Source organism: Brachionichthys hirsutus, chromosome 8 (genome assembly GCF_040956055.1).
Source record: "Brachionichthys hirsutus isolate HB-005 chromosome 8, CSIRO-AGI_Bhir_v1, whole genome shotgun sequence".
In the NCBI taxonomy this organism is placed as follows: Eukaryota; Metazoa; Chordata; class Actinopteri; order Lophiiformes; family Brachionichthyidae; genus Brachionichthys; species Brachionichthys hirsutus.
Genome location: NC_090904.1, coordinates 13,174,996 through 13,247,084, shown reverse-complemented (window position 1 = coordinate 13,247,084; position 72,089 = coordinate 13,174,996). Strand labels below are relative to the sequence as shown.

Sequence of the window (72,089 nt, the reverse complement as noted above, 5' to 3'; positions counted from 1 at the left end):
ACTGTGTTTAATGTTTATAAGGGACAACAGATCGGTGTCCCTATAAATAGCTACGTAACTGTGGTGTCACAGAAGATAACGTCTACATTGCCTTCTGTCTGATGCACAAATAAACCGCGGTGCTGTCTCAATGTTTGGACTCTCCTCACACAGCTGAATGTGGGATGGCGATATCATACATGTCCCTCACCAGAATGCGTTGCATGTTTACGTTGTGATTAGTTTCCCTTTCTTCTCTCACTCACAATCTCTCCATCCCCCTTGAACATGGGCACCAAAGACTTTTCCGTCAATCCTCTATCCTTTTTTCATCAATCCCCGGTCTCTTCTGACTGATATGATTTAGGGACGAATGGTGGGACTGGATGTACTCCAGCTTGATTACTCACTGAAGCATTAGGTCAGACTCCAATAGCGTCTTCCAGTTTATTCAAACAATGTCTCCTAACTATCCCGTCTTTGAGGAGCAGCTTATGCTCAACAGAGGACAGTTACGTAAAAAAGTGAGCGGTGTTGATATACTGCTTCTTGGCCCTCTGTTACCCCAAAGGTCAGAACTGTCAAAACAGTTTGCTGTTTGTTAGTGAAACAAATTATTATGTCAAAGTTTACCACTAATGTATTTATTTAAACAGTCAAGCCTGTAGCAGCAAACTGTGTGTATTTATGCTTAAAGAAATCAATCTTCTTCTTTCTCTTTCAGCTTTTCCCGTGAAGGGTCTCCACAGCAACCCAACCTTCTCCACTTAACCCTGTCCTTTGCATCGTCCTCCCCAACACCAGCCACTCTCATGTCCTCCCTTACTACGTCCATGTATCTTCTCCTGGGTCAACCTCTAGCCTTGTTCCCTGGCAGTTCCATCCTCAGCATCCTTCTACCAATATAGTCCCTGTCTCTCCTCTGGACATGTCCAAACCATCTGTCTGTCCTCTCTGACCTTGTCTCCAAAACGTCTAACCTTCACTGTCCCTCTTATTGTCTCATTTCTAATCCTATCCAACCTGGTCACTCCCAAGGAGAACCTCAGCATCTTCATCTCCTCCACTTCTAGCTCCGCCTCCTGTCTTCTCCTCAGAGCCACTGTCTCTAAGCCGTCCATCATGGCTGTCCTCACCACTGTCTTGTAGACCTTTCCCTTCTCTCCCATCACAGAGTACACCTGATACTTTCCTCCACCCGTTCCAGCCTGCCTGCACACGATTCTTCACTTCCTTTCCACATTCTCTCCATCACCCTGCACTGTTGACCCGAGGTACCTGAAGTCCTCTACCTTCTTTACGTCTATTCATTGTAACCTCACTGCCCCCCCTGTCCGTTTGATTCATGAAATCTGATTGACTGCCTTAATTAGGCTTGATGCTTGAACACGCCTGACGATCTTACAGTCAGGGTGTCCTTGTGGTTTTTATGGTCTATTTTTTGAAAGCTCCGCTGAGCGTGGAAAGCAAATTCTGTCCGTTGTCTCAGGTGAGTTACATACTTGACTTATCACCATGGCAGGGCTGCCACATTACATGATCCCTCTCACATGCTTCACGCCAGAAAAAATAGACATTTGGTTGTTCTCTATATTACATTGACAGAAAAATAACACATCAGTGTCACATATGACGTGACACAAACCAGGAGCATCACCATCAGAGGGGTTTTCAGCCACAGTGCGAATGTACCCTTGTTTTCCCATCTGTCTTGCTTGGCTTTCTCTATCTCTTCCCCCCTGTTGTCTGTCTGCCTGATCTTGCCTGAACCTGTCACCTCTCTATCATCTTCTCAGTGGTCTCCTTCACTGTTATTTCTGAGCCTTTCCTTCTCTGCTCTCTCTATTCCATCCCCTCTCTCACTCGTCTTCCCACCTAATAACTTCCTTCCTCCCAATCCTAACTGGATTAACATATATTACACATTTTGCAGTGACTCCGAAATAAAAGACTGTACTTAGCTTGTTTTTCTGACAGCATAAACCAATGTACACATCTCTCCAAGGTCAGGACAGACCTTAATAGCCAACCTTAATTCATTTTTGGAGGGGTGCCAGTACTTTGGCATCCCATATTTGCACCACCGAGCGGCACAGGTGTTGCTTTTAGATTACACTCTATACTCGCACAGGCAATGGGAAGGTCTGTAATCAGGTTAGCTGAATAACGAGGCACGGTTTCTCGGCCTCTACTTAAAATGACAGCCATTTTCAACGCTCCTTTGTGACGAGCAACATGGATCCCCGTCTGACTGTGGCTGTGTAGAAGTGAAGGCCTTTCAGATGTGAGTGCACTGACGTGTCGGGACAGCGGGGCGCTGTGAAGGTGAGAGGCTTGCTGGATAGCTCTCATAAATGCATAAGACATGTCATCTGACACAATGTCGCAACACTCACCGAGTCCCTTCACCCACCTGCTGGAGAGTCCTCTCCTGAGACATTTGACAGACGACAGAGCATCTGTCATTATCTCCAAATTTAGTTAAGATTCCTTTGTCCCTTTTCACTTATCTGTTATTGCAAGTTATGCAATTGCCACACCAATATACACATAGAGTATTTATAATCTACAGTACTATATATATATATGTGAATATATTCAAACTGCTGCTGTCTGTTGAATCAAACTGAGGGCGTATCGCTTCACACAAAAAGCCTCACCACCCACAATCTAAAAATATTGAATAGGTTCGTAGTGTGATCAGAAATGCAGCATTAGCTTTCATCAATCCAACATTGTAGGTGAAAAGTGCTGCGTGACAAATGTCAGTTACATGTACGGTAAATGCACCTGAGCTTTTAATTTGGGTTTACTCTGGGTTTTGCTCAGCTTGAAGAAGAAAGATGTATGTTTTTGCGAATTTATTCTTTCTTCATCACAATTGCCAGGTTGCATCACTCAACTGGAGACACGCATCTGCAAAGTTTAAGCCTCATTAAACTTCATGATGTTCAGCTTATGCCACAAATGTCTTACAGCGCTTCCGTTTTCCCAAAGCAGCTTGTGATCACCTGAGCGGAGGCGGAAAAGCTCACATGGATTTGCTTTGGTTCTAGCAATAAGGACAAAACTGTCTACATCTACGTTTAGTATTAAAGGTCATTCATTCAGCTGCAATAGTCCTATTAAGGGTGAGATAGTGCCATGTGCATTTTTCTATTGCTATAAATATGTGCTGCAGATTGGGATCTCGACAATGCATCGTTCATTTTGTACGTTAGATTAAGATCTGTATGCAAGCACCAAATACCCACAGTCGCTCCGTCACTGATTTTATGTAATAAAACTTTTTCCCTCGCAGCAATTCTTCTCGCTGACCCAAAGTTATCAGCTGACAAGCAGACAGGATCAGGGATTCAAGACGAATAGCTCAAATCAGCTTACTCTCCCGTCGACACGTCGGGAGAGGCGAGTGCGGGAAACAAGCGCCGCTGACAATGTAAATCATAGATCGGTTCATTAACAAAAGGCCACTGATGGATTCACATTCGGGTCAGAAGATGACCAAACGGATGGACGATTCTAAATCTTCTGCAACATGTGACATGTTTCATTCTTTTTTTTTTTCTCTGGGGAACCTTAGGCCTAAGTGTGTGAAAGAATGTTCGCCTTGTTCAGAGTAAAGCATAGCACCAAGAAAATTAACCACTTAAGACTGACAGCCACATGATTTACGCCCTGTCACAGTGGTATTACCTCTAATTCTGTCACTTCATCTGCATTCATGTACCAACAGGTGTGACTTTCAGTGTGAATACCTGCATTATGATCGGATGGCAACCTTTCAATTTTTCTTTTGGCCAGAACAGGCCAAAAGACCCAACTCCAGTAAAGCTGAAGAGGTGAATCTGCAAGGGGTGAGATTTTTAAAATGACGTCTGATCGTTTGTCGCCTGTTTTGTACCGGTCGGTTAATCATAATTTACATTTTACAGCTTAAGTCAATCATGCAGTTGTGGTTTCTGTTCTTCAGTGATTTGTGACCTGGCAAAATAAGTCTTACTTATTGATCAAGGTGGAAAAAAGGCTAGAAATATATATATTTTTTCTGCTTCTGCAAAGGCTTCTTTCTCTTCTTCTTTGGCATGAGTTACCTTCACTTGATCAGCATTCCTGCAGAAATCATCATCAGGCTGCATCTCTCGGTGATAAATAGGGAAATGTGTGATTTCATCCTTATGGAGACTCTCTGGTCTTGGAAACAAATTAGTCATCCCTCTCTGAAGCAAAAGAAAAAAAAAGCTGATTGCTTGTATGAGATTAACTATCTTCTCTTGATAGCCAAAAATGGCATTCTGTCCTATGCCAAAAAACCTTCCATGGGATTTCATGTCTTACAAAATGAAATATGACTGCCTTTTTTTTCCAGCAAATCCTTGACTTTTTCTTTTGCAGCACTTTCACTTGGGTTATTTCTGATTGACACAATGCAATGATGATCAATGAGTCCTTTAATATCTGAACCTCAAAGTAATTGTATTGCATACATGCAACAACTGTACGATAATAATTTTCATTTTGGGTATCTGAACCCAAAATGTAATATAAGTCAATCGCCCTGAGGACATGCATGTCATCGTCTGCATAAGAGCTTTCCGGTGATGATGCTCGCTGTGATGTGGCTTTCACAGAATATTTCCTCTCAGAGCAACGGCAACCGGCCACTGCCGGCTTAGTCCATACAAAGTCAAGTAAAGGTGAAGCGCTTGTCTCTCTGGCCATGGTGTCTGTTTTACTGCTGTGTGAGAACTGGCTCTGCTCCCTGCACCAGACTAAAATAAGTGTGTGTCCCCCCCCTGGGAGGAGCTGTCATGGGCAGGAAATGTGCTCTGAGAGGATAAAGGCACATATTTCACAACCGCTGGCCAATAGCTGATATACAGAACTGTGGAAAAATAAAAATGAGGCAGAAGGGGGGCAGCAGAGTGGCAATGCCTCTCGATTAGAAAGAGTTGGCTCTGAGTTCTTTTTTATATATATAAAATCTTGTGGCGACGATGTGGGATTCTGTTCACATTGCCTCATTCAGGATTTTGGATGAGTCACACAGAAACAAATGCAAACCGAGAGAGTTCTGCATCAGCAATCATAATAATAAAAACCATTAAACAATAGGTGGTTCCCCATGAAACTGTTTAAGCCTTTCCATAGTGGACATCATTGTGTTCATGATTAAGTTGCCTTGAGTTTGAGCTTTAATGTCAACATATCATTGCTTGCAATAAATTTGCCAGTCAGGCGCATGAACCAGACTGACTAGGGTCTTGAGTTGTCACAGTGGATATGTTTTATTTTTATGAACACATTCCCTCTGCAAATTATTATTTTTTGCATGACATATTTACACTCATATTTACGGTAGTTCTTTCAATGGATAGTTGGGCTGGGAAGCGGAGAAGTCCAGCGGTTTGAGTCTCAGTTTGAGTCTCAGCCTCAGTGTGGACTGCTGCCCCAAAGCTCAAAATAAGTCTGAATACCCTTCAAGTAGTCCGTAAAAGAAAGTCTTTAACTTTCATCAAATTCATGATGAACATGTATACACAATCAATAATGCACGATGCTACTGGGTTCAGAACCACCCAGATGCCTTTATTTACTGCTTTGATCTTTAAGTGTGCATGAATGCGCAATGCCATGCATATCGGGTCATAATCGTACATGTACAAATGCACATTCATTTACATGTGGTGCCGTGGCCGTGTATATGCGAATGCTCTGTTAGGGAACAAGAGAGCGCGGCGGAGATGAGGGCAATATCACAGCATGCTTGGCTTGTTCGGGTTGTGACCCCACTCATCACCCACCTCCAGGCTCTTCCTACTTGAAGAACAATAGAATATTTCACTCTGCCTTACCGAGCAGTGGGAGCTGGATTGGCAGTTGCCCAAAATAATCCAATATTAATAAAGTCCTCCTTTCCTTCCTTACAGAAAGGTCGCAATGAATTTGAATCTATGACCTTTCTTGCTGTAAGGCAACACCGCTTACCGCTGCACCATGTTGCCACCCCTGCATGTCAGTAGTGAATTGAAAACAGGCTAGGGTCTTTTCAATTTTCCTGATAAGACAATGACTTTTGCCCACAAATGGGGCTGGCATCCTGCTAATCAGTGTTGACACACAGTGAAGCTGTTGGCGTTAAAGTTCAGGCTTTTTGTTTGTCTATAAGCAGAATTATCCAAAGTTTGGAGAACTGTTTTTCTTTCTCGATCAATAGGAGATGGAGCATTTTCAAATATTTTACTTGATTTATTTGTTTAAAAAAACTATTTGAATCATTGCTACAAAATATGATGCATGGTTGCAGATCCAGTGGGGAGACATTTTTCAACATTTTCCATGATTCCTCAAAAGAAAAACACCTCAATAAATCGAAAAATAAAATGAGAATATTTGCAGTCTTGATATCTACAGGCATGTATAGGGTGATGGAATTCAAGATCTGCTGCAGCACAAATGAAAGAACTACACTAGAATATAATTTAGAGGCATAACAGCGCACTGCAGAGCACAGCAGAGGCGAAGCTTGTGATGTGAGAGAAACCAGCATCCATCTCCATCATGGATAAAAAGAAAAGCCACTTTCCACATAGCTTTGATTTTACACGCTATCAGAGAATTGCACCACCTCTAAAGCAGCCTTTCCTCCGTGTCAATGTTGAAACCAAATGGTCAAGACTAGCCAGCAACATCATCTGTCTGTTAATGTGCATAAATGTCAAATGTACTCGTCCCATATATGCCTTTTTCTTCAGTGTTTCCTTCTTACATTAAGAGCTACTATGTGTTTTTGCAGCTGGATTTGATATTTATCGTGAAACTCCCATAAACATGATCAAATCATTCATTCCTGGGCTCAGTCCTCGTGATAAGTCTATCAATCTTATAGTCACTTATAGTCTTTGCACACAAGGAGCAATTAATCTTAGGATTTTAGTTGGAAAGAAGAGATTCTGCTTCTGTAGTGCATGAAATCAATCACTGGATCACAGACATAAAAGAATGCTCGATTCATCACTGCACTTTCGTGTGATCAATTTGAACTTGGCATGGTGGGCTGAACCAGTGCCGGTGCTGTGACCGCGCTTTAAGTGTGAACACCTCTTGTTAATGTTCTTGTGAGTGTCTTCCCAGTCTCTGGAAGCCAGATCATATTTCATGTTTTTATTGAAAAGAGCGCACATTTGAGTTCATAATCGCCTCTGCATTACGCTGGGGACCCATTCCTCTCTCCTCGCCCTGATTTATGCTTCACTAATCTCTGCTTGAGGATGGAGCTTGTGGTTGGCCTGGATATCTAACGGCATTATAAAACACTACAGGGAATCTCAAGTTTAAAGAAACTGGGGGAGAAGGGGCAGTGCAGTAAGTGTACGACACATCCACAGTGTCCCGAGGACACCCACCGGGACAGGTTAGAGGCTGCACTTACAATTTATTGTACCGGTAAGTGAAAAACATAGCCAGAGGACTTTAAAAACCAGATTGTGCCTTAAATCCTCTACTTCATTGAATACATTTAAGAGGTGGAGTTCATGTAATGTGAGCAGTTGAGTTTGTGGACTTTAAAGTGTGTGTGGAGGGTTTATTGTGTTTTGTTGTCCATGCAAACTCACTGGGACGGTGCAAATTTGTGGCGCAACTCTCTCTGAGCTTAGCAGGTTTCCTAAGTGTAATTTGCACATCAGGGAGCTCATTCCAGCTGTGATGAAAGGAAACTCATTCATAATTCATGGGGTTGTAAATATGGGTGCAACGGGCTAATGGGCTCTGTGCTGTTACGTAATGAAACACAACAGAATGGAATCATATTGCAAGACCACTGTAATGAGAGCCGTGGCTCTGAAATGAATTTGGAAGTTGTGCATGACATGACATGACAAGTCGATTTCATTTGATTATGAAACAAGACGCTGCTGTTCAAAACAAGGTGCCCATCAAAAACATGCATTCAGCCGACCGCTCGAAAAGAAACGGCCAGTATTATATGCAAAACAGCTGAACTTAATTGCGATATTTCCAGAATTGTCTTTGCACTGTCCCTGTCTAAAATTGAAATAATTGAAATAAATCTCTCTTTTGAAGCAATACTTAAAACTGCGGGAGAGCACAGGTCAGTCATTCTTGCAAAATAAATCATTAAAACTGAGAGACTAAAGAATGTTAGATTTCGAGAAAGGGAGCAGAATAAACAGAGCCAGAGAGAGAGAGAGAGAGAAGACAGCAAAAGCATGCAAAGGAAGCTCATTTCTTTTTCTTCCTGTGCCACACACACAGGAAAAGGCCACATCAGTGATGTCGCCTGTTTAATGCGAATCATATGAAAGAGAAAAGGAGAGCGCGATAAAGAGGCAAGAGGGGGTGAAAAAAGTTAGTGGAATCCATTTAAAATTCTGGAAGTTACTCAGTCCTCCCTGTCGCTCGTCCATCTTTCCCAGGAAACACAAAGAGCATTATGCATGAAGCCCAGAAGGTCTCCGAGCACACACCGTGCTGTCACCCAGCACTGCAGTACAAAGTTATTCCGACACTTTTTCTTTGGAGATTCACAATGCTGCCTAACACAGACAAAAAAAAAATAGAAAATAAAAAAACTACATTCAAATCAATCAGGGGTGAAGAGGTGATAATTCCGTCTGCTTTCAGTCCTGACCAACTCCTCAGTGCTCCTATTGAAGTGTGACTAATAGTCAGTCACCTCTCTGATCGGACATCTTCTTCTAGGTGTGTGGAGGTGGAATAAAAAAAGTGTCATGTGGGAGTTATAAAAGATGTTTAAATGCTCTGTGTCCCTTAGCTCAAAATGATGTCTTGGATTTTTCTTTTGGGGAATGGTGCAAAACAAAGTGCAAAACCAAAAGATCTTTATAAAGAGATGCACGATAGGGATGTGACTGACACCTCAATGTTTAGCAGATAAAGTCAAAATCTAAAGGGAGGGGAAATAAGAAAGGATGAAGGCTGAATCAGATCATCAGTTCAGACAAAGAATAAGATATATAATGACATATTCTGATAAAAAAAAAAAAAAAAAACCATGATTTATTGCTTTTAAATATATTTTCTCCTTAAAGCAAACAATTCTCTTTCAATCTACTTTAGAATTTAAGAAATATCAAATTCTGGAATCGCTTCCATTACCATCCCTCGATGGCTCCAGTATATTTCAAGACAAAATCCAATAAAGAACAATAAATCCAATAAAGACTCCAAATACAGTACAGACCATGGAGAATGCTGGTTTAATGGGAAGATGTTCACCAAGAGAAAACATCATTCCTTCATCCTGTGTTAAATGTTTCGGTATAGAATGTATTCTCATCACAGCATGATTCTTGATTTATTTCTCGGGATGTGATTTTATTCTCTGCCTGCATTGCTTTGTATTACTGAAGATGATTACTGGTCCTGGCACCTTCGGACCGTTCCGACAGAGTAGTCTGACCACCTCGAGAGGAAACAGGTTTCATGCTTGCCCAGTTTGGAAATAACGTTGCTGCTAGTTAATGTCCATTAGCAGGAAAATGAAATGGACAAAGAGTTTGGAGAGCTGACATGCCAGAGCCCTGGACTCTGGAAGGTGGACGTTGTCTAGAGTTTAACAATCTAAGACATTCGCAGTAGATGGACAATGAAATAATATAATCAGGATTTTGGATGAAATTAATGAAATTGTCTTTCGTTTTCATGCAATAAAGTTTGCTTGGCGGCTTTAATTCTGTCATTTTAATTTTACATGAACAAATACATTTCCTTGATCCAGACATGCAGGTCTGGAGGATTAATGAGTCTAAATAGCCTTCGCTGTTTGTCTTATGTTGGCTTGAGACCGATGAAGGTTGTCTTTTCCCAGAATGATAGTTAGTTTGATCCCCTGTGAAAGAAACATGTTACGGAATGAATCTGTGCAAGAATGTGGGATGAGAATAAATATTGTGTGCACATTTTCTGTCACGCCATTACACACATCCAAATGATCACCCTCCAATAGCGCTGCCATGAGCCAAGCTGTGAAGAGACGGAAGCATATTTCACTTACAATCCAGCTGCGTCACACAACAGACCGTACCATTACAGACAGATATTGGTTTTGTGTCAAAAAGCTACTTGAAAGTTGGATGTGCTAATCTTCCTGCTAATGGCCCAAGCAAAGGCCTTCTTATTATTCTGGCCCCGGTCTCCCTTTACCGCGGGTGTCTCCACAAGGTTAATTAGTGGAAGGCCTCCTGAGGTTTCCCACGCGATGCGGGTTTAGGATTGTGGATGTGCCTCTACACAAACAAGGTTAATGGAGCCTCAGATAAGTCCTTCAGTCATCCACATGCATCCACGTGGAGAGTGTTCCCTTGCCTTAGTTATTCATCAGGCTTTAAGGTGGAATGGCTGGCTGCCTCGGGAGGCTGAACTGTAGGTGCAGACTATTCAGATGGCATTCCTCATCTGCTTACAATCATTGCATTATTTAAGTCATACTTCAGTAGGCAAAGGGAAATGGCAGCATGGTAAACAACCAAGTGCTATTTTCAGCGATATTGTGTGATTGAAAGCGAGAAGTTTAATCATCATGTGTCAGTGCGCAGGCACAGCGTCGGCCGAAAACATTTTTGCTGCTAAAGAATGCATTTCGATATCATTTCGCCTGGAAAGCCATTCTAGGAACTATCATCCATCAGTGGTCTTGCAGTCTTGTAGCTTTTCTGATGTAGGCATTAATGTCCTATTGAACTAATCTTGAGCCCAGTGCATCTGTCATCATTTCCCACGAGAGAAAGGCCAGTGACACGCGGCTTAAATCAAAGAAATAACTCACAGAGCGAACGGGGGGGGGGGGGGGGGGGGGGCTGTGAAAGGTCACTATGTCACAAATGACTTTGAGTCAAGAGTCACACTCTGAATCACAACCTTGAATAAAGTGTATCTTCTATCCGTTCCTCCGAACACATGGTTTAGACGACTGCGACTTGCCATGCGCTGCCATCTTCACATTCCTTACCCCACCCTCCTCCCCTTCCGACCCTCTGACATCAGTCAAGAACAACATGATTTATCACACCAACATCCCCAGTCGAGCGCCATCCTGATTGCTTTGATTTCTCTATTGGCATTTCCGACGATGCCACCTGCATGTATTTTTCACGCTTGACCTGGAAAGGTGAGTACGCATCGACAAATGTGAAAAACACTACCAAAAAAAAAAGAAGACGAAGAAGAAGATATCTCTCGATCTGTGCCTGGAGCTTCTTTGAGCAGAAGTCGTGTTATATTCCGTGGGTTCAGAGGCTGGGGCAGCACAGCTCTGTTTGCCTCACATCTTCTTGTCCATGTGAAGACATCAGCCTTCTGAGAGAAAGGGATGAGAGATATCCCGTTGCATCCTGGAGGTCACCGGGAACGAGGCGGAGGGTTTGTAAGGGGAATGAAAGGCTGGAGAGGATCAGCTATACATTTTGAAGCATGATCCAGTTCCCCTTTGGTGACGAAGGTGACACAGCGTGTCCTGAGCGGCTTGTGAAGGAACGCGGCTCTTCTTGCTCTTTCATACGCACATCTAAGCACTTTCACAGCCTCTGCTGGCCTGTGCCTGTGTTTATGGTTGTCTGTGTTGTGTGTATGTGCATGTATGTATGTGTGTGTGTGTGCGTTTATTCAGTGCAGTACAGCTGGTTGATTGTTTGGGTTGGGAGTGTCATGCTTCTCAGTGCAGTAAGTCATGCTGTGTGTAAGATGCTGTAGATGTTGCCTCAGTCGCTACTGTTTAACTTGAGTCTGTCGACACGCATAGAAACTTACTGACTACATTCTAGCATGTTAATGGGGAACTTCCAGTTGACTGTGGCTGACAGACATTTTGGAGGAGAGAGACAGCAAAGACGTGGACAGCGTCTGTCACTTTATCGATTCACATGCCGACGCAGAGCGCACATTAGGCAAGCTTGAACAATCAGATGGTCTTGAGATGTTATAAATTTGAAGGGAGAAAAGAGGAAGTTACTGTGGATGGCGCAGATCTCTGCCAGTCAACACTGAGGGATAGTCAGCTTTGCTTTTCTGGCATGACCCACTGGGTCAGAATCTGTCCAGACAGCAAATATGAGCAAATGGGAGGATGAAAGGAAGGATTCAGCCTCATACATATGCATAGCAGTGGTACTGCAAACTCAGAGGGTTAGCCTAGAAAACAGTGACTAATTATGTTTGCCATCTGTCATATCAAAAGATGTGCTGAACACAGGGAAGCAATGACCGGACCCTGTTCTCTCCATCTCTTTCTGTCTTTGTCTGCTCTCTGTCAGGCCTCCATGATATCATTCTTTTTCTGCTTTAAATCCCTGACAGGCAGTCTGCTCACTGTCTGTGTGAGTTAACGGCTCGATTCCTTGCTTGTGGATTCAGCAGTTAAGTGCATTAATTCCCCATCTCTCTCACTCAGATGGTGTTGTGGGAGACAGAAGACAAAGCTGGTCCCTGGCTAGCTCATGCTAAGTAAATCCATGGGTAAATATATCGTAAATCTTAGTCTCAACTTGTTGCTTTGAGCAGAATCGAAGTGGTTTTGCAAAGAAGAAGAAGAAGAAGAAGAAGAAGAACCACCGCCGGTATTTGCTCTAATATGTTCTTGCATGCACTGCCTGTTCTTTCAGCCTCAGTACATCATCTGCATTTATTCAGAGAGGTCAAACCTAGTGAGTCACTGCCAGGCCTCGTCTGAGACACGCAGCCTGAGTAAAGGGAGAACAGAATTCCATGAATCTATGTGCTTTCAGCTCAGAGAAAGGGTCATTGACATGTCCTGGCTTTAAGTTTAAAGCTGGATTTTTTTTTTTAAACTGCATATATGGATATTGTGGTCAACAGGCAGGTCAGAGAGAAAAAGATGTGCAGTGAAGGAAAGGCATGAGAGAGAGAGAGAGAGAGAGAGAGAGCGATGTGGTTGGAAAGACAGATGCAAAGCAACACAGCACGTGGAAACAGAGAGATACACGAGACCAACATGAAAAAGAGATTAGGTTGGTAAATAAACAGAGATCGACTGTGTGGTCTGGTCTCTGAGCTGTGAACTCTATGAGTTGTTTAGCAAGCACTGCGGTGCTATTTATGTGCGAGGTAGCGGTCGGAGCTAACCGCACAGCTCATCTCTTCCGCCTGCCTTCTGAATGCTGGCAGCTCGCCGTCGTTTTACTTTGAATTTTCCTGTCACCAATCGTCTTTTAGCTGCAAAGATTTCTATCTGCAGTGACCTTTTTTCACATCTGCCGATAAAAATCCTTCAGAATCCTAGAAATATGGGAATATATCTGAGCAGCGGGAAGGAAGAAAATAAAGGATGAAATATGTCATGTAAAATCAAAATGTTATCAAGTCACACATGGTGAATGGTAACAGCTTGGTGGAAGCGTGATGAAAATAATTTGTTTGGCGGTGTCACCGCTGCTGCATGAATGGTCGAATGATGGCTTCAGCAGACAGATTGGAAACGTCTTTATTAGTGCAGCCCTATTTTTACCATTTGTCTCTCGCTCTTTGATTTTGATTTCCAATTGAAGAAACATCTTAAATCAAGCACAAGAGTTAAATGGCATTTTCCAAGAGAGCATTTCAAAAAGTATTAGAGACTTTGAATCGGACTAGTGAAGGCTGTTGATATTCCACCGGTGCTGTCTGAGCATCAATGCCCTTTAGAGGAGAAAATGTCCCTGTAAGACAAAGAAAGAAAAAAAACAGGTTGCGAATGTTCAGCTGAGTCTTCTTTTAGTCACTCCGCTTGAATTCTTAAACTGAGTGCGCCACTCTTCACCGACACAAAAAAACAAGGCAGGCATTTTATATATGCGGCAGGATTTGTCGGCACACCAAAGTATTATGCTAGTGCATTGCTTTTTTTTAACTTCATTTGCACTTTTACTTTCTTTCGTTTAAAAACTGCACCAGCCATCAAAAGAATATTTCACACGTCTAAAATATGGTTCGCTGACTTAGAAAAACTCTCATCCAAAAGAAGGGGGTTCAGAGCTAAAATGTCAAATAAACATGAGCTAACCTTCTGCCTAGTGGACAGTAAAGTGGTTTTCCATTTGCACATTTTCAACGTTTTACAATGCAGATTTAGTTATCTGACCACGGCAGGGCTCAGAAAAAAAAGATATCTCTGAGTTGTTGCTTTTTATTTTTGTCTCATCCTCTGTCTTGGCCTGGCTGGGCCTGCTGACACTGATGGTTTCAAAGTGAATATCTATCTCCCGCTGTCATAATCACAGCTCTTTATGATCGGTTTGCCCTCTTTGCCCTTTCAAGATGCGGCATGTAATGAGGGCTCTGGAGGACTGCGTGAGTGGGCTATTTAGCTATTCAGACAAGATCAGCTCACACGTCCCGCACTCTTTATCTGAACTCTCTACCTCTTAGCCGAGCACAGTGCATGTTTGTCTCGCTTACAAGGTCATGTACTGAGTAGAGTTGGAGCAGCACAGGCGTTTAAAATCTTTGCTTTATACTCGGCTTCTGTCAATTGTATGATTAAAAAGAACAGTTTGATCATTTCACGATGCCGCAGAAAAGTTGGGTCAACTGCAGACATGTGACCCCAATGATCGAGTGTTTAAACAACCTCACTGAGGTTAAATACCTGAAACTCATCACCAGTCAGTTAGAAATGAGATGATGAGATCTTGAATGTGAGGCGAACGTATTCAGACCTTCCAATAAATTATGATTGACTTTGATTCAACCTTTTGGAATTATGATGAACTGGAAAGGGGGTTTAATGGTTTGCTTTTCCTAAATAAATAAAAAATACTATATATATAGACAATACAAAACATTTCTTCTGTCAGTCCTAACTTTCAAATTAATGAATGAAATAACAAATACATGTCATGCATAATATGACAATTCCTACTTGGTTATTAAAGATCCATTTATTGAAACACATCAATCAACAAAGCAACCAAAATGTGTACAACCACTGAAATTACTGAAACTTGCTAATTCCATTGCTGTGTATAATGAACATCACATTTAAAATATGTATTTATTTTTAAATAAATAAATGTGAGACGCAAAGAGTTTCAATTATCCCTTATTAGGCTACCGAGACATTAATCACCAACCGTGACAAAATATACAAAAGCAAAGCCTTGATTTAGCATTTCATCAGAAAGCAGCTTCTACGCATAATCCATGTAATAAATGATACTATAATCCACTAAATTATTTAAATCTCACATTTGTTCTAAATCAGAACTTCTTGTTCCAAGCTTCACAGCATTTTTCTCAAGTTTAAATTAATTTATTGTATTCATGTCTGTTAGATTTTAAAGTCATCATGAAGAAAACATTTTCCATGCCTCAAAAGCAGGAAACGAGAAACTGCCCTGAGTCAATGCATAACTCAGCCAAGGCCTTTGTCATGAACAATCAGTAAAATATTTATTTCATATAACAGCACTTTTGGCAAAGTCAGCAATCAAACGCCTGAATGAAGGAATGGATCTGCTTGTTAGTGTGCACAATATACGCATTCCATTTTGTGTCATCATAAGATGGCATTACATCAATGTATCCTTTGATTCAGGGTATCACATGATATCTTGACACAACATGACAAATTTGCTTTACTCGGATCTGTCTCTAATACAATTTCTTCAATACTTTGAAGAAAGTGATCCAGAATCTGCACCCGTAATTGAATCCATCCCAAAATCCAAGCCTTGACAAAATTTCATCTGAATCCATGGTCAACATTTCAAGATATTTTGTGAAATTTAACAAATTTACATGGGGTTACATACATACATAACATTTAATAAAATTTGCAGATGTAATGGGATTCTTTTGTAAGTTTCAAATTCAATCACAGCCTGAATTTTGCTGTCTGACTTCATTTTGCTGTATTGCAAGGTTCAAATCTGAGTCTTGTGTACACCTTCCAGTACTGAACCTGGGCTGTATGTGAGTACTGTACCGTGCTTCGTTTACAATCACCGCCCATTTTTGCTTTTGGCCAATGACGGGGTCTATGCTTTCTGACGTTTCTTACACGTCACTTCTCTTTTGTCTTCCGTGTCAACATGGCGGCACCCATGGCATCCCAGGCTGCAGCAAGACTACTGAGGACAACAACCTCAAAGCATGCACTTCTAAGCAAATTTAAGGTACTTTATGGCGTACGTTACCGTGAATGCGTTGTTGTTGTTGTTGTTTAGCCAGCCACGTTTGGTTCCTGCTGTCAGTATATCTGTTGTCGGAGTTTTGGTGAGATATGGCTGGAGCTACGTGGCTAACAGTTTAGCATGTTTGAACAGAGAGGGGTCTGAGCAAAGTTTAACAGTGTGACTTACAGCACGCTATATTTGACGATGTAATTACACGTTATATTATAGCACTTTAGTTACTTTTGTTGCTTTTGATATAAAACGTTGTATTTTACATAGTTTTTCTCTCAGTTGTTAGTATTATACTTATACATTGGGCTTATAGTACATTCTTAACAGCATATGTATGCTCACACTTTAGTTGTAAAGACAACCCAGGGAGATGCTGCCACCAAAACAAAGCTCAAAGTTTGCAACTACAGCTATATTCAGATAAAAACCCAGTGAAAAGGTTAATTATTGGACTTTGACAACCACGGCCTGATTGTGAGCCATGAAAAACAGTACACAGCACCAACGCGAAAGATGTCAATAATTACACATCTCACAATTATTTTAAATGTGTCAATTTATAATTATATTTGTCTTTTTTACTTCCACCTGTGGGTAAGCCATAACTATTCCATAATCACTGTTCAATTTTGAAAGACAAGCTGTATAAAACCTTACATTAAGGCTCAGTAATTTAATCAGTGCTGAGAAGAGGATTGAACTGTATGGTAACTAACATATTAACCTATCACAAATGCCTTCATCTAAAGCTAAATTTAAGAAAACATCAAATAGCATGAAGAATTACTGTGCGTATAACACCAAGTATATATATTACTGATATGTAGTTTTTGTGTGCAAATGGTTGCGAACACACTATAGTCCAAGGTTGCCGCTACACTCCAGCCACCGCACCTGTATCCTCATCACAACCTGTTGATACTGTAAATATCCCAGGAACGAGCCTATTGGACTCCGTGTCTGTTTATGCTGTTCTAGCTAAATATATATATATTTTTTAGTAGAGCCTTTTCTCTTGACAAAGTTGTGCCTAAAAAACAGTGGTTAACTTAAATAGGTAGATGGAGTGATATACAGGGCTATATAAAAAGAATGAACCGATTTCATTGCTTCAATTGTCATGGAATGAGGCGGTTACCATTTGAAAGAGGAGCTTTCTAAGTTTTGAATGGCTGCTGACCTGACCTTAAACATCGAATAACAACAGCGATTAACTCGGTAGATCATCGTATTTCAGTTTTCATTTTCATTGTTCATTGTCTGAATAAAGATGTGCTGATACGTGCCTAGGAGGAATTTGTGTATCGCATTGATGTTGTCTGTGGTGGTGGTGGTGGTGGCCGCATTGGACATTTATAAGACAGGAAATAAAGGTTGATTGTAACTTGGTTGGCCTTTTCTATTGCTTTTCCTTATTAACATCTTATGTAATGATTGAAAAATTGGTTCATTCTTTTTGAATACGCCTGTATTATTTTTGTTAACAATGTATTCTAATCACCGAGTGTATGAATATTTATGATTAAAACGTATTAGTCTTTGGAATAATAATAATATGCAAACAAGTAAAAAGAAAGATGCCCCCCACCATGATTTGAAACAATCTCTCTCTAAAAAAACTGATGAGGGATTCTCTGGTTTGTAGAGTATCAGTATCAGAGCCTGATTTGATTGGCAGTCAGGTATCTCTTCAATTCAATCATATCAGTGTTGACAGTATATCAAGTATAGAAAATAATAAAATATGCAAATATGTATTTCCATTCAGTTGGGCTCCAGGATGCTGCGAAAGGGGTCTTGATTTTCTCAATCTGTCTCTCTCATTAATTCTTGTCTGCACAGTAAGATAATCCTTAGGCTGTTTTTCACTGTTGCTGCACAGTGATGTATTTGTAAATGTTTGCTAAGGTTATTTTTTTTTTATGAGGTATACCTGCTTAGCAATAATCTGGCAGTATCGAAGCCTAGCATGGTTTGAAGAGAAACACGAACAAGAGAGCTGGCTCAATGAGACGGGTTCTGAATATTTTACAGTAGGGGGTGGAGAGCCCTCTGCTTGCAATGTCTTCTTTTGCTGGAACTTCAAACGACGGGCGGCTTCCCCATCTGTCTCAGCGAGAACACATTTACATTTCCTCCCCGCAAGGGATACTGCAGGACGAAGTTAGCTCTAACTGGATTTGAATATCACTTCACCAAGGTTAATAGCCATTTCTGTTGCTGGTGAGGTACTTAGTCTTTTTCAATAATTTAGAAGGGCTGCAGTCATTAGGAGATGTTGTCAGCCTCAGAAAATGGGGATTGCAATGAGTGAATGCACTCCTATCAGCTTAACTTCTGCTGCTGTTGGTGTTGTTAAGATAATGAGGAAAAAACGGGAGTGAAGCTGAAAATGAGTTAAGAAAACAATGTCAGTGATTGCTGATAGCTGAAATTCATTAAAAGAGCAGCATGTTGAAGATTGTTTGGAGCTGTCATTCTAACTTATTCATCATCTTTGAAATTGGATCTCCATACGTATCGTAAGTGTGATTTGGATTTCATAATTGAGTTTGCCTGAGGGTTCCCGATGGACTTCTTAGTACAGCGTGGACTTCTCAACAGTGTGTCTTGCAGTGAGAGCGCACGTTGTTACGTCTTAACTTTGAAGATTTTCTGCATTTTGTGGTCCCTGTGGGGTTTCAGATTGGCAAATATAGTTGCTGCCCGTATTTTTACGCTACTCTGACATATGGACTGGTCTAGGGGTTAGCATTGGTGGTGGGTTTCCACGATGTGAGTTTGTATTCCGTATGCGGCATGTCTTTATTAAATATTTCAATGGGTGTTTGCTACTTTCAGTTTTCCCAACTTTTCTGTATGATTTATGCTTCCTTATAAATTTTGGAGTCAAGTCTCACAGTGGATAATTCACTGAATTGACAGTGCTGACAAAACTAATACAGACTGAATTACAAAAAAAACAAACTAAACACAAAAGCATTTCAGTAGGAGTTTGTGAAAGAGTCAGATTAACATTACTGTGTTGTATTTATCTTAGAGAGTGGGGCGACGGTGGCGCAGTGGTTGAGAGGGTCGTCCTATGATCGAGAGGTTGGCCGTTCGGCACATGTGTACACTGTCGTTGTGTCCTTAGGCAAGACACTTCACCCACATTGGTGAATGTGGGTGAATGTGGGTCGCAGCGTGCGCATGCGCACCAGCAGCAGATGAAGTGTAACTGCTGTAAACCAATTCTACCTTCGGGTACAAATGAAGTTACCTTACCTTACCTTATGGCATATGTTAGATATCTCCTTATAATGAAGATGTCAAAAAACGATGTGTAGGAAGTGATTATTCTGGCAGTAGTTATTCTATTACTTGTAGTTATTATAGTTATAATATTTACTGCCATTGCTGGCTGGCTTCAGGGTCTCTCTTCCTTTCACACATGCAGACTTAGGTTTCCACAAAGAGTGGACTTGAACCATACAGTAGTTGTACATCTGTGTATTTCTCTCTCAATTATTTGACGACCGCGCTGGTCTGTTATCTTTTCTTCAGACCCAACACCTTTGAACATGTCTCTGAGTAATTATGCTAATTACTGAAATCCCTATCTGTAGAGACACAACCGTCATATTTTTATTTCTTAAGTCTGTCTGTAGGAGATTAGCCCTGCCTGCTTAAAGACTTGCCAATGATGCAAATCTCACTTATCTAAATCCTGGAGCCATGCTCTGCTGTTACGGCCTCCATCCTCTGCACCACTGCTTTATTCCTTCAGCTCTGTAACAGACAGATGCCATGTCATTTCTCTCTCTATACTCTAATGGGCTGGATACAACCTAAGCCTTTGAGAGGTAAGCACATAAATACGCTACAAGTGGGTGGTGGCAGCAAAGAGATCCAGAATTACATCTATTCTGCCTTTCATACGACCTTACATGATTCAGCTGCTCTTTCACTTTCATATGCAAGTACAGTCAAACAGTAGCATGTATTACAGCACAAATACAGTCAAACACCCTGTCGAAAGAGGAGCATTTTAAAAAAGCCCTTGCGGTCTTGTTTCCGTTGAAAGTCCTTCGTACCTAATTCATTGACATGTAACAATACCAATACAAATAATTACTGCATGTTTATCTTTTTTTGTAGCTCAACAACAGGACAGACAGATTTAAGTAAGACAAAGATGAACTGCGAGTCAATGAATGGACCATAGACCAGTGTAGATGGTTGCAGACATTGTAGTAACAAAGGAAAGGAACCCTTGCATGCATTGGTAAAACCTTCTTGCTGTGAGGCAACAGTGCTATCCACCACCCGACTGTAACACCCAGTAATCTGCTGTTGTTAAACTGAATGCTGACATGGCTTGAGGTTCTACTATCTTAGCCATTGCTCATCATCCAAATCTATGTGGGCAATGCAAAAGCTGAGGACAGAAAGAGGAGCTTCTGCCATCAGTGCTCAAGTACTTAATTCATTAAAGGAGACCAGGCTTTGTGAGTTAGTCCAGTAATGCTTCATGAAGCGTGCTCTTGTTACATTGCTGGCCTCAAGTGAAAAAATGATGTGATTCACACTGGCCTCATTCTGCAGGAGATCCACAGCGACTCTGTTTCCTTGCATCCTCCATTTCCTTTGCTGCGTGTCACCTCTCATTGCTTACTCCACGGTCTCTATTTATGAGTTGCAACGGACTAGCAAACTGCCACCTCATTAGCTGAAAACCGTTCAAGTGCAATCAGTAATGCAATGGTTTTGATAGTCGCTCTGATTTAGCCCCACTCATGAAAGTAGACACTGCGAAATTCCCCTTTAAATTTCTTTCTCGGATGGTTAGCTAAATGGATGGGGGAAAGGGATGAGTTCATAACCTGAATGGGAACAAATCAATTACGTAGAATTGGTGAACTGGCAATCTGTTAATTTCTTGAACATTTGATAATGCTCCTTAAGGAGCATTCTGGTTAATTAACTTTACAGTCATTTGTCGTCACGAATAACACAGCGTGATTTAAAAGGGGCCATGACAAGTAATTGGGATTTTAACCACACAAGACATCTTGCTAAGCTACTGTATAATAGAGATATTCAGTGCTGCTGGAAGCTCCACTCTTTTCACTTCTTGCGGTTACTTTTATTAACTGTACACTGGCACAGAAATAGTCGGTGAACACATACCAACATATTTGAAACAATTTACACAAAAATAAAAGAAGAATCCAACATATTTTTCTTGATGATCAGCTGTGGCGTTGTTGTTGTGGATGATATGGAATTCACGTCTTTTCTCAAACGTCTAACTCAACTCAAAACGCTCTCAGCAGGCCTTCTACTTCAAGCCTTCTACTTCCTCCACAGGTAGTGAAGGCTTCATTCCAAAATGTCCTGTTGCGTAGTTTCCCAGGCTTTCTTCTTTTTTCTTCATCTTCCCCGCCTCCTCCACGTTATGTATTATGGTTAATAACCCTTGTTCTTCTTGGTATTTCTGCAAACATCTACCCACATCAGTACTTTACATTTGGAGGTTAGCAAGTATAAATGTGAGTACTGTCTGGCAGAAAGTGGAAAGAAAGACATAGAGCTTTAAACACTTGGACACAGCGAACATGAACGTGTAGATATTCTCACAAGGACAATGCAGACATGATGTTTAGTGCAGTTACCATGTTAAAGCCTGTCATCATGCTAAAGTTAACAGTAATTATTCAACTCTAAATTTGCCTGAGGCAGATGAGAGTTTTTGCTCAGCAGGTATTTTAGTTTGAAGTTATTTAACAAATGAAAACACAAATCAACTACCGGTATTCTTTATTTCGCGCAGCTATAACGTGATGAAAAGTGCTTCAAAACATAAGGTGTTAAATTTGTTAAAAAATCTTGATTTGTATTGGTCTCTCTCTCGTTTTCTTTCGTCTTTTTTTCCGGACAGTTTCAGAGGAAGAATCCACAAAGGTAGGCCAACTCAGATTTGATGAGAGTGAATGCCCTGTGGTCATTAGGACGGTCAAAAGGAGGGCATTTATCATTCATTTATCATTAGAAGGACAGTCACTGCGAGGACATTTAGAGTCCTAAAATAATCTCAAAGGTCTCTTTGAACCTGTGCTGATCGGAGTCATGTAAGCTTCTCCTCCTTTTCACGAGTCATGTGGGCATATAAATATAGATTTGCAATTTTCTCATGAATACGCATGCTCAAAATAATGCCGGAGCTTCAGTAGCTATGAAAGCATCAGTTTTTTTCTTTAAGCTTTACATAGATCTTCTTTTGGACTCAACATTGGACCTTCACTTTGCCAGACTATTAAAACTAGTTGATGAATATTTGCTTTCAAATCAAAGTATCTTTTTCCCAAAATATCCTCTGGATCCAGACTGTTGTTTACTTCCTTAATGCAGCTCTTTATAGTGGATCCTGCACATACATAATTTATGATGTACACAAACATAATCTCCATAAAGTAATTTATTACTTTTTAATTGACTTTTGAAGGGTGGTGAGTTACAAAGCTTCTTGTTCAGGTGTCCTATATGGTATTGATTTGACAATGCAGCAGCCACTCTGCATTTGTCGTTCACATTGTCAGTCAGGGCGGCCTCTCCAGCAAGTTTGCAGCTGTACTCAGTCTGGATTAGCAGTTAGCAATACTGAGAACGTCAGGTTCTCATACCATTACCTCTTAACAAAACACAGCTCAGATTGGGGCAACAAAAATAAATATGCAGGTGAAAAGTTGAATAAATGGCAGGTAATAGAAGGCGTCCTTTCCTCCAAAGGAGCTGCGTTAAGAAATACTCTTCCTTCGCTTAGTGCTACTAACTAGCAGTAGAGAATCACACCTTGTCTCATCATTGGCTGGATGCTGTCTGGTTTCACTTCCGTTCAGGTGCGTTTTGTGACCTGCGATTTCAACCTTTTTAATTTTTGAGTGACAGATTTGCAAGCAGTACACTGCAGTGGCTGCTGCTTATGGGTCCCGATGAAAGGCGATTGCCTGCTCTGTAACCTGCCACCTGTAAATTAAGGCTCATAGCTCTCATAAATTTCCAAAGGAGTCAGAAGTGCTCTGTCAAATGCTGACTTTTTGACATTGTTTTACTTTTCTCGTGATAAGGACAACTGCCTTAAAATAGCCTTCGGATATTGACTCCTGAAGTTTAACAGAAGGGCAAACTGCAATGTGGTGGCAAGTCTTGAAATGACTTTATGCAGTGTCAAAATCAGACGTCCCCTCACTGTGATGACACTTCTCACAACAATTGTTGGACATTGTGCAGGCTGCTCTCAACCACACGAAGACCGCACAGTCTTGTCTCATAAGAAAAGTCCCAATGTTGCATGATGCTGTGCTGATTACCATATGAACTCACCAAAGAAGTGCATAGAGGGCAGTGTTGACTACACCAAGAATGTGTCCTTCACTGCCACTCGTGGATAAGCACAGCTGTGGCAAGGACTTTGCAATCTGATGCAGCTGCTTCCATAGCGCTCTCTGTCTTTGTCTTTGTGCGAGGGCACAGCCGTGCTGAGTGCTCTTTAAAGAGAGGCAACACGGTGCCAAGTTTATACACAAGAGCAAAGCAATTTGGTTTCAGGAATGTGTGGATGCATTACCTTTAGATTTGTGTTGTTGTTTTTAGGTTTACCATAAAAATATTTTGCTACACAGTTTGTGGTCAATTTACATCATAATGCTGATTGCCATTGCGCAGTATGACAAAGCACTTTAGCAGTCACTTCATATATTAACATCAATTTAAAAGATGACCAGACTGTTGTATACTAATGTGGACTAGCCTGCAAATATTAGGTTGTATAATAAAGGGCAGATGAATATAAAATATAAATATGGACTACCACTATCCTCTGCAGAAACAAGCAAATATATTGTTGGGTTTCATGATTTTGTGTGTTTTTAATTTGAGCTTACACAATGGAAAGTTAGACAATTGAAAATATGTAAAATTTAAAATCAGTCAACTCACTGTTAAAATCTGAGTGAGAATGGCTCGAGACATTAACAAAGCCAGTGTCCACCTCTGCCACCAATGTACATGACAATTTGTGGCTACTAATTTAATGTCAAGACTCTGAAATTAAGTATTTCACAGAATAATTTATTTCTTTGTGTCACTTAAGCATCTGACTACGGTACGGTTTTCTCATCAAAGTTTTTATTGTACTTTTGCATCAAAGTAGAAATGTGACAGAGACGTCAAGCAAAACTGAAATTATTCAGGTGAGGCTAGATTTTTGCATGTCTCTGTGGGTTCAGATGAGGCATATTTTTTAGCCTTTATGATCTCTTGGAAATTAATGTGTCTCTGACCTAAAGGAAAAGTCCGGTAAATATTTTGTAGGACTTTTTTGGAACATGCCTCTTGGTGTTTTGATTGTGCCGAGCGCTTTGCCAGAGAAGCTTATCTCAACTAAACTTGAAGGAGTTGGCGCTTTGCTTGTTGATTCATAAAGCTGACTAACTCCTGTTTTCACCTTGCAGCTTTGTATTTGTGTTCTTTGGCATGCTACTTAAAAATACAGTTTTTTGTATTTGCAAAATGAATAGGACCTGTTCCATGAATGCCTTCCCCCCGTGTTATCTCTATATTTTAATCCTGAATATGTTCACGGTACCAATGTCACCATTCTCTTGCTGCTACGACCTACTTCTTGTCATTTAGATGCATTCATGAGAAATACCTTGAGTGCTTTTGTGTGTACAAGAGTTTGCTGTGAATATTTATGTCATGTAGTGGCCATGTCAGAGGATGAAACTTTGTTTTTGACAGTGTGCCTTCGCCAGTGCGCTCACCTCACCTCGTGTGTGCCTGCTCTCATCTTCTTTGTGTGGGTGTGTATTAGGAACAAGTACGACAGTAGTTAGGTAGAAGTACGGGGTAGACTTGTCTCTGGAGTGCTACTGATGTTAATTACTATAGAAAGCATGTCTCAGGAGACTACAGCCCAGCTGCCTGTCTGCCTGCCTTGCTGCCTCGGTGTCTACCGAGAGGAAATTGTCTCTTTCTACTCCTCATTTACTGTATCATGACACAGCATAATATACTTACGGTAATTTAACATGGGGCGATTTACGACTTAAATCGGTTAACGACCAATCCCTCAGAAGTTGACGACTACCTGTAAATAGGAGGAATGTAACTGAGTGTGGACAGTCTTTATAATCATTTAAGTATAGAGTCGCTCAATTGGAGGAACTGTACAGACAGATTTATTGTCCAAGTCCTGAAATTCCCGTTGTTTTTCTGTCCTTTAATTCACGCAACGTTCATTTATTCATCTTCCGAATCCCGGTCACAGGTTTACTCTGGCTTCAAATGAAACCAGATTTCCCATTCCCATATTTTTGTATGTATTTTCTGGGAACTTTATAGAACAAATTTTGGACAGTAGTGATGTGACAAATAGTAAATGGACTATTTACTATTACTAAGGACTGCCAGTCAGTCGTGAAATATGTATTTGAATGAGAAGCAACTTTTATTTCAATGTGGTGTTTCCATATATATATATATATCCTGGAATCCTGGTTTAATGATATATATATGTACTTGGATAATCTGAGAGTTGAGGATAGTATCCTGGTTGTGTGTTGATAGAGATATTATAGCTCATACTTGCACCCTCTGACTGGCTATAAATAATGTCATAGAAAATATGCCAGTGTGTCTCTCATGAGCTTTTTTAAAGTTTTAAATGATCAAATGTCAGAACACATCAGAATGAATCTGAAGACAACAATTGAAGACAAGACCCCATCATGCATATCAAGTTTGAAGTGCTACCATTGCTAGAATGATCCCATCTTTGATACAAGTTGTCTGTGGGTCTGGTATGTATGAGAAAGAGCCCCAGGTGCCTTTCCATTCTCTGGTGTTTTGCCTAAGGTGACTGTCACTGCCTAGAGCGACACCTCCAGCCCCACTTGACTTCTCTAGTAGGCAATAGTTGTTATTTTGGGAGCTCTGCATAGCTTCTCTCCCTCCCCATACTCAGTCCTCCATTTTTGGGGGTTGAATATATGCCTTTTAATGATATTTATTAGTCTAATCTTCTGCTTGGCGATTAAAGGAATTCAATATTTATTTATTTTTTATGATAAGCTTAGGATGTTTTCTGTGATGGACAGTCTATCATGCAGCAGAAATTTACACACATGGTCCTTCATCTATCTTTCAAGAGGGGTGTGCTTGCTAACTTTAGCTCCAGAAACTAGAGTGTTTCCCGTTACCTGGCAGCACTATCTTTTCCACTGGGACGTCTCTTGAATTGTCTATACTGACCTTGCTAAGAAATGACTGAAATAGCCATTCAGATTTTAATTCCTACAAGCCTAATATGTTTGAAAATCAATCAGGTGGCTCCCATTATCCTTGATCAGATCAGTAGGTGTACGACGAAATCTATAAAGGCCTCTCACCACCAGATAATATATGCTGAACATCAGCATAGACGAGAATTCAATGATAATTTTCCCCTGTGTTTTGGAATTCAAATGAGAATCTTCTTGTCTTTTTTATAATACGCCAGTTGCCTTCTGGTTTGCAAGTTACTGGGAACTTGAGTGGCATGGGATGTCCATGTTTCCAAAGACGAGGCTCTGAAGATACCTGACAGCAGTAAAAAAAAAAAAAAAAAAGAGACCCACAGTCCGCCTACTCTGCTGGCTTGTTAAAGATGTGGGCTATGCTCCAGCAGCAGCACAGAGTTCCGGTGTGTCCAAATAGTCTTTCTAAAATTCTCTAATAATTTTCCCATACCTGTTTCCAGATTTATTCTGTAGTTTGCTGTGCAGCTATTATAATCACATTATTAGGTTTTATAGAATGCTGTGGAAAGCAGTCCTTCACATGTGTGCATAGAAACAGGAACTGAAACACATTTTATGTCGCTGCAGACGAGACTGCAGTGCTGACCTGCAGATGCCCCTTATTACCAGATTCAGTTATGCAAGAAGAAAGGCTAGAATGGAAAAACATACTATCCTGAGAGAAAACAGCCCATTCGGGCTCTAATGAAGTCTACCGATGAAACCTCATGAGAGCCGGAATGGTGAAAGCATGCTAATACGTTGGATCATGCGGTACAGAGGTTGTTTTCTTTGTAGTGGGTTGTTTTTGTTTTCAGGTGAATGCAATTGACAATTGTTTTTAATTTTAGATTTAAAAAAAGTTTCAGCTTGGCTAATAGGGCACTATTAGAGTGACCATAACAAACTAATTCCTGCCTCATCACATAACCATTATGGGTTCTTTAGGCCGATGCGTCACTCCCTCTATCATTTCACTGGGTAGAGTTGTTCAGCGAATGCACTCACTTCCAACCGCCCACTATTGTGTTCCTATTCCTATTCCACCAACACACACACGAACACGATCTGACTGAAAAAAAAATTTCTGTTCTATCCTTTACTGCACTTTCTTTCCTCTTTCTCACTCCAACAAACTTTACCATGAAAACATTTACATGCACGCTTGTAAACACACATCATAGGTCATGCTGTCGTGGAAGCATTTTTATTTAACTCTGACACAGCTTGCGACTCCCTGTTGCATCCAAAATACCAGTTTCCATTAGATACCAACAACAGCTGGAATTAACTGACCCTACGTCTGCTGACGGAGCAAACCGTTCCAGAGCTATCCTGCTGTACAGTTCCTGCAGCTTCCTGCATCATTACTGAAATAATAGGAGTGAGATGGATGAATGGGATGTACAGAGGGAGGAAAAAGGATGTATCCTGTCTGCTTTTGTTCTTAATCACACACAGTGATTCTGACAGATTGACTGTGTGTGTGTGTGTGGAAGACTGTTGATTGATAGGTGAAAACATCTTCAAGTGTCAGCTAGAACTCCAGGTGCTTCTGATTCAATAGTCAAGTCACACAGTGCACTGTTATTGCTGGAAAAGATTGATTCGTGGAAGAATGGGCATAATTCAGAGAACTTTCACTTGCAAGTCAAAGTGACTCATATTTCCTCGCCCTCCCGGTTCTTTTCACTGCAGGACAACTGGTTTAGTCCCAGAAGATGGCTGAATCTACAAGAGTACCAGAGCAAGAAGCTGATGCAAGAGAGTGGAGTCGCTGTCCAGCGTTTCTTTGTGGCCGACACAGCTTCTGAGGCGCTGGAGGCTGCAAAGAGACTCAGTGAGTTAACAAAATGCGTAAAGAGCCATACTTCACTTACGTCCACTTGAGTCAGGAGGATGAAGGAGGCTCCCCCTCTCAGGCTAGACTATGTTTGAAATGTTTGTCTTAGACACCCGTGTAAAGGCAATGATGCTTAAACACGTCTTATCGATACTATGCTTGATAGAAGCACTGATTATTGTGCAGCTCGTAATTGATTCCTTCATTTAGCCTTTTTTATTTTTAATTACCCTTTCAGTCAAATTTAAGATAATTCTATGTCACCATCGAGCTAAATAAAATCTTAAATTAAACTTTTCAGTCGTAGGGACATCAGATTTTCTATTTGTCTTTTTTAAGTTGAATATCCCCTCAACAAATCATCACTAGGCTGACCTATTTCCAATACATTTTGAATACCTTGTTTATTGATCTCCATCTTTTTGTGGTCCTAATGTGTGCTAAAATACAATGTACATGTTGAATATATGTAGGGTTTGGCAAACTGTCATGGAATTATATTTAATGCATAATTGTACACTGTGAAACCTTAGCAGCCCTGTTTGTGCTACATAGCTCTTCTGCCATGCTACAGGGCACGCAAATGACTGTGACTAATCAGGGTTGAAGTTTTATCAAATTTAATCCGGTTCTTATGCTGTATGCTTCCGTGCGGAAGCCTGTGTTTTTTGAGCTTAGTGGTTCCGCCTACTTGGTTTTTCATCATGCACTCATCCACGCTAATTTGTTTCACAGCCTCTCGTGTCCAATTTCTCATGTTTAGCATTTGTTTTTGTTTTTCTCTTTTGTAAATTAACTATATTCATGATCACTGCTTGTTTGCTTGGTTGATTATTTATATGCTAGGAAGAGACCTAGACTATAATTCAAGTCTTAACAGAAATACAAGATCTCCGCAAAATAGACTGCATCATCTCGCAGATACACTCTGAGCCTGGCCAAAGCTTCTTTGATCCTTACGCATGTCCATTTTCCAAATCATCTCCTTCAAGGACAAAATGTTCACTTGCTTCCGAATACATCCCATCCACTAACGGGTGCCATTGAAAGATCACACCATGGTTAAGTAAATCTGTCTGTCATGATTGATCAGTATACACTGTGTGCGTAGGTGTTTCACAAAGGATTTAAACACACTATATGTGCAGAAAGACCTGCTTGCTCTCCACTGCTTCTGACGTATGAAAGTCAATCCAGTAATGAATATAGATTTTGTCTTTGTCTTTGAAGCAAACATCCGCAGCCAAGCAAATGCACACGGCTTCACACATTAAATACCTGTGCTCTGCTACAGCCAAAGATAATGTAATCATACGGTCTACTTTGCGTTGCCACCTGCTTAGACAGATGCATCTGTTGAGCAAATCTTGATGGATTTTCAGGCTGAATTTCTCAATCAAACCACATGTTTACCTCCCCTTCCTTGTTTTGCGAGAACTCGGCATATCTGTTAGACCTCCTGCCTTCCCCAAAATCAATCACTGACAAAACGATGATGGAAGAACACATTGGTTTGGATTGTTAACTTTGCTGCATGCTCGTCTGGTGCGATGACTTGGAGCAACGTATTCTTGTGTCTATAGACACCTTATTTCAGTGGAGTCAGAATGTCTTGTCCTGATATCCTTTTGTAATCATCCATTCTTTCCTTTAACAAATTGTGTCGCAGCTACATTTTTCACATTTTCATTTTTTAAACCCAAAATTATTTTTGTTTTTATTCACCTCAGTGTATCTTATTTTCCATCTTCTTCACAACCTCAATTCACGTGATTCTGAATATTCAGTGGCAACAAAGGAGTTTTTGCGCATGCTTGTCAAATCTCGTGTGTATTTATTAGAGGGAAAGGTGATTTAATGTGTTGCCTTCCTGAATAATTGCAAGCTACCTTGACATTAACTCATGGATGAGGTTAGTAAGTGCTTGTGTATATGTGTGTGTGTGTGTATGTGTGCATGTGCGTGGGTGCTTATGTGCCTGTCCAAGGATTTAGAATTATATGCGATTCTATGCAAATGGCACATATTATTGTACAAATGCATCAAACACATTTACTAAATGTTTTTTTTGCAGGAAATTCTGTTTATTTTAATCTTGGATTATGACCAAACTCTTCTAATTTTAAATTCTCTGCCTGCTCACAGGCTCAGATTTTCAGTTTGACAATATAAAAAGAAGGATGCATGAAGTTCCTTGATTTGTGCACCACAGACATGCAAAGATAATTCTAAATTGCCAATAGGTGTGAATGAATGCATGAATGGTGTACCCATTCTTTTCCCCTTTGTTTTGATCTGGGATTGGGATTAGGGTTCTAAGATTATCATATATTTTAAATCCTATTTTGTAGGTGGCACAGACCTGATGTCCTCATTCTGGATTCCCCTGGATTGGGTCCGGCTGGTCTGTCTGAATAGTCAACAATGCTATAGGTGTGGCCAAAAATGTATGGGCATCCAAAACTTTGGTTCAATAGAAAGGGTCTGAACTCCATAATACACTGGAGATGGACAAATATATCTTGCTGTCAAACATGGTTAAAACATGGGGCATGGCAAGTCCTCTCCTCACTGCACCTCCTCTCCCCTCTCATGCACAGTCCCCACTAGGGCCACCTTGTGCACTTCAACACTTCAAGAGCCTTTTAAGACCGCTTTCATCTTCCCCCCCCCGTCAGAAAATGAAGCAGTCTCTGGTGAAAACCGCTGACAGTGGCAGTTAGCGCTGAGCGTTTGCTCAACCTCATACCTTTCACGTCTGTCTTTATCTGAATTATTCAGGCATGGGATGGCCATATTTGAGGTTTGTGTGTATGTGCACCAACTGAAATCCCTGCCCCGTCATCCTTTTGTTCTTCTACTGGACACAGCAGAGGCAGCTTATCATGTACTTAGGGAGCTGATTTTTTTCCAATGAGTTCCTCAACGTGAGAAGATTATCCAAATGTGAAGTGTCCCATGTCCGAAGCAATGACTTGCTAGCTGATTTCTTTATCCAATACAACAGGAGATGGTGATTAAGACATTATAATAGGTCAAGTTTATTATTGTCTTGATGCATTCACGCAGCTCCAAAATCACCTTGGATTTGGCGTCGGTTGCTAAAAGGAGTTGAGACACGACTGTCTTCTTTTACCAATTTAAACAAAACTGATCCATCAACTGATGCAAGCTCTGTAACATACGACCAGGGTGTTGGCATTGCTTTGTGTGGGTTTACATGCATCATGCATTAATGAACTCACTGTTACTATTTTTGCAAAATACCGTAATAAATCTTTTTTTTTTTTTAAATCATTACAAATTTACAACCATTTCCTGTGGTGTTCCTGTTTATATGAACAGCTAGAATCAAGTATCTGTATTGCTTTAAAAAGTTCAACCTCAATCTATCTGCTAAAACCTGTAAAGCAATCATAGTAGTAGTTAAAGTCCTGTGTGCCCCCGCCTTCTTCACGGTACAGAGTAGATAAACGAGTGTGGGGAGTTAACCAGAGGGAGCTGCAGTTATCTCCATCTCAAGACTTCCTCCCTGCAAGGCTTCTACTGAAGGACGGAAGAGTTCCTGTCCCTTCACAGGGCTGGCCTGTGACACACAAGACCAGATTAAGGTGTCTGAAGATTACACGGGAGATGCAGTGGTTGGCGCTGAAACCGGTACCTTCACAGCAAGAAGGGACCGGGTTCGAATCCCATCTGTGTGGAGTGTGTATGTTCTCCTCGTGTCCGCATGGGTTTTATCCAGGCTCTCCAGTTTCCTCCCACCTCCAAAAAACATGCAGTTTAGGTGAATTGATTACGACAAAATTGTCTATAGTGTTATTGGCCTCTTCAAGGATTGGTTTTCACCCGTAGTATATTAGCTGTGTCTTAGGTCTCTTGCTTTGTAAGAAAACATCCATCTGAAATTGTCTTAACAGCTGTAAATAGGCTTTGCTGGGTAAAGCTGCCTGTCTCTCAGAGAGCTGATTTCTATAAGCAGCTTAGTGTTTCCACCTCCTTATTACACACTCTAACCCTCTTCATGTTGTGGGTGAGGCATGGAATTATTTTTTTATACATCCTTTCTTTGACACCATGTGCCAGTGACAGTGAATATGCCACCTGCTGTTTGTTATTGGGATCTAAATGTTACCTTTTGTTGCTGATCTCATTTGAGGAGTGACGTTGGGTTCACACTAAACTGTGCTTTCTTCTCCAGACCTCCAACCATCAGGAACATTTCATTACTCGTACAGTGAGCAAGTACAGTAGTCCTCACCCGTACCGGGTGCATTGGCAGCAGCAGATGTTGGTAGCTTTGTCAGCTGTTGCTCATGCTGAACCGGTAAAAATGGTTCAGTATACAGTATGGGGAAACCTACATTTTTGTAGCCTTTTGTAGTAATTTATTTAAAATACTGGTGCTTATCTGGATCACACGAGCCCAGAAGTAGTTAGTAGTTTTAAAGGGTTTTATCCTCAAACAAATCATTCTCCCTGCTTTTGTATAATGTGCATACACAGCAACCTTCAGTCCACAATACCGCTGTGATTATATTCGCCGCCTGTGCTTGAATGACTATGAAAAGCGCTCTCAGTGAAAGGAGACCAGGGACATGTTGTCTGTCTAAAAGCCATAGACAACAATAACGAGGACTTGGCCTTCATGCGAGCCGCTACTGGAGGGTGTGCGACACAGTCCAGGACACTGACGTTCTACTCCACTGAGTAGCGCTGGGATGGCATCATTAGAGGCAGAGACAGATGCAGGAATGAAGCTAAAGAAGACAAAAAGAATGAGCTGGTAATGATGCATTTTGAATTCCCTCAAACAGAGGTCAAATTCTCGTTGTCTTCGGCTAGTTTGTCTCAATCTCATGTTATGCCCATTCTAAGTCGCATTAGGACTTTGAGGAGTATGGTTAGGATTTTTTCCAATGTTCACTGACTTTTGAACCCCGACTGAACAGTAAAATGCATTTAGCTTCAAGAATCCAAAGGTCATTTATATGCCAAGCGAGATGAAAAACAGGAGGTTTTATTTACATATCTTTACTTTTGGTTCAGCTGCATTTGCTGCATTAGTGCAGAGTAATTGCTGTCTGACCTTTTCATAGTCTGGCAGAATTGGGAATATTCAGCGATTACAGGAAGCTGAGCTTGTCAAAGATAATGCCAACATTAGTGTTATGGTTAAAGGAAATCATCACACAAACTGCTGGTCCTGCTAGAATCAAGGCTTCATGAGAAAAATAATGTTTTGGTGCTGTACATTATGCCAAAATAAATGTTGGCTTCCGTAGATCTCTCGACGCACGAGCAACGGATAGTAATACGTTTGCACGTATCCCTTTCTTTGTATGCAGTTAGTGAGGCTTATCAAGTAGTTGACTGTTTCAAAGGCTGTTTGCATAATGTGTTTTTATACTACTTTTTATTGTAGGTGATTCCTAATATCAGGGTTTTCATGCACCCGAAAAAAAAAGTTTTTTTTTTTTGCAGCTGCTTGAAATGGCTTTCCATCGCTGTCGGTGGAATAGCGGTTATCAAAGTCTTTGAAACCATTTCACGGCATGACGTAAGACTGAAGCAAATGGAAGCGCACATTGTTGTACGTACCCATGAATTGTACATCACCCTTCAGCTAATTCCACAAAATACTTGGGAATGACTAACCTCTGAATTCTTTCTTATGGTCTTGTTTGACTGATATTTACGTCCTTTATTGTCAAAGACTAAATTCTGCCTGCTTGGAAGCAACCGGCATTCTGCTGGTTGTTTCTTTCCTCCCTCGTGTGTTAATTACATTTATCCTTTGGAAAGCTCATGCTGTCTGTTGCGCTTCATTGTGCATGTGTGCACCTGCTTACTTTCTTCACTCCCAAGAGGTTGATTAGTCCTCTGTATTTAGCCACCACATTACATCCATTGCAGCACGCTTGGACACTGGGGAGGACCAGTGATCTTTTTCTCCATCCTTGTAATAGCAACCTCATCTTGCTGTCTCTGGATTGGCTAACAGCTTGCATCTGTTGCTGACCAGCCAGCGTCGCCGTTCTGATAAATCCCTTGGGGGCTTAAGCAAATATCAGACCAAAGCTCTGCCTCTGTCCACCCACCGGCTGCATCAAACGGACAGAAGGGGGTGAGAAAATAGATTGTTCTCAAGAGCGCACATCAAGAAAGTGGGTGACTAACGCACTGTCTTAGAAGAACATCCCTTTTGCCAACTGCTGTCACTGACAAACAGACTGGGAGTTGATTTGCACTCATTACTGGGAAATTAGTAAAGCCTGAGGATGTTGACCATATTACTCTGATTGCATGCGATGTGATTGGAGATGCTGCGCGATGTTAATCTCCGTATCCCCAAGATATAGAAAATAAATGGAGATGAAAATCTTTCCTTGCGTCTTGACAGTGGGCCACATCTCATCCAAATGCAATCAGAGGACTGATTATGCAACAAGGACAATGAGTGTGTTTCTAATTATTGCGGCTGCAACAAGTTAAGAAATTATTTAATGTGCATCTAGGCAAATATACACGCACACAGTTTTCAGATATAATACTTATTTTCTTAAGCTCTGACTCTTCAACGGTGCTTGCTGTCTGTCGTCTTGATTTATTAACTTCGCACATGAGCTCCTCTTTCCTCCCAGTCATTGCAGTATCCGTGTTAAACATAAAAGCATGATTTGCCTCTCATTTGACATACTGCTGCTCTTTTTCCATCCAGTCTCCTCTCTGCTCTGTAGTCATTAGGGAACAACCTTTGGCTGAAAATTAGAGGTCAGCCCATGTCTGTCATGCTACAGAGATAATGGCCAGTCTGCTCTTTACCATACACTGCGTTGCCTGTGATCTTTGACTACATCCTTTTCCTCATTGTCTTTCCACAAAGAGCATTGTTGCCTTGTTAACAAAAATAATTTCATTTTCATTTTTATATATTTTTCATTTCTTATCACAATTCCCTTTTAGTGCCTGATCATAATTGCTGATTCTGCTACAATACATTTCCGTGTCTTGCATAGTAAGTAGGTCTGCTATCAATTACTAGTGCAGCAGGAATGAACACCTGCCTCGTTCTCACCCCATTACCTTCCCCGACGCATTACATGCCTTTTAATATATTTAATATGTCTTTGCTTTAAAGGCATAGCTGGCTTTTGAAGGTACCAGCAATGTGATGATGCCTTACTTACCTTCCCCACTCTGCAAACAATCTCTACAGCACATTGCAGCTTTGTACTTTCACTAGTTTCTTTTTTCTCCTTTACAGCAAAAGTCATTTCCACTATGCCATTGCTCTCCCCTGCAGATGCCCGCAGGACAAAATATTTCATCTTGCTTTGAACTCGTTTTTTTTTGCTGTAGCAGATTTTACTAACATTTTTATTCATTTATGACTCTTCCCAAAGCACTTTGCGTATGAGTCCACCTTCAGTCTCTCATTCTCCTCCTCTTTCTCCCTCTTAGCTCAGCTCTCCGCAGTCTAATTCAGTGTTGGTTTAATCCCTACCACCCTGTCAGAAGCCGTTCCCCCCCCCGTTCCCCATCTTTGTTTTTCTGTTTCCACTTTCCATCTTGTTGGTAGCTGCTTGTCAGCGTTTGAACTTGACTCATCCAGATATTAATAAACTAGCCAGACCTCACATTCTTCAGATGTCCTTTCTTCAATTGAACAGAGGATAATCATTGGCAAGAATCTGATGCAGCCAAATCAATTGCGTTCTCTTGATATGTGGCAGTGACAGCAAATGGGAGGTAAGTGGGTTATATAATTGGACAGACATTTGTGTTGTAGCTAATTGTGACAGGATGCTGCTAATAAAGAGTGATTATTACAGTTAGATGGTACTTTTACAACCAATGTGTACCTTAGCGTGGCACATATTGACTTTCTTCTTGTGCCTCTGTGAGGTTGATTTTAAAAGGTTTTTTTTTGGTATGTTATGCATAAAATACCTCTACATGCAACCAATGGTCTCACATTTGAGTTGACACCTGCTAGTTTATCTTATGCACAGATGTAGTCATGTTGATGTGCAAAACAATTAACCTACAGAGGCTTAAGATTCTCTCCCAAGTTCTCTTTTTTAACTCTATCCCTTGCTTTCGATTGCCCTCTCACTTTTTGACTTGCCCTTCAAAACTGTTGTGGTTACATTATTTAACTTGGAAAGTGGGATGCCGCTTTTCACATGATCAATAGGGAAGTTATGTTATGATAAAGATAATCATCACATATCTATTCACATGGACAGATAACTGCAGAATCGAGAGGACATTTAGGGTGCTGACCCTAAATCTTAAGTACTCTATCCCTCATTTCTTCTTTCCATCTTTATGTCTCTCAATCCATCTCTTGCTGTCTTCCAGATGCCAAAGAGATAGTGCTGAAGGCTCAGATTCTGGCTGGCGGCAGAGGCAAGGGAGTGTTTGACAGTGGCCTTAAAGGTGGAGTGCACTTAACTAAGGAGTAAGTATTCTCCCATGAGTATTTTCACACTAAGATCTACTATAAGAGATAGATCCATATTGTTTCTCAACAACAGGGGCTTTTAGCCTGAGGAGACCCAAAAACCTCTCTGAAGTTGGTCCTTTGTCACAGAGACACAGGCAGAATCACTGATGTTCCTTTTTTGTTTTTCTTCCTCCAAACATCATCACTCAATTAAATGTTGAAAAGGTGATCTATAGGTAAATGTACCACACTAAGTTTTCCTCTCTGGGTGAATGTTTTTGTGCCACTGCCATTCATTTTGTTCTGATTAAGGATTGCAAAGTGTGATTAGAGTTTTCCACCAGTGAAGGCTCCCGGCTTTTGTCAGGCAAACAAGCATTCAAAGCAAACTCTTTGTCTTTGCTCAGCAATGCATTTTTCATGGACCGAAACTTTGTTCTGAGCGAAGGTACCTGCCAGTTAAGGCAATCAATTGAGGACAATTGTCCCAGTTGTTAGTGATCATTACCCAACTTCAGGGTTTTGTAATGAAAAGTGAGATCTGCTTAAGTTTATAACACTTTTGGAATGACTATTTTGTATATTTTTACCAGTTCAGTTCAACTCTTTTTCTCATATTTCATTTTGTAAGTTTTTTTTATTTTATTTCCATGATTGTTTTTTTGAAATTTCTAAGACCGACTGCTGACCTATCAACTTCTCTCTCTCAGCCCTGCAGTGGTTGGTGAGCTGGCCAATAAGATGCTGGGGTTCAATTTGACTACGAAGCAGACACCGGTAGATGGAGTGAAAGTGAAAACGGTGAGCCCCTGTGTGGACTGAATCAAAGAAAGATGGCGTTCTGTTCTGTTCTGTCTTCTTTCTTTTTTTTCCCCCTCCTCACCTCATTTTAAGGCATTTGAGTCCAGGAATGCAGCGCGATACAGCCACACAGCTTTCACAGTCGTTAATTGTATGTTTCGTTGCTAGCTTCAAATTGAAGTTGTCCACTGCTGTTTACTGTGGACTTGTGCTGGCTGGTGTTATGGCTCATTACGTAAATTGAACCGGGCCCGCTGTGAATTTAAAGTGCATAGTAAACAGCTGTTTCCATGCGCCACTAACAAGCAGGAATATCGTTTTGTCTACTTGCCTCTTTCATGCAGTACCTCCTTAAAAGAGACTTTTTCAGGTAATGAAGCCTTCTTAGTGGCTTATGTTGGAGTGTCCCACTATTGTTCTTAGGCCTTTCCCATCTGCTCCCCCCCCCCCCCCCCCCCCAAACTCCACCACACACAAGTTCTGCTTTGTTCTTAGCATGTGCTTCACTCAATTCCAAGAATTCTATCTGTCAAGATCTCCCCTTTAGCCTTTTAGCCCTCCATTTTGATAACGTAGTAGTGTGTCCGTTTTCTTTTGGGGATGGGGGGGTTGTGCTCAACTCGCCCTCCTCCAGAAAGCCTTTTAACAGAATAGTTTGGTTTGAAATGTTTGGTTTGAATTAGGCTACAAGTCAAACAACAGGGAATTCGAGAAAGCAGCTGAGTGGCAAGAAAAGACGATATTTCGTCGAAGAGATGGGAGTGCCATCTGCTCACGTGGAGAGTTGAGAAAGCTATCCATTCTCATTCTGCTTGCAAAAGGCTACAAGCGGAACATAACTGCTGTGATCCATCCATCCAGAAAACGTGCCGCCTATTAACCACCACATGACTGATTGTCTTATGGACGATTTGCCCCCCTCTTTTCCAAAATGAGCCTCTTGTTTGATTCTGTATCTGCTAGGACTCAAAACATTGTAGTCTTCTCATTTGGCCCCGCCTCTCTCTCCTTCATTCACTTCTTATGTGATTTTACCAGAGCAAAGCTTCATTAATTCTGCCGTCTATAAACTCTTGTCTATTTGCCTGTGTGGTTGTGTTTAATGAACTATTTAATATTGCTTTTAAAATATATAGTCCAATGGAAAAAGGTCACCAAATGATAGTGTGGGTTCTAGAAAAACAATTAGGCCTATTTTTATGACGGTACGAAAGGACTTCCTCTAAATGATCAGGATGTGTAGTTTAATTGTTTTATTGTGTACTGTGGCTGCGTTTTCTCAGGGGCTCCTCCTTTTTCTTACCACATCCAGGTGATGGTTGCAGAGGCTCTGGACATTAGCCGAGAAACCTACTTTGCCATCCTAATGGACCGAGCCTGCAATGGCCCTGTCATGGTAGGAAGCCCCCAGGGAGGTATGGATATTGAGGAAGTAGCCAGCAATAACCCGGAACTCATCTTTAAGGTATGCAGTTTGTGTCTCACACTTTTGGCCCCAGTATATATCCAGAAGACTGCTCTCAGTATTACAGATATTTCTGGATATATATATAGAACAGGGAAACGGCAGCTGAAATTCATTGATGAGATTTGTCATTGATTAAAATGGTATACTGTACTGTAATTTTACACATCAGAAACATCAACGTGTTTGTCCAGGTTCTTAGAATAAAATTGTCTGTAAACCGCCATCCTTGTGATTAATCATGAACTCCGTCAGAACATATTATATTTGAAGCGAAAAGCTTCCTCTTGAGAGGTTCCTCATTCCTGTCTAGTTTATAGCTGCAAGTTTTAGATTTTACTTTTTAAATGGGACACTATATTTGCTGCAGTGATATTAATGTTTGCAAATACTGGATGTAGCCTCGCTAGTTATTACGTCGAGGAAGGAACTGCTCATTTCTGTTCAGCACACAATTGAGGAAAATCGTGGAAAGCTCTTGAAATACCGTAATTGAAAAGGACCATAGCCTGCAGGGACTGGTATCCATGCACTGGCAGGTCAGAGAGAATTATTGCTTTTAGTGGGTGGTGGGTCGGGGGTTCTTCAGCACACATGAATTCAGATGACATCAGACTTGATCCGCAGATCACTTCGGCTATGTGTGTCCAGGGACAAACTCAACCAGCTGTTGATCGCTTGTTACGAGCAGGCTAAGAGGAGTTTGTGTTCCATATTGGTCATTCAAATCACTTTCTTCATAACAACGACCACAACTGCTTTTCTTAGTCGCACATTTTTCTCAAAAAATATCATGCCGATGGGGTCGAATGTGATTCTGTCTGACTGACAGCAGTTGATTTTGGCTTCAGAGCAGGGATGGATTGGTAAGTTGGTTTTACAGATGGAGGCTGTGCTCGGATCATAGTTTTTATTCCTATTTCGGCCAGATTTCTTTGTGCCAAATTATGCTCCGGGATTTGAGCCTGTTGTTTTCTCTCACTCCCTTTTCTCATTTGTTTTGCTTCCTCTTCCTCTGTCCTTTGCTTTCACTTCACATCTTACAGGAAGTCATAGATATATTTGAAGGTGTGCGAGACGACCAGGCACTTAGCATGGCAGCGAATTTGGGTTTCAAAGGACCTCTGCAGAGACAGGTAATGGGCTTACTGAAGGCTTTAATGTCAGGATTCAAGGGTGTGTTGAAAGATCCACAGCACACACACACACACGGGATTTATCCATATTTGTGAATCATCTTTAGTCCATCGTCATATCTGGCAGTGACACGCGGTTCTGTGCCGGCTGAGGCAAGCCGACGCCACTAATGACACCATTATTTTATAGAACATTCCGTATATTGAGTCATGTTGCTGGCGACAACACTCACCTACCGGTATATGAGCTGTGCTTCTTGGAATGTGGCACACGTTTTTTTTTTTCATTGTCAATAGTCTTTGCAACAACAGGGATGTCAATTAAGTTGGTTTTAAAAATAGATGCTTTGACAAATTGACAGTGACGATTCAAGTGTGCCATTTCCAGTGTTGTTTTCATTGGCTGTCTCCTATATTTGTCAATATTTTATTTGTATCCATCAATCAAGAGTTAAAAAAACCCAGCACCAATAGCGAAACAAATGCTTGAGCAATGAGTACTACTGCTATGTAGAATCAATTGTAATTTGCATTATGGTATTATTAATATGTGTAGGAATCAATGTGCTGGTTCGGAGACCTTTTCAATAAAAGCCATTAAAACACTTTCCTATTCCTCACAGACACACACACACATTCATGCAAAACGAGCTGAGACAGCTCGATGCTGAAGGTGATTTGCCATGTTTTATGTGGCCTGTGTGGGAGTGGTCTTGGTGGGGTCGAATGCTCTGGGCCCAATCTTCAGATAATTACTGTCCTCTGTGGGCCTTGCAGGCGGCAGACCAAATTAAGAGACTCTATGATCTGTTCCTGAAAGTCGACGCCACTCAAGTCGAAGTCAATCCGCTTGGAGAGACCCCCGAAGGACAAGGTATCGTGTATCATACAATATGCCGTCTTTATGTGTGCACTATTGTAGTAGTAGTAGTAGTTGTTGTATTCATGTCTAGCTCTCAGGTTCTCCTTGATCGATATAATGCAACAAACTCATATTTGTTGAGACTTTATCCCATGGCCTTTCCATTAGAAATACATTTTGCTTTTAGAACTTTAATTACAGAGAGAATCTTAGGCTCATGGTAAAAATTGTCATAATTAACGACTTTGTGTTACTTATACATGGAATTTTTGCCAAATAACTAGTTCCCCTTTTTTAAACCATTCATCTGTTGTGAACTATTTGCCTTAAATAATATAAATTGTCACAGTAAGACTGAAATCCATAATTACCACATTCTTTTGGGATTTTTTTCTTTTGTATGATAGATTAATTTTCATGTAATCACTTGCTTTCTGAGAGAAACTCATCCCGAATGAGAGAATAGAGGCCACATATATATATATTTGTCTTCCCTGTACTCTCACACCAAAAAAGGGTGACACACGTGGAGACTGGGTTGTTAACTTTGAAAGTGTTCAACATTCAAATGACGCAAAACATAATGTTGAGAATGTTGATCTTGTTGAACTTCTATTAAACGTAGTTTTTCACCCATAGAAATGTCGTATTGGCGTTGCTGCCGCGTTGAGCAGATTGAGTGTGGCATGTTCCATCTCGGCTCATTAATGCTTTGAGGGATTCATCATTTCCTTAATGTTACTTAGCCCTCTCAAAAACAGATTCTTGTTCAAAGTACGCTCTATCAAAAATTGACGAGAAGTATATTGTTTCATGATGTCTTATGAATATTAATGAGTAAAATGACTTTGTGAATATTTACTGTGAGGTATGAACGTCCTTTTCTTGGAGCAAGAATAAGCGGGGCCTGTGCTCAAAGGTGGCTTTGTAGACAAACGTTGCGTTAAGATCAGCTTATATGCTGGTTTGGTTTGTTCACTTATGTCACTATTTTCCAGCAGGCATTTTACAGACATATATAAATAAAAGATTTCTCAAGGGTAATTTTTTTTCTGTTGTGTTTACTGTTTAGTAATAACTGAAGTCAGCACGTACATTAGCAACAAATAATAATATTAATATTGTCATATTTTTTCCTAAAGTCATTCTGGATCCGATCTGGATGAAATTCGGCGGTAAGATAGAGATCCCCACCCTACATAATTGTGTTAAATTCCACAAACATTGGTCAAAGTGATCCAGAATCCAGGATCTCTTCTGGATCATCACCAAAATTTGATCATCTAGATCCGTCCAGAACCTTTTGAGTTATAAACGGGTAGATGGACAGACAGACAAACGGCGGCGATTACATAATTACCTCGGCGGAGGTAGTTATGATTAGTCTGTCTTATTGAACGAAACAGAAATCTGATGTCTTAAAGAGGAAGGTAAAATGGATTTTAACTTACAAAACCTTCTTGGAAAATAATGTATTTTAATAGAGATTTCAAAATTTGTGGAAATAACCTTATGCTCAATATTTTTCAAATTGTAATTACTCTCACTATGTTTGCAATGAAGCAACAGCCAGAAGCTAGCCAGTTATCTTTTTTCAGTGCGAATGAATAAATCTTATTTGCAGTATTGTTCCAAACTATTTCATAAACGGTTATTTCCATGAGACCCTGCTGGTTGCTTGGCAACCTTGCAACAAAAAACAAACTCATTGTACCAAGTGGAAAAAATAGTCCAGCACATATCCTCCAGTGAAACTAAATGCTTCTGGTGTTACAATAAAGGTTTTGCACAGATTAAACAAATTAAATTTGACATTTTAATTTGGGATGTTTGGAGATGCTTGCAGGCTGATGTTACTTGTGAACACAGCTTGTTTGCAGTCTTACTAATTGAAGCAAACTGGCTGCTGGTACTCTTTACACATTTAGTATGCTGACTAATGGTATTTCCCATCTTCTCATCCATGAACATACTTTCCTAAAATGTCCAAACATACCTTCAGGTGCCAGTCACTTTTATCGTTGTGTTTACAGAAAGGCGCTCCACAGATTGATTATTATGCTTGCTTGTTGTTTTTCCAGGTAGCTTCTTGAGTATCTCATTGAAAAGCACTCTGTTTGAAGTATAGAATAAATGTCCATTCACTGTAATTGTCTGTTCCTTAGAGGAGGTGTCAAACACCCATCGCCAGTTTCTGAAATAATTAAGGCCAGCAGGCCAAGGGGACACCGCTCACGTCGTTAGTTTCACGTTTTAGAGATAATTAGTTGGCTTTTTGCATATAAAGTTCTCCCACGCTCTCCTTTTCCCTTGCCTGTCATCTTCGTCTTTCTTACTTTTAATGGATTCTGTGCTTTTGTCTTTAATCCCAGCTCTTTTCCATCTCCCCATCTTTCCAGTCGTTTGCTTTGATGCCAAGATCAACTTTGATGACAACGCCGAGTTCCGTCAGAAATCCGTGTTCGCCATGGACGACATGAGTGAGAGCGACCCCACGGAGATGGCAGCAGCTAAGTGGGACCTCAAATATATCGGACTGGATGGAAACATTGCCTGCTTCGGTATGGAAATAAAACCCCTTAGTGTGCGTGTGTGTGTGTCTGTATTCTACTAGCTATTAAATGAAATCTCCCATAAGCGACCCCCTCCTGGCAAAAGGCTTTAATGTGTCTCTTAAGTCACATAAGTGAAAATCGCAAACGCAGTTAAAACTTAGTCAAAGTGAAGGCAGCCTAGGCTCTCCTCCACTCCACGTTACAAGCATCCTTCTGAGGACTCCAGAAGGAATGCTGCCGTAACCAATGCATTATAATTAGCTATAATCCACCCGGAAAGTCTCCAGTGAGCCAGATTGTTAGCATTCTCATTAAAGGCCCCCTCTCTTGTCATAAATCAAAGCTTTTACAGTGTGCAGCGGCGCTAACAGGTGCTCTCGCGTCTTACCCCGTAGCCTCATAAACACAATAGATGTCTGTTAGCACTACTCCTCTCCCGACGCACACCCTGAAACAGTCTCCCTGCATCCACAACTCTGAGCCTCTGTTAAAGCAACAACACCTTTTAAGACCTGCAGCTACCGCTGGTCTACTTGAAGCATTGAATGCTCCTGATTAAACGAATTGGGTTTGGGTCACTTTAGCCTGCTGTCTAAACGTAGCAAAATGACTTTTATTTTTATGAGGCTACAGCCCCATTCAGCGTAAAATTATTAAATTATCACTCATAAACAAAAAAAAGGCAGTTTTGTACTCAACTTTTCAGGACATGTTGCATATTAATTAAACAGATGGTTCATTCTTTCAGTGAATGGAGCTGGTTTGGCCATGGCCACATGTGACATCATTGACCTGCATGGAGGGAAACCAGCTAACTTTCTAGACCTGGGCGGAGGTGTCAAAGAGAGACAAGTGTACGAGGCCTTTAAGCTGCTCTCTGCTGACCCAAAGGTAAGACTGAGAGAAACCGTTTTTCCTGCTAAACTCAATCGTAACCTTTGAATACTTCAATCAGATCAGTTCTTTTATAGGATATCATATCACAAAAAGGAAATGTCAAAATAAAATAGCAATTTCTCCATCTGCTGAATTGTGTTATTTGAAATCTGTCTATTCCAGACAGGCATAATCATAAATGCCCATCTAGTTGGTTGCTGCTTTGTCATGGAGACAGAGGCTCATTAGATGTGGAACATTTCCTTATGTCTTAGGGAAACAGAGTCTGGGAGGGTGTGCAGTTACATGAAAAATTGCTTATTCTTATTATAGACTTTTAAAGACTCCATTCACCCAAGTAGTCATATAGTAACAGGATGTGCAACTACAGATTTAACTCAAACCTTGTCCTCGGTGGTGTTGCTGCTCACTAAAATGGCAGCTTCGGTAATGATCCAGCTCTATGTTCAGAACACTAATAACTCCAACCTAAACGCCATGTAAGGAACAGGCAGTGCAGGTTGTGTGTCGACAAAAAGAACCGCGACATCTTCACTTGTTTTTTCTTCTTAATTTAAACATATAGACTAAAAGGAAAAGCTGTGAATATAAATAAAATAATAAAGTTATGAAAATAAAATAAATTATAATGTAATGTAAAATAATATTTCAATATTCCTTTTCCATAAAATCGGCCTCCAGTTTGTCATAATAAACAGCTATAAAATATTGATTTGACTGTTAGTTATAATTTATCAGTTAATAATTACATTTGCCAAGTGCTTCATTTAAAAAATGTATAAGAAACATTAGAAAAATAAAATTTCAGATTTAAATACTGTATATAGATGTGGCGTTTTAAACCTATAATTTCGTATTGCCATTGGAGTCATAGGATGAGTACTGCAGTGCCACTACAAATATGTGAATGCATGTTTATGAGAGGCCGCTGTGACTTTTGACGAGGAAGATCAGTTTCGTTTATGTGCTGTGAAAAAGACACATTCATTTAGCCGCCAAGCAGGCCGTATAGATATAAATATCCCACTGTAATGACAGAATACATTTCCACAAAAACAGGTATTTCGGTGTCTGTCTTATTTTAGCCTTTCTTCCTCAGTTTTTTTTTTTTTAACACTTCAGTCCCCCTCCCTCCCTCTCCCTCACTCTCAGACTCCACTTTGAGCAAAGAAGGAGTGGAAGTGATGTGAGTGTACTGCCGGCACTGAATAGCTGAGACGAGTCTGAAATGATGAAGCCTCCTTTTTTTTGTTACAGCATTCATTACTTTACGCATGATTATTATCTAAAAGACCAGAGAAGAGGAACAGATCAAACGGGAATACTATGTATGTGAGTTTGGAACTACTTTAGAAAAGAGAGTTGGAATGATTGGGAGTTGGGACAAAACAGGAATCATAAAGCACATTGTTCCCCAGTGTGTGTGTGTGTGTGTTAAATAAGTCAGATGCAGCTCAGCTGGGCGTACTAGACCATTCAGCTTTGTCTGAATTTTTGCCTCTGGCTTTTTAAGCGGGAACATATTTATTTTTCATGCTGAAATAAATCGCTCCACTTTTTTCATATCCATGTATAGAACAGTTTGTTGACAGAATGGCTGAACTTATTGAGGTTTCCCTCCCGTCACCTGTAGGCACAAAGCAGGAGCAGGCAGCAAAGACAGGCAGCCAAATAACCTTGTTATTGCCTTGTGCCAGTGCTCTAAAGAAAGAGGCAGATGGATGTTTTGTCCAAATCCACATCCATTTTGTTCTCAAGGCTTGAGGCTGTTCTCTCTAACTTTTGCTGGAGTAAATGATTACATTTCTTTTAACCTTTGTGGGTGGTGGACTATATTAAATTATAAATGATCATAGCTAAACATTAAACTCCAATTTCCAAAGTTGATATGCTTTTCTAAAATGCAGCATCATCATAGTTTTACAGTGTATATATAGTTAATAACCTTTAATGGCAGTTTGCTGGTGAGAGATCTGGACTAGGGAGACGATATACGTGTAAACACTGGTGATCATTCAGGATGTTAGTTGTGTGACAGAGCTTTGCTCTCCTTGTTCCGGTTAACAAAATATCTGTACATTTTCCAGAATCGAAAGAATTTACTCTCCACTGCATTGTGAAGTTTTTCCTTCTCAGAGTTTCATTTTGTTTTACTGACGTGGCCAAAGTTGCGCTGTTTGTTGTGAATGGCAAACTAATTCTAAAGATCTAGCCACGGCTGTGTATCCCTTCAGCATTACTTCATGATAATACAAGAGCTACAGCATCACAAACTGGGCATTGTGACTGGGCTATCCCTGGTGTATAAATGCAATATCTTATTCGAATCAATATAAAAGCTTACATTTCCAGGATGCATGTTTATTTCTCAATTGTTCCCTGTGGGTTTTTTGCATCCTTTTTGTAGCCGTTTTCTAAGGCAATATCAGGCGTGCGAAGTGAAGAGGGTCTGCTCCTCGCTGAAAAAGGCACACACCAAATCATAGGCGTTATTTCATCTGAGTGGCTGACCTTTGGGGCAAATTTGGAGTTGTGTTCATGTATCTGTGCTAATGTTGTTGCATAATCACAATTTTGATCTTGGACCATTTAAGGTCACACGAGCATATACGTGATGTCATTTTCAGCTGCAACCCCTGCAAGCAAATCTCCATACTACTTTCTGTCTTTCCAGCTCAGTGATTCTGCTTCAACTCACCTGTGTTCCTTCTTTAACCCCCCAACCCACCCCCCATTGTTGCAGTGACACCCCCCGAGCCTTCCTCTCTACAGGAGACATATCAATGCCTTTCCAACTATCGCCTATTTCCTGTGAAATGTTCTATATTCAGCTCTATATATATATATATATATATATATATATATAGAGGGAGAAAGGCTATAAAAGTCCAAGTATGCATCGTCATGGATGTAAAGCTGTATATACCGGTAGCTGAATATAGAATATTTCACAGGAAATAGGCGATAGTTGGAAAGGCATTGGTATGTCTCCTGTATATATATATATATATATATATATATATATATATATATATATATATATATATATATATTCGTGTGGTTCAATTTCTAGATGTTTTCTATCCATTTATCCCTACTTTTATGTCACTCTTTACTTCCTCTAACCTTTCATCTACCAAATCCTGTTAAACTTGATGTGAGTAATCCCCACATCTCTAAATACACACACGTGTATGCATGTCGCCCTCTGGGGACCCCAACAGCTTTTAATCACAAGAGTCCCCTGTAATGCAAAAACCCTATGGTGTGTTATATTAGAAGGACTGAAATCACCTTTCAGCCTGAAGCTGGACGCCTACAGGGAAATGCAAGTTCCCTCTGTTATAAACACAAGCAATGGAAAGCCATTGCGAAAAGGAGGGGAACCAAGCCTCCACTGTAATGGAGTTTATTCCCAGTCCACCGAATATTACACAAATACTAAGCATAGGCCCTGCAGTAGATGAGTGAGTACGCAGTCCAGCCAACACGCCAGGGCTTCCATACTGAGACCAGATCTCAGAAAGAGTGAACATTGCTTGTAGCAGTCAGACAACGCGTGGGTTTGAGTGCGGGGAGGGAGCAGTGGCTCTTTTTTCAGTTATATGCTGTGCAGGTCGTTGCATTGTTTTCCCATTATAAGAAAAAGACTCTATCTCCGTATAATGGTTTTTCTGTAGATTTGCTTACACTGCATTAAAGTCCTACTCCAGTGAAAGGTATAATGTTATGTTTTTGTCGACCATGGGACCTCTTCTGCGTGAGCTTTTTTAGAACCACTGCAGCAATGTCTGGATTGCATTGACCTGGTATTAGTCCTTGAAAACTATTCGCCGTGAGCTAGATGCAATGTAATTGACCTTTGTACACAAACATATTGGGAATAGTTCGACTCTACGTATTAAAGCTTTGCCATTTGAATGAATGAATGAATGATTCGTTTATTTAACAGGGACAGCGCACATTAATAAACATTTCTGTCAATGTGCCAGAATTAGCCAAAAGGCTATTTTTCATCTGTTGTCCCTGGACAGAAATTCCATGGCCCCAAAATATATATACATATGAAATAAAATTAATAAAAATACAGATATAAAATAACCACATAAATAAAAACTATATCAACTAAAACAATTTCAAGTAACAGTAAAACTTAATGTCTATTAACTAAAATTTTATAAAGCAACTAAAATCATAAAAACAGGTGACACTAAAAAACAACAAATTAAACAGCAGTTTCTCTCAGTGACGACACAACTGTGTGCTAATGAGCCATTCCTTAAGGTGAAATTTAAATGCATTACAGCTCTCAAGATTTCTGACGATAACTGGGATAGAATTCCACTCATGTGCAGCTTTAAAGGAAAAGGCAGATTGACCAAATTTGCTTTTCCTGAGTGGGATAACGCAGTCCCCTCTTGCAGCACCTCTAGAAACTCGATGTGTGGCAGTTCTTACATCCACAAACTGTCCGAGCGGAGGAGATGTTAAACCATTAATAATTTTGTACATCAGACATGAATTTATATATTTAATCAAATTTTCCCAGTTTAACAATTTGTGTTTATTTAATATTTAAGCATATTGTTTTTATAATGTACTTGTACTGTGATGACAATGACAATAAAAGCATTCCATTCCATTCCATCCATAGTACTGAAAATGAATTTGACTACTCAACTTTTTTTATCTTTTCCATTATGTATAAAGTACCTGGTACTGTTACTTTAGTAGCACCACAATCCTCTCAGACGTGGTTAGAAACCAGACCACAGGATGGCCACTGCTGAGCTCCCGTACCAGGTTGAGCTTTAGAGGATTTACAGTTTCTCCGATCTGGCTAAGGTAGTTCAATTGTTTTTGGCCACTTAGTCTTAGTTTGGCCTCCTCAGAAATCAAGGTGATTTAGGAGATGCTACTGGAACACAGGGAAAAACACACTTCACTATATTTACATATATATATGATTATTTACTAATAGAGATGTGAACATCAACAAATGATTTTGCCAAGAAATGCCTGACCTCTCTAAAAATATGAACTGAATAAATTTGTGATTAAATTAAAAGAATGAATAATAGATATTTTCTCTTTCACTTCTGCCCACAGATCCCTGACTTGAGTTTGTTTTATATTTAGTTGGGGGGGTGTGATGGGACAACGCACATCGTTTCATCATCATCTTATAACTACATTGGCCTGGACCAAATAACAAGTGTCCACATAGATTATGACTAGTCAAAATGTACCTTGCACGCAAGGCTGAAGTGAAGGACAAATGAGCTTATCAGCCTCCATATATTTTGTCTCTTCTTCCTCTTGATGATTAGTTTGAGGAAGTGTCCCGTGATGCACCATGGAGCTCATGACCTGTCAGACTGATTTGCCCTTCAGGGATCTAAAGCCTCATCTGTCTCCTTTTTTCCATTTAATCTGGGGTAAGAGAGCACAGCATGCGTTTAAGGCATGTCATTTTCCAGCACACCATCAGAAGACAACACTATTACTTAACCATCATGTATGCATAAAGACTATGCATTGTTAATGTATTCACCTCAGCCGAACACCTTGACTGGGCACAATTTCACCCCCTGTTGAGTCTCTCTTTCACACACACACACACACACACACACACACGACAGGTCCCATGGGTATGTCTGATTGAGCTTTCTCCTGTCTGCCATTCCTCATCCGTGGGAAATCAATAGAGGATCTGGGATTGGAGCTTGGGCTAATTGAGCTCTGCTCTCTCTGTTCTCTTATTGCTGCCAGGAGTGTTTTGTCATTGCAGCACCTGGTTCACACCATGGGGCTAGGGGGAGCCAGCCTGTGATCAGATAGGGCCTTCGGATGCCATAGGGAGAATGGCTGCGTGTGATTGAGCGACCTTGTGAAGTCGAACACTCGGTGCAAGGGCATACCAAGGAAGAGCTTCATTCATTCTGATACGCCTCGACAGGAGCTCTTCATGTACCGGCAATGATAAAAGAAATAGAAATGTATCTCTTTCTTATTTTAGGAAGTCAGAATTGCTTAGGTCGCGATTGCCTCTCTGGGTTTTCCTATAACTTTAATTCCAACTGTTTTACTTGAGGTAGGATCTTGGTTGAACACTGTACAATGGCCATAACGTCCATTTCGCATCTGTGCTAACTAGGAGATGTCCAAGGAATGTATTTAAATCAAATTAAACCATGGTAGTGTAATTATCTCACATGTCTCTTCAGCTGTGCTGTAAATATAGAGAGCTTTAAGCGTGACTGTTCTGCTGCATTTACACTTCACCCAACATTTGAACACAGTCACGGCGCCATAACCCATGTTTATACCTCACATTAAACACGGACCTGCACTTGCTCGCCAATGTTATCCTTGCAAAGTGCTTTGTGAACTTCGAAATATTAAAAATGAAGATTCCATCCATCCAAACCATCTGCTATCACTGCAGCACCCTTTGCCACCCTTCCGGTTCTCCATCTCTCCGTCTGCCAGTGTTTCAGGACTTTAGGGAGTATCACCATCACAGGCTGTCATGTCCAGTGCTGGGAGACATTGCGGCAGAAACGGGATTGTTAGACCGTCCTCATTTCATGCTCGCCTGGCTCTTACGCGCACACATGCTGGGGGATTATGGGAGGCCATTTAAACACCCAGTTGATGAGCTAATTCGTGCTCTCTGAGCCATGTACTGACACCACAAACAGTGCCCTTTCCTCTCCTCTAGGACTAATAATAGGGGTAATATTTTTGAATTTGTTTGTCAGGGTTTGGCCTGCATCATTGGAACAGATTAATTACAGCGAAAGCTGCTGCTGCTGAATGCCGCTGTAAATTAATCAGCAGAGTAAAAGACAATAGCCGACCTCCTTAACTACATGCCCAGATTGTGTTATTGTTTTTGTTGGTTTTTTATTATTCTCTGCTTAATTGGAGGAAGAAAACATGCACCTTACACTGTCCCAAAGCCTGAACCATGAAATAAGCATCTGTATGAAAAAAAGACTGATCTGACAAATACAAAAATAAAGCAATGAAATATTAATTTGTTTGTATATGCGTTTTAATTTGTAGAATTTTTGCCACCTCCAACAGTTTTGTGCATGAAAAAGGAAAATACATGTCTGATTGTGTGCGCCAGGTTTTTCAGGAAATAAATGACAGCTATGATGTAGAGTTATCAGAATCTCACCTATCAAATATGATACACTTAGTATTACATGGTTAAAACCTGCGGTAAAACGCATGAGTTGCAGGAGAAGAACCAGGCTGTAATAACCACATATATTACTGGATACTTGTACTGTAAATAAACTGACATTCACAAGTCTGGAAGTCTTTGCTTCCCCTGTTTCACATGTAATTAGATTCTGTAAAGGCTATAGTAATATAGTAAGTATTATACAACAGGACTGTTATACCGTGGGATATTAAACTAGGAGAAATATAACTTTGCATGTGGGGCAGGATTAAGCAAAAGTTATAAAACAAAATTGCCACTAATGCAAGCTGAAAGTACAGTAGTTTGAATGGCCGTTTAACTATCGGCCAACCTTAGTGGCAGTTGACACTCAAAAAATAGATTTAAATTTGCAGCAAAGTGGAAATATCCAGGTGAATCCAGGATAAATCTGCACCATGTCCTTTGTGGGTATAATAAAATCTTCCTTATTGCAGATATGACTTTATAATCATGATATCCAGAGCAATAATATAAATGCTTTTAACAGACAGTTCTGTGTGTTATATCCTCCTTATTATGCTATAACTTCTAAAATGTTATGAAAGCCTGAAATTGATTTGTATTATTGATTTGATTTTGTACATGAAAATAAGTCAAGAACAGGGTGTCTTAGAGCTTGAGCATTGCTCCAGCAGAACTTCTGACCTCTGTTTTGTATCTGCCCCCTTGGTGTTTAGCAGGGTCATAGGCTGCAATGCCAGCATCTCTCTTCCATCCCCTCTTTGCTAAAACATAGTCAAAATGGCACTTGCAAGGGCAGCAGTAGTGGCTTTATCCAATACTATAACTTCTTTGACGAGGAACATTCAAATTAACATCATAGTAGAAAGTTCTGTATCTTCAGCTGTCAGTTGCCAAATGCCCCTATTTGAAAATCCCAGGCAGCAGCTTCTGGTATTCAGGTATGTGTTACTTCATATGGCGAGACATGCCTGCAGCTGCAGGGTGAGAGATTATTGTCAGCGTAATTGGCTTTTCTTGCGCTGATTCGATGTGAGCTTCTTCTCTGATCCATGCGGTTCTTTATTATCGGCTCTAATGAGAAGAGGTTGAGAGTCACATGAAACGTTCGACTCATTGTGTCTCCTGAATAATCTCCTTTTTTTTTGTTTCTCTGCTCATGATAACAACCAGTCCCTCTGTGTCAACATAAGGCCTTCCCACCATGCCCATATACACATGAACAGATACGCTGCTTGACATATTTGAGTATTTGTCTTTAATTCTGGAATTGTACCTTATATTTCCAGTCTGCATGCAAGAGTCTGTGCTTTAAACATTCATGAGCATGCAGAGATTTTTTTCAGGAAGAGCTGTTGCCTCACAGCAAGAAGGTCGCAGGTTCGAATCCGACTTGCGGCCTTTCTGTGAGGAGTTTGCAAGTTCTCCCCGTGTCTGCGTGGGTTCTCTCCGGGTTCTCTGAGAATATTAGGTGTGAGTGTGTGTGAATGATTATCTGTCTATGTGTGTCCCTGCGATAAACTGGCGGCTTGTCGAGGGTGTACCTCTCGCACATTGACTGCTGGGATAGGCTCCAGCATGACCCGTGACCCGGTAATGGACAATGCGGTTTAGAATCAAAAGATGATGAATGAATGAATGAATCCTTCTGAATTATGTACCAGCTCACATTTCCCTTATTCGTATCTCACTGTCCCTGCATTCTTGATCTTTGGTTATCAGATTGCGTGATCCCGTTCAGTTTGACAAGACTGTCTGTTGCTGTCGAAGTCGGCCTTGTTCTCCGAGCAGCAGAGGCGATGTAGTACACGGCTCTCCTACACTATTATCTCAGTCAATATCAGCTGCTGCCAGAGGACACAGATGGGCAAGAGATTTGCTGTGGCAAAACTGAGAAGTGCTGTTTAAGGAAGGGAGAAGACCGTAGCAGAAGGAGATTTCATAATAACACTTTTTGCATATTTACAAATCCTAATTTTTCCAGTTCATCTTGACAAACTCTTAGTGGATCCTTAGAGAAGAGGCAGGAAGAGAAGGAGGGAACAGGTGTAGAGAGTGGTCAAATGGGAGGAGGAGGGGGGGGGTTCTAGCAGTGATTACATTGTCCGTCAGTCCACAGGATTGATGCTTGACAGAATAATTAGAAAACTGTCTCGGGCTGTAATCACTCGAGCTCATCTCGCCAAGGAAGACTCCCTCTCTGCCACACGTGCATCCGTGTACACACACACACACACACAAAAAAAAAAACAGGCTTGTCGAAGCTGAGTGGTATCTGGGACAGTGAGTTGATGGAGTGGTGAAATGGTGGGTGTTCCTGTTTATTCTCATGGAACTGAAGGACCTTATCTGCAAAGGTAGGGACTGGAGGTGGTCGTGGCACCTTCCTCCCCGGGTCACTGACGGCTGGAGTGGAGAACATGCCGGTGAATTCAGCTGGAGCTGTGGTTTATGGACTGGAAAAAATGAATTGAGTGGAGTTTTACTGCAGCAGAACGGACACGATATACGACTGAAAACTCTGTTAGCCCTGCTTTGACTCTTCCACTATTATGGAGTGTGTTAGAGGAATGGGACATTGTATCGACATTGCTGCTTTTTTTTTTACTCACAGTATGTTCTGTTTGTACTTATATAAATATATAGTTATTATGTTCATGGTTTTTTTTCATTGTTTTGTTTACAGGTTTGTTTCTAATTGATAGAGTTGATTCAAGATTTCCATATGCTCCAGATTGTTGATTTCCATATGCTCCAAATTGTTATTGGCTCTCATAATTGCTATTGTAAGGAACAGCCCCATTTGGTGGACAACGATGTTATTATGATGTCACTAGTCAAGGGGAGGTGCTTGAAGTTTGAATAAAGTTCCTGACTCAGGAGGTCGGGAGGGAGAGAGGAAAAAAGAGAAACGGGGATGGCGACAGGGCCGAGAGGTCCCTGTCGTCCCTAGAGAAAAGCAATAGGTCTCTGCGTGATTTCATTACCGGTGCGTTTGCTAATTAATAACATGATGATAGGGAAATATTCCCATCACTAATCAAATGCCACCTTTTACCAGATTTTTCTTTTTTTATATAGACTAAATTAAGTTGTTTGTGTATTGTTTTTTAGTCATTTGAACTATTTACACATATTGTTTGCTGTCCTGTTTCAGTATGTAATCATGATTTAAAAGTGAGTCTCTCTGACTGGGACGAACCTAGACCAAGTCCATTCTTCATTCTTGCAGCTCAGATGAACATATATGTCAGATGTCTACTAGTGAGAAGGAAGCATTAACTAAATGCCTATGGTTTTACTGGTATGATAATAGTCTGTGCCTGTAGTTCATGGGTCTCTTTATCTGTCCACTTAATATGCCCTTCTTGACAAGGTGCAAACCCTTGGATGAGACCTTCATCGATCGTCTACACTGTCTCGTCCTTTTTCTCCTTTTATTGGTTCCTCTGATCCCTCTAATACCTGAGTAAACCCTTAATGACTAATTGATATGCTGCTCTGTTCCTCAGAGCTCCATCAAAAGTCTACAGGCCAAAATGTCAGCCTTGGAGCCAGTCTTCACCTCTCTCCCCATAAAAACTACAAAAATCCTTCTCATTTGCATATAAAGGTGGCCGATGTCTCCATTAGATGAGACTTGAGGACATGAGAAAATTCCATGTCGCAGCTTCTGTTATAGCAAGTACGTACGGGGTTAGCATGAAAGCATGCTCAATCAGTGTTTGAGTCCAACTCTAGGTTTGGGGAAATGAATTCATGAACTGTTTCAACCAGGTTTGGTTGTTTCTGGCAGTTTAGCAAGACCTCACAGGAACCGCAGGGAAAGAAGGTTAGAGTGCAGAGTGAAATATGTCTGTTCTGTCACTTTTTAGCTTACTCGTTTAGCAGAGTAGCATAAAAAAAAATGTTTTATTGTCCTTCAGATACCGCCATTATTTAATCATGGACAAGGATGGGAAACTATTGGATGGCTTTGTGAGAAGAGGAATAAATGTAGCCGATTCCAATTATATCTCACACTTGGGGTTATAATTATACTCTTGTTCTTGTTTTTTTTTTTCTTATTCACTGCGTTCTCTCACTGCTCAGAGAAGGCTCATTTTTATATTCAAACACACCACCTGTTGAGAACGCTGCTTTTCTTTGCATTGGCTCTTAAAACCTTTACTTTTATATTAGATGAGCAGAATGAAATTGGGATGTTAGTCAGTTTTGTCGGTAGTGTAGGGTATGCATGACAAGTATGGATTGTAAATGTAAAAAATGTAATTTAAAAACTGAAGGGAAGCTGTAGGAACTAATGGCACAAAGGGCTGCCTGCAGGCAGAGGGTTCAGACCCGTTTACACAGATAGCATGTACTGTAGAGATACCACAAAGAAGATGGTGGAACATGCTGGCCCCCATTGTGTAATTTTAGACAGGATACTGGCTTTCCACCACTAAACAGAATGGGCAGGATTTGTAATAGTAGCAAGCATTGGTCTCTGGTGTGACATTAAGCAATTAACAACGAGGACGGCACTCATTGATTAACCAGCCCATTTATACTCCCATAAACAGTGTATGTCAGCGCCTACAAGCTTCAATGCGTTCTTTGCATTGACATCGATATAACTGCAGTGGGGCAGGGAAGTTTCAAAATGTTCAACCATAAATATGGCTACGGTTGCAGGAGATTGCAAAAAGATTACATGGACATGGACTTTTTTCATCCCTTTTCAGATTTGTCGCTTCACACTACAAAAGTTCTGTCCCTTTTCCAGATCGTCTTTATACAGATATTGATTCAGCTGTATTTCTGTATTGATTTGCTGTTTTTATCTTATGTACACATGTAAAGCGACTTTGAGTTTCTAGAAAAGCGCTATATAAATAAAATGTATTATTATTTCCTTTAAAAAGACCACTGCCGAGGTGCCCTTGAGCAAGGCACCAGTTGACTGCCACCATCTTTATTCACATTTGCCGAATTTCTATAGGCCCTTTGTGTGGGTGTGTGTGTGTGCTTGTATGCGTGCATGAAATATACTAGTGAAGAAAGGATTTCGCCACTAACGAATTAATAAAGCATAATAAATTATATATATATATATATACAAAGACCTGTATGGTCTTTGTATTTTGTCCTTAATGTTAGATGTAGCACGACTTCACCGAGCAACGTTCCTAGTCTGTGAACCCTCACTGACAATGGCAATAAACCACTTCTGATTCTGATTCTGATTCTGATATATATATATATATATTGTTGGTTGCATTTCTGTAAAGATGAGTGGATGGTCTCCACGCTTGGACATATAAATGGTTGGGAGGTAACCAAAAAACAGGGATAGGGCAGTGATTTGCCTTGCAAAGCACACCCATCTGCCCTTTCGATGGCTCATTGGCTCCCAAGACCAGGTGCAATCTCAACTGGAATCATTTGGATAATTAACCTTCTGTGTGCATACATTAGAATAAATTAATTTTGATTGGCCATGGAGCATTAGGAACAAAGTGGGAAATGTTGCCTCTTTTATATTCAGTTACTGGGTTGTTGTACCCAGTCTCTGAGGTGATTATGTATTCCGTTCCTCGAGTATCATCATTTCCTCAGTTTAGTAAAATAATCCTTGCTTTGCCAGCGTAGAGCACTACAGCTGAACTTTTTAGGTATAGCTTCGGTCTTCATAAATACTGCGTGGGTGTATTTTAATCAAAACTGCTGTGGGGATTTCAGGTGTGTGGGTAGAATTTTGTTTATAATCTCTTTATCTGTACCTATGTAAAAACATGTTTTATCCATGCTTCTAAATGAGTCTGCTCTTCCTGCGAAAGAGGCCTGTCAATTACAATGAGAACCAAATCAACCTGCGGCATTCTTTACATTGTGCTATCCGGGTTACGACCGAGATCGGTTCCGACCACCTTGTCATACAGTAAGTCAGAATGGAAGTAAGTTCTACAAGTACATGGCCGACATGAGCATCATTAGGTAGATGTCATCAATCTGAACTGAATCTAAATTAAAACAAATTCTGAGCTCACCTATTCTTTGTGACCTATGGTTCTACCCATGTCCATGCTAGTGTTTGTTTTTATATATATTTACTCATGTTTATTTATGTTCATTCTTTGTCTTCTCATCTTTATTCATGTTTAATGGAAGTATTTCTTGTCAACCTTTAGATGGAGCAGCAATAAACTGTCCCATATAAATGAAATATGTTTCAGCCATATGTTTGTTGCCAAGCCTATGCTGCGCTGCACGTCTCACTGCTGCGTGATCGACAGCCATTAACCCTTGGTGAAGAGGTTGTGGAATATTTATGTCTTCCTGTCAGCAGTGAAATGACATCCTCTGGGCATGAATAATATGCCTGTCCTACACTGGCTCAAATTGTTTCGTCCAATTCACAGCAATGTGATTTCTGTGTGGAAGTTGGTGTGTGTGTGTGCGTGTCTTATGATAGCTGTTAAGTGTGTGTATGCCGTGTGTGCAGTTCAGGGGCATTCTGATACCCTGAGGTGAGCCACAGAATCTGGGTTTTACACTCCTCACTGACATCTGACAAGCTTCCCACTCACCACAGAGGTTGGTGTCTCCTTCTGAATCTTTCTCAGCCAAAGTGTCTGTCTAGTTCTTATATTTTAATTTAATTTCCCCGAGGAAGTCTTCTCAAGGGATTAATACAATTCCCCCTATCTAGTTCTTTCTACATTGGTTGTCCTTCCCACTCGACATGATAGAATAACAACCTGATGTATGCAGTAATTAAGTTATTTTATCTGTCAAATTGAAGTTGGAAGTCCAAAATGACTTTCCTTTATTTCCTCTTGATCTGTTTAATTGTAATATCATTTGCTTTTCTTCTCATGGAAAAATACATTGATACAGCTGTTCTTTTTGAGATTCACAGTTAGATGATTGGTTTTGAGCCATTTGGATACACCCCCATTTTATTTATTAAAGTATCTGCTGCTGCACAAAGATAAATACATCATTATGTCATGTTGGTTCACAATATTAGCCTTTTTAAGTTCTAAAGACACCACACCCACCACATTACTGTTGCCTAAAGAGATCCAATGCCTTCAGTGAGATCGCCTTTGTCAATGTCAATTGAAGAACTTGACCTAAACCCGAATTGTTCGGGAAATGTTTGTTGCTTTCAAGACCTAGTTGTTGGTTCCTGTAGGCTGTTCCGCAATTACTTTTTCCAGAACCTTTGACAAAACAAGCAAAATAGAAATTGGTCTATACTGTAATTACCTACTCTGTCTAGTGCTCCAACTTTAATAATTGTTTTAATAATAGATGTTTTCAGCTTTTATCATGCATTTATTATGGTTTTTGTTTTTTAGAGCTGGCCTTCAAATGTACCTTTCAGAATTGCATGCACCATACATGCATTCATAATATGAATGTTCGCCATCAGTGACATTATAACGAGTTTAAGATTTTTATGTTGGTTAAATGTGCACATTATTAGTCCAAGGCAAAGATTAAAGTAAAAGTAGTTACCATCAGGATTGCCTATAACTTTCAGCAGACCGTTAAAATTAAAGGCAGCAGTAGAGGCAAGATGAACTGCATGACTAAACACTTCATAAATATATTCAGGTTGGCCTGAGGCAACAAACAGTTGGTCTTAAATTTCAACTTGGTCAAAATGAAAGCTTATTTTAAAATGTAAATCCTATTGATTTCACTGTCGCAATGTTTTGGGCATTTTTTTTTCTGAAAATTGCTCTTGTTTTTGAACTCCTTGTCACGTCGATTCCGATCAGTTGCTGAACTGTCAGTCATTTTCCAAAAGAGTTTACAGCATCTTTTCTGTATGTTGTTTGCAATATTGTGGTGTCCTAATAGTTCTGTAAAATGGGATGTAATGGTATCAAGTGGTGATGTATATTTTTGATGCACTGCACGTTTGCTGCTCACAGAACTGCATGTCTCCCGTCACCTGCGGCTCTTGTGCACTCATCTAATTTGTTCACTATTGCTTGTTCTTTTTGCTGATGAATTTAATTGAATTTAATGTAACTGCATCATAACATCAACTTCCCTGTGGTTCTGCTGCCCAACAGTGAGAGTGTCATCAGTTAAATGAAAATAAAGTTGAACGAGCTCCAAGCTTCAGAGATTGTTGGTTATGTAGGAGCCACTGAAGTTCTGCAGTTCTAAATATAGTATAGCGATGGTGCTTAATCTCAACTGAAATTCACTCAAAGCAATTTATTCCAAGTGACGGGGAGGACTGTCACAATTTGACTTGACAAATATGGTGTTGCTTAAAAATGCAACTCTGGATTTATGAAAAATTAATTGGCTTTTGGCCTCCTGATATGCAGATAGGACTGCAGCAGTTATTGCCCCCATCATTTTTGTGCTGGAATAATTAGTATAATGGGTAAAACATTTAAAATGATGGACCAGGAATTGGATAAAATTAGAGGCATTACATGACACTATTTTTCCAGACATTTTTCATTGATTAGTGTGAACTCCTCAGATGTCATGTGACTGATCAGGGGGGGATGATTGTAATTGTTAAACGCCAGATGCCTTACAATTTAGTCTCATAACTGTACACCAGCTGGCCCTGACTCAAACAGATATGACCCCATTTGGTCAACTCAGTCATTACAATCAAAGCATTACTGCTAGTGACCCAAAAATCATAATGACTTTTTACATTACAATAAAAAAATCTATTTGAAAGTGAATAAATCTTTGACCCCAAGCATTCCCCCCCCTAAAAAAAAAGAAAAAAGAAACAATCCAACCCAGTCACCACTTAAACAGTTTCCCAACATTCACGTGTTTCCAGCACTTTTTTGTACATCTCCTCGACCGTACCGTGTCTCCACCAGGTATTGATTCGCCGGATATCTCGAGATTCCTCTGGATTACTTACCGTCTAGTGAAACCTCAGATGCCGTGGTCTGTCAAGGAGTGTCTCGCTGGTGACATGGCTAATCTTTGGCACAACGCTCATACTGTCTCTCCACGGTCCCAAGAAGGGGCTGTCATGCTCCAGCAGATCGGATAATTATTTCCTTCTTATCCTTCATTGCCAGAGCCAATCCTAGCCTTCAATAGAAGCCAGGGGCCTTACCGCTTCCCATCACCTCGCTGTCTCTTTTCTTCTCCATCTCTCTTCCTCCATCTGTTTCACTTCACCTCACTCTCTGACTTCCAGACCCTCTTTTCCCTTATTCTGCTTTTGTGTCATTCTCTCTTTCTCATTCTCTATCCCCTCTCTGAATAGATTTGCACACACGACAGCTCCTTGCTGCAACTGAATTTATGCTCAGAGTAGTAAACATAGAATAAAACATTTATTCGATGCTCTCGGCACACATGAACACATGAAAGCACGTTGTTCCATTCATCCTTACAGTCTTATCTTTTGTTGGGTCTTGAAGCAAGATTACACTTTTTGGGCAATTTAAAGGAATGAAAAGATTCTGGGAAACAGTTTTAAGAAGCCGAGTATAAAAGCCTAATTCTGTATGGTGGTGTAATATGCTCTATTACGGATGGGTGCTTTAAATGGGACATGACAGGTAGAAGTTGTGACATGATACCAAAATAAAGCTCACATGAATTAATTCTGAAGAGCAAAATTACCTTTTAAGACATTTATGGGCAGAAATTGAGTAATTGCTCCTCACCAACCGTGGCTTCATCTTTCCAAGATGTGATGAGCACTACCCAGCATGTTTTGATGCAGAAGCCATGCATGTTAACCTGTGGCCCCAGGGCCGAGCATTGACCCAAGCAGCTCAAAAACAAATGCAAGTAGCACGCCAGAGAAGGCAGCAACAGTACAGGCTGTCTGCAGCAGATAAGACAGAACAATGGCCCTTAATAGGCCACAGAGAGACACACACCCATCTCCAAGCGTGCCTGTTTCTACTGCAATCTGCTTGCTGCTAACAAAAGAAACAAGATGCTTTCCATTTCTTTTCTTTCCTGCAGAAAGATTAGTGGCTCTTAACAGGATATGGGCGTGAAAATGTGCATTTGAGTGATAATTCAGCAACGCATGCAAAACTTATGACAAGTAGCCCTGCAGAAAGAGAAGGAATACAATGCTTTAATTCCCCCCCTGGTGTGAAACTCGGAGGAGGAAAGTACATCGTGTTTATTTGCTATTTATCAATCTGTGGAAGGAAAATGAAGGTTTTCTAAATATGTGATGTCTTCTAATGATGTCTTCAAAGTTTATTCTGTGCAAATAGTTCATCTATAATTTAATAATTACATAACTGTGACAATTATAGCACCCATGTAGCTTTCAAGACACGTTTTCTGAAAAACAACAATGCAAGATGCTGGAGCATGTCACATTGTTATTTCCTCCTCTAACTTACCCCAAATGCAGTTTCTGGGTTGTATAATAGGAGGCAGAAAAGCCTGTTTCTCCTGTGAAGGCCCTTCTTCGACTTTGACGGAACAAAGGCCTTGGCAGACTATCGCAATTCCAGCAGGAAATGATCCTATTTTGTCAAATCTGAATTGTTTCACCGTAACGCCGTAGAAGGTGCCGAACACTGCCTGAAAGGAAGCGCAGAGATTCCCTAAAAAGAGCAACCTGGCACATTTCACCTGCTAGCTTTATGCTGAGTTCTGATGAAAGGATTTCGGCTCTCTTCCAAGTTGTCTCACCTGAAATGAAAGCCTTTGCAGAAAGTGGCTGTACTTGGTTCTGTGGCAGGAAGTAAAGTACTGCAATGATGTTGGAAAATTCAGACAGATTGGAGTGCCCAGCTCAGTTTCTTAGCAGAGCAGTGTTTGAGGTTTGATTGGATGATTGCATCCGACATCCAACCAAAGAGGCCGACCCTGTGTTTTATACTCCCATTCTTTTTCATCAGTTCATCACTTTTGTGTCCAATGCACACAAGTGTTGCCTAGCCCAATACGCACAGCAAAGCCGACACCTAAACCAGGTAAAGGATATATGATATAGTTTCATGACAGATGTTCTTTTTTGCTCCTTCCAGTTTCTGTGCTTTTTCAATTTAAGAACTCGTGTATCTAATTCTATTGTTAAATTTCTGCTTGACTTTGCTTGTATCGCTAAAATAGCATTCATTCACTTCACAGCTGCTGTTAAACAAAAACAGGGAAAAGCAAAACCCCCAAGCAAAGTGCGACTCGATACTCACCATGTCCATTTTTCGACAGAACTGCATTTACCTTTGTGTCGAGCTAAATACATCATCTTTTATGTATCATTAATATACGTGTCAATCGTGGATGGATGAATGGGAAGAAATATGCTTCTTCCCAAAAGAGACAGAGTTGAAAAATGGGCTGCGGATAGGTAGGGAAAAGGCACTTAGTCTCTGCTGCCCCCCGGTGGGGCCAGATAACATTCTCTGTGTGTGTGTGTGTGCGTCAGAGCCTGCCTTTAACCCGGTGAAATGTAAAGACATTGATGTCATAAAGTGGTGGACTATGCTGCTTTGGCTCAGCGTGTGCCACCCATCGCCTGCCATGTCGAACACACTCCTCCGGCCATTTCATCTTACGTTTGCTTCATGCTTTTATTTCTGAATGCATCGAGCTGATAAAGCTAACGTGGATCTCTTTAGTCCTCCGTGTATTTTACATTCACAGACTCGATTAAAGCTTTAGACTGAATTACTGCTGCTGTTTTCTTTTTTTTATTGGCTGTGTACAATAAAAGGTGAGCTCAATGTTGACCTCATGGCCTTGCCAGGGGCCATAGCAGAGAATGGGACAGTAAATACACACACACACGCGCGCATTGTGTGAACTGCAGGTCACGCTTTGCAGGCTGTCAGGACAAGTGTTTGATACACAGCTGAGGTTTGTGACGTGGAGAGTCGGTGTCATTTCGCACCTCTTTCTGTCCGGCTGACCCCCCTGTGCTGCAGGCTTTTCACCGTCTGCACATTTGCATCTGCAGCGGTCATTGAATAGAGCAGGCTTCTTTAAAAAGTATGTGAACACACCTTTAAGTGGCGACTGTATATCTTCACCAGTGGATGCATCTCTGACTACACCTGCAAGCTAAAACACCCACATATATACACTGTACCTGTATTTCAGCATGTACTTGTTCACATACACGTCGGTGTGAGGTGAAAGTGGGAAGCAGATTCCGATGTGGGAGTTGTGGGATGCAGTCAGAGATGAACGTGACATCATTGATGGAACATTGTAAAAAGCTTTCAGACATCGTGCAATATTGTCTCTTACTTCAGGTGTGTAGAAGAGTCATTTTAACTCTGTGAGAAATTGTATGTATCTCGTCTCGTCCTGCAATCGGAGTGAAGCGGCGCTCCGCGCTGACCCAAACAGCTTGCGCCGCTGTCTTTGTCGTGACGTCTGAGTCTTTGTGTATCTGCATGCGTGTGTTTGCTTTGGCGCTTGTCTGCTGGTCTTGTGTCAGAAGGAGATGCTCATTTGGATAATGCAGAGAGGACAATGTATGGCTGTTGCTCTGGTAGCTATCCAAGTCCTTGATCTGGTCTACCCATAAACATCATTACCACACATGGACAACATGCACGTCCACAACAGAAAGACACACACACACACGCGCAGGCTGCTCATCCAAATCGTCACTGACAGATTAGCAGTGATTATAAACAAACATGCAGGATTAATCCTGTGTGCTCTATCGTTTCCACTGAGCTAGCCTGGGTAATTACCAAGTTCTAGATTGTTAGTGTAATCGCACACACAGAGAGACACAAGACACACTAACTGCCCTGCTTCACTACTTGGTGATATCAGTCTCATGCTTATTTTGTAAGTTGGAGATACCTTTTGCAAAGAAATACTGTGTTTGGTAAAAAATTTCTCGCTCAGAACTCTGTGGCTGGTTCTTTATAGTTGTCAGGGAAACACAAAATAGCTTTTGAGTTTAAATTGCATGCGAGCACAATTCATTTTTTAATTATAAGGGTTCAAGGAGGATGATCGCTGCGTTCTGGATCTTCTGTGCGTGCTTCATGGCTCAGCAGTAAGGGAGGATTGAAGGAGCTTCTTCCACTAAAGCTGTGTTCAGATTGGACAGTGTCTTCCTTTTTTTTTTACGAGGGATAAATTTAGATATAAATTTCAATGCAATCAGGAGATTGAGTGAAAAATCACTCCAGCAAAAAAAAAAAAACACTCCAGTGACGGGGCGGAAATTAATTCAGTGGGTGAGAAGAAAAGTCCACAACTCCAGCAGCATTCTGCTGACTCCAGTCACTCGTCGCTCAGCGCTGATTGGCTGCTGAAGGTCTGGATATCTCTCCAGCGCTGAATTCAATCACTAATCCATTCTATTCTTTCACAGGTTGAGGCCATCCTTGTGAACATCTTCGGCGGGATCGTCAACTGTGCCATCATCGCCAACGGTATCACCAAGGCTTGCAGAGAGCTGGAGCTAAGGGTGCCGCTGGTGGTCAGGCTGGAAGGTGGGAATGAACACGCATGCTTTAACAGAAACACGGCCCTGGATCTGAAGCTATGATGTAGAACTGAGTTTAATCCTCCAGCACTCGTCGCTCATCTTGATGAGATGTTTGCAGCATCGTGAAGGACGAGTGGCACAACTCGTCACCATTAGAATGTTAAGAACGCACCACTTTAAAAAATAAATTAAATTCTGTACTGTCGTTGTTATTAATGTGATCTTTCTGCGAGCCTCATCATAGTCATCAAATTGCAATCATTTGCAATTTTCATAGTTACAAATGTCTTTATAGGCTTTCAGTAACAGTAATTGGCTAATAGCCCATGGGCAGCAGGATTTATTGCACCTTCTTTTGCCTCTGTGCTGGTAATAGCTCAGGCCAGAGGCAAGCTTATGGGTAGTGGCATATAGACCTAAGTCTTTAGGTTATTCATTCTTCCTGTTCTTTAGAATGCAATATCTGAGCAGCAGTAAATAATCATGACAAACTTTCACACAAATATATATTAAAGATTCAGATGGATAAAGCGGTGGCATTTTACATCCAAGAGTTCAAAGGCCACACTCGATAAGACGTCGTAATGTCCTGCAGAAATACTTCTGGCCGTTCTTCGTTGTCCATAACTCTGGATCAGTTGGGGAAATGTGTTTCGGTCTCATTCAGAATTGATTACATTAATCCTGCCCATCTCAAAAGCGTGGTGGATGATGATGTATTCAAAGCGTCCATATTGAACTATTTGTAGCTTCTCCATGTTCGGTCGGAATCTGCTTTACAAACTTGGAGTCTTTCCTTCTGTCGGTGAACTTACCAACACTAATGGGCAAACAGCAGTCGTCCCCACAGCTCATTGGTTTTGTTGATGCTGCCTTCAGGAGATTGTTTTAAGGTCATGTTAGGAAGCTCTCCGTCAGACCTCTGTACAAATGTTCTCTCAGAAAATACGGAATATTTCTCCATGGAAAATATTCACTGGAAATTATTTGAATATAAGGATGACTTTATTTTCACACAAATAAATTTACGCTTTCATAAAACAGATTTTATTTTTAAACTCGGTGCTATCTGTGTCTGGACAGGCATGACTGTATCCTGCATTTCAAGCCATTTTGTTTTTGCTGCTGGAGCCCATCCATCGTCATTGTGGCCCGATGTCCCAGAATGCACAGCGGTGCATTTCTCACACATGTCACATTTTGCCGCACCCGTCATTAGCGTCAGCCTGAAGAACAGTAGAGACAGCACTGATTGGCTCACCTTTCACCTGCATATGCTAATGAAAATTGTTCAGTTGTGGATGGGGAGCCGGGGGGGGGGGGGGCGTTGAGTCAGCAGCGGTGACTCTTGGAGGCACGGGGCCAGTTGGTGGTTAGTTTAATTGTCAAGATCCTGCTGAGCGGTGCGTCCAGAGCAGAGAGCAAGGGAGTGTGTGTGTGTGTGTGTGTGCGTGTGTGTGTGTGTGTGTGTGTGTGTGTGTGTGTGTGTGTGTGTGTGTGTGTGTGTGTGTGTGTGTGTGTGTGTGTGTGTGTGTGTGTGTGTGTGTGTGTGTGTGTGTGTGTGTGTGTGTGTGTGTGTGTGTGTGTGTGTGTGTGTGTGCAGATGAGGGTGTATGAGCGGTTATGTGAGTGTAGAACCCGTCTGTCCACAGAGACACAGCTGCGTAAGGAGAACAATAAAGTATATGTATTTAAATAAAACACACATACTTCTTCTTGATCAAATGAGGTGCAGTATCACATTTACACCTGCATCAAATTAATTTTTCTCAGCCAAACTTGAGCTGTGGGAGTACAATGGTACACACAAATATTTAAGGTATTCATAGGAAGACCAGTCCTGACCCCTGTGGTCAGAGAACATCCACACGCTGCTCCATGAGGACGCTGTCTCCCACTGTGGGGTGGGGGGGGGGGGGGCACACAGCTGGGAAGCAGAGACCCGGGATAAAGATGACTGTACTCGTTTGACTGTCTCCGCCAGCCTATTGATTTCCAGAGCCATTCGCCAACTGTCTGTAAAGCAGTTGGCAGTTGAGATCCGGCTATTATTTCCCCATTTAATTAAAGAGATGTGATGCCACGGTACAGATTACATGGCCCTTCCTTTCCTGACAGTGTCATTACGGCTTTAATAGACGTGCGCGCACACACACACACACAGATAAATGCTCCCTGTGTATTTTTGTGGTCATTTCGACTGTCTTCGATCCTTATTGAACAAAAGACCGAGGCAGCCTGAGTAAATGCAAAATGCAAACACTTTTTTTTTAAATTCTCTGATACCTCCATCATCAGAGTGAAATTATATTCGCCCCCTAACTAGATGATAAAAACCCAACAAACTGGAATAATCACTGGTTGCAGCAGGTTTAGACACTCAGGCCTAATCCTGTTTAATCAAATTAACACTTCAATAAATCGGTCAAATGGTTGGAAACCTAAAAAATCATCAATGCCTGACATACTCTTTTAGTCTAGTATAGTTCGTTTGAAAGCCAATGACCTTTATTTCATTTTCCAGTCCATCCAGGAGTTTGTGCATCCTCGTCAATACAGTACGTCTCTGGGTTCAGGCTGTGAGTAGGTCTCTGGCGGCACCTAGTGGCTGCAGGTGAGCACAAACATTCAAGGACGTGGCATACTGTGCGCGCACACACACACACACACACACACACGGACCTGGTGGCGCTGTATCCAGCCGGGTTCTGTCCTTGCTTCAGCTGCTGTGAGCTATCAGTGCTCCCTACTGCTCACGGTAGAACTGCAGGCAGCTCACGCTCACACATGCAGACGCACACCCACGTAAACGTGTAGCCACCCCCCCCCTGTCATTACATGAAGAATAAAGCAGCCATTGTCTAAATGCACACAATGTTGTTGACTTTATTTCAGCGTCTATAGGCGTACATACCGTTCCAGTTGACCTCTTGCATTATGTATTTGCCGTGGGCACATATGTCTGCTTCCCCCACAGTTTAATCTCCGAGTGTTTTAAGTTTGTTTCAATCATTTGTCAGGGAAACGTTTTCCTTATGACGACACGGACTGTGAATCCCGGTGGGGTTCAGAGGTCATACAGTACCAGTACATCCTTTTCCTCGCTATGAGCTGTAGTACTTATCGGTTGCCCGTGGACGCGGCGAGAGAATGTTATTTGATCACAAGATGACTCGGGATACCCAATCCCCTGCTTATGTGCCGGCGGAAGGTCTCTTCCTGCTCTTATTCTAATTAATTACATCATGGAATTGATTGTTTGGAGTGTCAGCCTGCGGAAAAGTGTTTGGAATAACTTATTATCTGGCTGGACAAAAGAGATGAAATATTAGGCGTTAAGTGGAGCTGGTAATAGAATTCCTCATGAAAGGTCTATTGATCTGGTCTGCAAGGTCTCCAGTGAATTCACATATCATGCAGTCTTAATTACAAACCGGCTAGGAGCGCTAAGGTCAACCTGCAAGTGTCAGAACACACACACACAGAGAGAGAGAGAGAGAGAGAGCTTCACCCATTTAACACCACAGATTTGAGCGAGCACAGACACAATTATTGTCACATCAAACATTTTTAATTACAGACATACATCAAATTATAATAGGACGATCTAAGGTCATTAGGCCACCAATCAATGCATTCCATTTTACTGTCTCACTTCTTCAGTGGTGTGTGATGACCTCGCTGACTGAAATAGGTTGAGCCTCTATTGGTCTTCAGAGGGAACAATTTAGCAAAACAGCAAAGTAAATAAATAGACCAAGAAAAGACAAAAATATATATATATGATTACAGATATTGAACACGGAAGACTCATTTTGTCGCCATCATGTCTTCATGTGTGAAATCGGTAAATGCCGCATGGACAGCTGGCTTTTGTTTCAGCAGCGTGGGCGATTCTGCTTTGTCTGACCCTTTTACTTCATTGCCCTTTCTCACACTCTCTCCACCTTTGTCTTTCCCCCCCCCCTCTCCATGTCCTTCCGTCCACCGCGGCGTCCCCTGCTCTGTGTTGTGACAGGCGTTTCAGGCTGGGGTTCGGTTGCACCATGTGTGATGCTGGGAGGCAGCCAGTTCCGTGTGCAGAGCCCCGGGGGCCGTGTCTCTGGTTGGTTGCGGGTCTACCGGGGCATGGACGCCATGGTAACATTTGGCACCTGCTCCACATGACCTTTTTCCAACCAGGAGGAGCAGACACAAATTGTCCTCCTGCTTGACATTGTTCACAGAGAAAACTGCGGTCGGATCAGTGGTTAGATTTCGCCGTTGCTCGCCTGCATCTCCGTCCATCTGTCATCCCGCGCCTTGATTCCTCCAAAGGAACGCTTTGCCTTTCACACAATGTGGTTTTTACATCAGCGCAGATGGCAGATCGGGTTCAACCTCCTTTTTTTTGTCACTTCGGCTTTCGTCGTTTGTAACGGTGTTTTTCTGTGTCTGCTAGGGACCAACGTCCACGAGGCCAAGAGGATTCTGACAGAGAGCGGCCTGCCAATCACAGCCGCGGAAAACCTGGATGATGCCGCCATGAAAGTGGTCGCCGCCATCAAGAAATAGATTCGCCTGACATCATCACCATCAGATTCATCCCTGTAGAAACGTCAGGCATCCATTATTGTTATTTGAGGTGCTTTATCGCAACAGAAGTAAAATTATGCTCCGTCCAAATCAACTATTAATTGCATATTAATTGGGAAAAATCACTTAGATTTGTTGGTTTTTATTTTATTTTATTTTTATTCCGTACATCAGCAGAGTCTTATCCTTAAAAACTCTAGTGTCGTAAAAATCAGTTACATTTTGTGCATTTTAATTTCTTTATTGCATTTGCATAAAATGTTAAGAGAACCCAGAAACTTTGCTTTGATTTTAGGACATCACCTCCAGAAAAGCGTATAAAAGTCAGGGCGACCGCACTCCGCCGGCTTTCATCGTGACGTTATTATCCGAGAATTATTTTCATCCATCCATGGCCTCATCTGCGGTTCGGATCAGGTGGATGTTCCCTCACTGTGAAGTTTTTGCATCATGTTTTATGGGTTTGGTGCTCTGTAAATTATCAGTGGATGATTTGGATCTGTGCCTTTCTTGAGCGTTAAAGGTCAGGTTTTTGTAAATTTCATACAGAAATGTGTTGAGAAAATCAAATATAAAAACACAACTGGGCCTAATGATTGTATTTTGACCAATGTTTTAGGGTGTGAAAGATGTGTATATAATCTGAGATTAAAAGCAAATATTTCCAGATAACCGTTTTGTATATTTATAGTAAAGTTTCCGAAGATGCAGAAGCAGAACGGCTTGTTCAGTTAGAAAGTCACAAATGAAAATAAGAATTGAACTTCACATATCCATGTTGAGATTTGCTTCTCTTCACGGCTGCTTTTTTATAATTGATTCTCTGCCAGCCATTTTCTTGAAGGATCAAACTATGAAACATCAGAAAATTTGTTTTAATTATTATTCAGCAGAGCATTTGGAAACCTGAAAACGCTACTGGAAATGAAATCAATTGGATTTTTTTACTCCAAACATTTTTAATCAAAAACAGTATACAGAGAATAAGTATTTACATTATTTCCTCCTCCGCCTAGCTTTGTGTCTGTATATCAGTACGCACAGACACACTCACATTTTTAATCAAAAACAGTATACAGAGAATAAGTATTTACATTATTTCCTCCTCCGCCTAGCTTTGTGTCTGTATATTAGTACGCACAGACACACTCAAATTACCGTCGGTCTTCTAATGAAACTCGATTGTGCACCATCCCAGGAGAGACTTTAGAGGAGCGACTGTCCTATAGGTCCTGTGTGAGCAGTTTGGAAAGACAGAAAGTTGACTGAGACCTCTTCCTGCCAGACACACTGACTGCCTGACAGATAATCCATCACACAATCTGAGAGGATGCCCAGATGCACCAGAGCCACTTCCACATCCTAGAAATATACATACACAAAGCACTTTTTTTTCCTTCTGTGTGCACCGAGAAGGGAAACACTGAATGACATCTTATTCTGTATTTAATGTATTTTCACACCGCTTCTTTTTTTTTTTATCAGGCAAAATCAAGGGGTTAATGCTTCAGCTCCTAAATATCTTTCTTTTCAAAGTGGCATGTCGCCGATCTTCCAGCCTCGACACAAAGTGGAGACACACGTGAAGTATCTCATTTTTAAGCGTCCCAATCGCGAAAAGTCATCTGAAGACAAACTCCGAGGTCTCTGCCTCTGCACCGTGTCAGCCAGTCGAGCCGTAGAAATGGGCTGAAGGGTTCAATAATTGCCTTATTTCATGCTCTTCCCTCCGAGTGTCAGAAATATCCCCGCTGATGGATTGGACAGAGGAATTTAAGGCTTGTTAAAGCAGACTTCTCAGGGCCTGATATTGTGTAATTCAGTGTCAAGCTGGAGGTCACGACGAAATGTGCACACTCATTTACCGGGCAAAATTAGTGCCGCTCCTTCATATAAATATAGATGAGGCAAGGAAAGAGTCTTTGGAGGTCATCTTGGAGACTTCTCTCATGCAACCTGCTGCTTTTAACGCTGATAATGCCCCTGGAGGTGAGAGATGGGTGTTGTTTTAAGACGGTCCTCTGGGCAGGTTGCTCCTTTAATTAAGCTGAATTATTATGCCGTGGGAGTTTTATTTTTTCACCCCGGTGGCTCGCTTTATTTGCCTGTAATTGCCCACTTTGCTTTTCCAAACACGGCAGGTTTTATATCGGGTTTTGAATGGATGTCAAAACAGTAATTGCCACTTTATGAATCTGCCTTCAGTGTTTAAGCGTTTTTGGAATAGCCAGACCAGGATAGTGGCTTTCCTTCAGATGACCGGGTCAAAGCTGTCTCTCAGGAAGTATTGGATCTTTATTGAGCCACTTTAAAGCAACGACAACGAACATATTAGTTTGTAATAAAGTAATATTGGCAACAATTGCCTGCAGCTATTTTACATCTTCGTCCAGTGATGTCGATTTG

General features: G+C 41.0%; 1 protein-coding gene across 1 annotated transcript; it reads left to right on the top strand.

Annotated features, from left to right (window-relative positions):
* The first annotated feature begins 16,037 nt into the window (after positions 1 to 16,037).
* suclg2 (succinate-CoA ligase GDP-forming subunit beta) lies at positions 16,038 to 70,346 on the top strand. The gene is made up of 11 exons (XM_068742422.1): positions 16,038 to 16,130; positions 28,163 to 28,304; positions 36,675 to 36,774; positions 37,470 to 37,560; positions 38,873 to 39,025; positions 40,072 to 40,161; positions 40,939 to 41,035; positions 43,423 to 43,584; positions 44,327 to 44,469; positions 64,992 to 65,112; positions 69,550 to 70,346. Exons 1-11 carry the CDS (start codon positions 16,047 to 16,049, stop codon positions 69,660 to 69,662), a joined length of 1,296 nt encoding a protein of 431 aa, XP_068598523.1. The 5' UTR covers positions 16,038 to 16,046; the 3' UTR covers positions 69,663 to 70,346.
* The last annotated feature ends 1,743 nt before the right edge of the window (positions 70,347 to 72,089 follow it).

What these genes read in the sequence shown, in the direction of transcription:
- suclg2 (XM_068742422.1), top strand. Translation starts at nt 16,047, where the DNA reads ATGGCGGCACCCATGGCATCCCAGGCTGCAGCAAGACTACTGAGGACA. An exon ending in GGAGTGCACTTAACTAAGGA is followed by an intron (nt 36,775 to 37,469) that starts GTAAGTATTCTC and finishes TCTCTCTCTCAG; the next exon opens with CCCTGCAGTGGTTGGTGAGC. An exon ending in AGAGACCCCCGAAGGACAAG is followed by an intron (nt 41,036 to 43,422) that starts GTATCGTGTATC and finishes CCATCTTTCCAG; the next exon opens with TCGTTTGCTTTGATGCCAAG.